Source organism: Anticarsia gemmatalis, chromosome 7, assembly GCF_050436995.1.
Source record: "Anticarsia gemmatalis isolate Benzon Research Colony breed Stoneville strain chromosome 7, ilAntGemm2 primary, whole genome shotgun sequence".
Classification (NCBI taxonomy): domain Eukaryota; kingdom Metazoa; phylum Arthropoda; class Insecta; order Lepidoptera; family Erebidae; genus Anticarsia; species Anticarsia gemmatalis.
In genome coordinates, this window is record NC_134751.1 from 8,675,541 (window position 1) to 8,747,629 (window position 72,089).

Here is a 72,089-nt window from a genome sequence, read left to right on the forward strand (position 1 = left end):
TCCATTTTAAACGGTAGCTAACCCAATTCAGGTATCATTATTATTACACAACAGATTGTTAAAAGCGCCACGAATGATTGGATTTAATTCTGTATTATTTACCGCAAATTACGAAAATAATACATGGACGTAAAGAAAATTGCGCATTGTAGGCTTACGAGTACGACGATTTTTTCTTTAAAGAGTGTTAAGGAAAATATTATCATCTTTATTGGAAAAATGTCATAAAACCAAGTTAAACTAAGATTTCATATGACTTTATGGCCCTGGAGGAGCCACGTCATCAAGATACACACTTCCTGAGTGTAATATTATCCATATTCTGCACGACTCACAACTTTTATCCCAAGACAATTGAGTCAGCTAAAATCATTTTTTGCTGTATTTGTCACAGACACGAGAGAAAACACTCCTTGCAATTTTTATTTGTATCACTTTACAGACCTTTTAACGATCGATACTTGTTTACTGTCCCATTCAAGTAGTTTCAATTAATGTTTTTGTTGTGTCATGATACGAACAAAAGTTCAAGCTTTTATTTATTTGGTTTCATTGTACTTCTTTGATCACTGGTGGCGAAATAGGTTAAGTATTATACATTGTTTAGTTATTACTATGAACATATGTTAGTAAATATAGTTGTCGTAATATTGGTACATGGTATAGCTGTAAATGTATTTAATGTTAATTTTCTGCGTCCAGGGAATTTAGGTATAATTTTTGAGCTCTGCAAAACAGACCCATATAAAATATTTAATATACACGTGCACGAAGGCGCGAGTATCTCGTCTGTATACTTTTTGCGATTGAAAAGCCCGAAACAATGTTTTAACAATGAGTCTGCGGCACCCTCTTTGTATGCAATGCTATGTTTACACATTTTCTTTCAGACACGATCGTGAAAAACTATCAAATGAATTTCAATGCGAAAGCCCCCTGCGTCCTTAAGATAAAGCGGACTAGAAACAGTCGTAGGCGATATCTGTGTTACGTATAAGGCATTGAATCAAGTTTGTACTGGTTCCAACAAAATTTATTGGCGAACCCTAATCCAATGTGACAGTTTAAACAAGGGATTTCTATATAAATATACATTCGGGACCCGACGACATGCTGCCTTGGCCATTATCTTAAACGAATAGTTTGAACAAATTCTTATAGACCACAGCAATGTTTTGTCGAATAAATGAAGTAAGTACATATGCATTTTGTTGAAATTTTTTACTGCAAAATCTTATAATATTGAATATTATTATAATATATTTGTTAGGTAATTACTACCTTGAAAGTCGGAAGAAAAATACCTGTTAAATTATGGGTACAAAAACTTACACACAAACACCATTTATTGGGTGACCTAGATAATCCTCAACTCTGTATTCCACGCGATAGTTTTACTTTACTTTAATAAATTCTTTCATTCTGCCAAGGATACGTTTATTTCTCTTCTAAGTACATCTAACAAAGGAACAGTTAACGACTCGTATCGTGTTCTTCTACCCAATTTCAGGATAAAAACTCCAATATAAGAATCCATATAAATGATAATGTAGTCATATCTATGGAAATACCAATATATTTTTGCTTGTCAAATCAAACGAGTGGAAAATATAAGGTACCCGGAATTGCCATATCTACCCTTTTCATGGGACTTGCAATATTATGACAAGATTTTCTAGTAGATACGTGATATTCTGTTGTTTGTATATTACGCCTGACTCGACCGCATTCATAACGTACGTAATTTGATGGGTTGCGTTTACATATTACGCTTATAATGTAATGGAAGGCATTTTGCGGCGAGACGGCGTGTACCCTGCTGCTTATTTTCTAGCCAACTTGTTTTAGCATAAATCAAGTATATTTTACACGGAGACCTAAGGTGGGTTTAAGTCTAAGGACTTATAAAATAATTTATGTGATACTTTGAGATTAAGTTCACAATTTATAGTTGAAATGAATAAACCAGTGCTCTCGAGATATAGTTTTATCAGCCATCTTTATGATGTAGTATTTTGTGTAGATACTGAGTGTAGTTTTATTTTTTATCTCTCAAAACTTTAGTATAACTTACTTAAGCCACACGTGTAAGTCGTATACGAATGTGGTGTTTAGTATTTGCCTCATAGATAGAAAAAAGGTCGAAATAGAGCACGTAGCTAGTCCTATCAGCCCAGACTTGTTTGTAATCAAGTTTTATTCTTCACAGGGTACTGAATGCGTAAGTTGTTTACGTAAATGTAATGATTGTGACGCGTGGTACCTCGACCAGTATACGGAGTGACATCAACACAATTATAAGTAATCTTCTAAATGTAACTTAAACTTTACCTGATATAGAGAAAAATATTAAGGGAATGAGGTACTGTTGAACAAATGGTACCACAATGATAATCTTAAAGTTAAGTAACTTAAACGACTTTTGATGACGAGAGTAAACGTTTTCATTTGCTATCTCCACTTTACAAACTTTATTCTAGATATATGTCAGCTTCAAATGTGAAGAAAATGCAATAACTTCAGCGTCAAGTTGAAAGCTGCGTCGTGAGATGTAATTAAGAAAAACCATATCACTTTACGTAACTTTATGTTTTAACCTGTTCCATACGTAACTTAAAGAAGGGTAGGGGCTTAAATGAGCTCGCTGAATGGTGTAAATAACTCAAGTGCTCCTAAAAATAGCGAAGAAAATATGGGGTAAGTATTTAGGGTGGCGTTGCAGTGAAATTTGGGTACGAGAAGGTAGACCGTTTGTATGAGGCGAGCTTCGAGTTAATCGGACCGCATTTAAACCTTATTTTTGTGAGAAAACAGGTAACTTTTTAAATGCATCTCTGAGCAGTAAATAAACTTTCAATAGTATACAAATAGTAGGGTAGATAAAACATTTAATTTAGAATAACTGATAGTGAGATTTAAGGATATTATTACCTTTTTAGTTGCGATTACAAATGATACTACGTTCCTACAATCCGGAATGGATACAGACCGCTGAAGATCATTTGCAGGGAAGTCCTTTGCCTAGCAGTGGGACGATATAAGCTCATAATAATAACATACGATATTATACGAATAAAATATGAAGATTATTTGAATCTGAATCTGTTTTCCAATGACTAAAGTACTCACATTTGCAGCTCAAGATGCAGTAGTAGTTTATTCACGTGCAGCTCGGTGCGCCTGCCAACGACCGAATACGTACAAACTTTAACACATCTTACTTTATTGAGTTTAGTTCAAGAATATAGCCTTAAATTCCTTTTATTACTTCGTATATTCTTGTTCACAAAGTATACGTTGCAGTAGACAGTTTAAACACTTTGTCGAGAGTAATGTGTTTGTTCTTGTGTTATAAAACTTTAAAGAAAAACTGTAAACGTATTGCTCAATGCTTTGTGAAATTAAAATAGTTGTTGCTATTTCGTTTTGGTAGGCTCTAATAGAATAAAAACAGCTTTATTTGGTGTAATATTTTACTTTAAGCCTTATTTATTCACGCTTTATTTTACTAGTAAGTTAGTTTCGAAACTCCGTGATATTATTATTTTTGAAGAACGTGACAGCTATCCCTGTATATTAGTATATTAGAAAAGATTACCTGTTATAGATAGTTCGAAATGAGATTTTGATCCTCGTCCGGTTATTGTGTGAGGGGAGGAAATCCAAATAGATATTGATACAATGTCGTCTTAGTTACAGCGAACGTGGGTGCCACTTTTGTCATTTCATCAAAAGGATACAAATCTTTACGCTTCGTAAATATTACGCTCGTTCCTTTTTGTTATCCTGTTTATTATGAAGAATGCGAATGCTTTATTCGTTGTCTAGTTAAGTGTGGCTTGAGGTATGGAAAATACATCAGATCATGTTATGTATTTTCCATATAATATCTTATGTAACATACCATGTTATTGTCAGTTACTTTACAATCATTTAATATTAATGTTATTACGGTGTGTTGTCACCATGATAAATGGCTTATACCGTGAAATTATACAAAAACATGGAATATGTTATGTTAAGAATATTCGCGGTTGTATCATTAAAGTTTAATAAAGAGCGTTCATTCAGTGTGCTCATCACCGCTTATGAGTACCGTATACTTTATGGAAGATTGATGTCCTAAAGTGATTTCGAAACTCGTAATGAAGACAAATTGACGAACGTGACAAATTACAAGTTTTTATACGCCCATGTAACTACGTGTGAAAATGAAACGTTTTCTGAAATTAATAGATGTAAGGAATACGCAGGCTAAAGCTAATGAGCAACGAGTTACGCAAGGAATAAATTCAGGTTCAATTATGATAAAGGTAATAATGAATGACAGCGATCGAATATCGTCAATTTGGTAAAAGCGAGTATTTTATTACAAGCTTATATGTAAAAAAGTAAGGGCGGAGAGACTTAAGAGACCTAAATATACTTACTTATGATACGTCTTGGACAGCAATCTATACTGTGGTATTTTAAACCACTATCTAATATATAAAATACTCGCGTCTCAATTTTCGTTGCCATACTCCTCCGAAACGGCTTGACCGATTCTCATGAAATTTTGTATTGTGATATTGATTAGGTCTGAGAATCGGCCAACATCTATTTTCCATACCCCAAGGTGACAATTTTTTATTTAGATATATGGCATAACAACGTTTGCCGGGTCAGCTAGTTAAACAGTAAAATATTAAATTGGTTTAAAAGTACATTATCCACTTCATACCTTTTTGAAGTTCACACTTTATAAGGTTTTAAAAAGCCACTGACATGTGAAGCTTTATGGTTTTAATACAAAATTTTGAAACATGTCATAAACACGCAACCGGACGAAACAAAAGTAATATTCAATCAGTTAAAAATAGTTGTTGCAATACATTTATTTCTGTTGTAATACAAATAATGAGCCGGTAAACTGAAAAGGGAGGAAAATGCCACTGTCAGCCAATTTCCGACGCGGTACGATAAATTCACCTATAGCAATAACAGTTACCCGCCTGCTCATCTTACAAACTCAAAAACCATTCTTATATTGCTACGATAAGGTGATAAAATTAAGGTTTGTGTGTCAGCAGTCGGAATGGCTCTTGTAAAATAATATGACAATCTTTGTACCCTTATTTCATTCATATTTGAATTCTATCACATAAATAAAACTTTGGTCTGATAATTTTAGAATGCATTTCTAAAGTTTATCAAACTAAATTTTTATTTAGCATTTAGTCGTAAATTATTTTGGTTTAAAATTTTAGTCGGCTTACTTGAGCTCTAAATACTTAGGTAATTTGCGGTTTACTTAGCGACGATATGAAACTTAAAGTGATTTGTAGGGCTTGAACTGCCGGTCATTTATCTTACTTTACCATTTAGATTTATTTGAGATAGATAGTGATATAATAAATATGTGTTCGATTTGTTTTAGAAATGTTAATGGCGATAAAAAATGCGAAAAAGAATAAGGAACAGCAAGAAAGCAGTGCCACAAGTCAGGAAGAAGATGAATCGGATGTAACGGAACCTTCCAGTAGTGATGACGGGTCGAGTGTTATTTCAAACTCTGTCTTAACAAAACTGGTCAATGTGAACCCAGATCTTCAACGAAAAACATCCTCAGCACCACCCGAAGACGATGGAAATAAATGAAATGAAAACGAAAGTTATAGAATAATTTTGAATTAAATCAATAAGGAGTTGATCTTGTGGTATTTACTAATAGTCATTGAAATATTTTGCCATTTTTAGACCAAAGATACGAGACGTTTACTCGTGAATTATTTTTGGGCTACGACGTATAAGACTTGTATCAAATATTTTAACTTGTTCAATTAAAAAGTTCGCTATAGTGTATGTACTGAGTTTTATAGTAAACTGGATAGTTTACACAGCAGTGATTAGAAAGACAAGGGTAGAATTGATCGCGCTAGTGTGGGGCGGAGAACGGCGACGCCACGGCGCCTCTATGCCCCCCCTAAAAAGGTCAAGTTGAAAACATACTGCCTCTTCACATTTGTTCTACAATTACATGATAACTTCATTTGCTTGAAGTTACATTCACTGTCTTACAAATAAACATATTGTTAGTTCTAATAACAGTACAGTGTTTTGTACTTTTCATTCATATAGAGTTTTAAAATTGATTAAAAGTGACAGAACACTGTACCTATAGTCAACACTATGTAACAACTAGTCAGACGGGACGTTTTTATTACTGATCCAGTTACAGTGTGAATGCTGAAAAGGTATTTTATAACGAAATAATAAATTGTCTTTCTTGAAATATAATTTACAGATGGCAGGTGTGAATTACAAAAAGTGAAAGTCTTTTTCAATCCAAGGACAATAGTTAAACGATTTTAGGATGAAACGAAATTCAATACCAATGCAGACGCCTCCGAAAAAATCACATTGGCTTGTCTTTATCATTATAATATTTATTGGAGTATATTTTTTCTGAATTAGGTCTAGAGACTAGAGGCTGAGTGACGATTTCATAGCCAGACAATTAGAGTGGATTATCATATCGAGTTGTTGTCATACTGTCTTTTTGAAAATATTTTGTAAGTTTTAATTAGTCACAGTGTTTCGTCACTTTTAATCAAGTTTGAAACTGCTAATAAGTAAAAATTATAAAAAGTATGGCTAATCATAGCTTACACGACGTAACGAGTATGATGAGTAAGACAGACAGACAGAGTTTTTCTTACTACAATCTTCTAGTAGACCCAATTTTTAAACTTTCTATATTAATTTTCGTGTACGGAAATTAACGCGAACATGAATGTTATTTCCTTTCCCTTTTTATATAATAATCTTCTAGCAAAAGCTACAAATGAACATAAAACAGTATTATCTTCGTAAAGACATGTGACAGAGGCCTAACATCTGTAATTTGTCCGGGTCGTGTGTCGTCCGTCGTGATAATGTTACCCCTTATCAAGGTCACCATTAGTACGTCCAATCAGTTGTAAATAGACTAGGCTTTTATTACTGTTGTTACAGAGGTGTTTATTCGTAGAATAGGTGCAAAATAAGGAAGGTGAATTGGAAATTTTTGTTTTGTTACATCTTCTGTATGAACATTTTTGCCAGTCTAATTATAATTTATCTATTGCCCAAGCTCTAATTAGAGTCCAAAGGCTAAGTAATACCTGGAGATTATAGGTTAAGCTATGTTATCATGCTGTTAAATTTTCATAGAAAAATCTGACCGACTTTTAAATTACATATTATTGTATTTCGGTGATGTCTTGTTGGGTCAAAGATGTTGTACTTATGAATGCCTAAAACTTATCCGTATTTTCAAATGTTTGCCCTTACACTGAAGGTTATTTTGATCAAAATTCAAAGTCTTAGTTAACGATAGACAGGAAAGATCACACAATAAACGTGAAACAGTTATTTTTCTATTGGTACGATTGTTAATGTGTATTATACTTTATGCACATATTAATGTGTAATAAATATGTACATATTATATCGCTAGTTCGGGTCACTACTACTGTTTTGTTTGCTAACTTCTAAGACCTTGAAGACATGTAATTTGTCTACTCACTATTTGCTTCGATTTGGTTGTTTCAATGTAGGTACATATGTCTTGGAACTACATGAAGGGTAAAAGTTTTATTTTACGTGTGTCGCTAAAATTACTTCTAATTTTACTGAGGCATAAGATTTCCCATCGTCAAGATTTTCAGAACGTTTAAGAAGTAAGAATGTTCTCTAAGAAACGTTAACATTTAGGAAACACTAATAGTCTTTTTGGGAACTACAGTCAGTTAGGTAGTGAACGTATTATAGCCGGATTAGATTCTGTTTTTCATGATATTTTAGCCTCTTATGTGAAATGATAGACGACGCATATCACGCAAATATATTAAGAATAGGTTGGCTAAAAAACCGACAGAATGTAAATATGTTCCATATTTACCGTCGAGTTAAGTACTTTTAGCGAAGTGATAAACACACGTTATTTTTCTAAAGTTTTAAATGTTACGCCTACTTTTTCCAATTAACCTATGCAAAATAGCTGCCATTATTCCACGTCCGTTTTATGACGCGAGTTTGAATTTCATACCGCAATGGCGCAAAATACCTCTGAAAGTTTTGAAAACAATCACGTTTTGTTCTGCTGTATGTTTCGTGTAATTGTTGAGATAGGCCTAATACAAATGAAAATAGGCAATTGTCTGGTAACTCTGTAATGTCCATCGGCTTTTGTCTAGACAGTTGTTTTATCTAATTTGGAACCGAAGGCTTATTATGTTAGTAATTTTTAGAGCTCCGTACCCAAGGGGTTAAATGGAATACTAAGTCATCGCTGTCTGTCTGTCACAGGCTGTATCTCATAAACAGTGATAGTAAGATAGTAGAAATTATCGCAGAGTGAAATAAATGTTGAATATTTATAATATTTAAAATCAAACGAGTTTTTGGCCGTTACAAAAAAAATGCGGAACGTTCGTGCACGACTCCAACTCACACTAAGCCCGTTCTGTTATGAAAGTAATAAGTAGAGTGATCTCTGCTTGTTTGTCTTTATACATTCTGGGTTGTAACTCTTGTAATATGTAAATTGTTGCTACAATTCATAAGTGCGTGCCAAGTCTGTGGTTTAGATCAACGAGGTTATAGTCCAGAAGACTTTCAATTAAACTACAAGAATGTTTCCCACAATACCAACGTTATATGAACAGGCCCTCTACATTATTTATGTAGAGTAGAGATGTAGTATGAGTGTTCCGCCACCCATTCAAGTGTTGACAACCCGATTTATGTATCCTATGCCGCAATGGGGAGTGATAACATTGTAGGGCTGATTGAAATACAGACAATTTAAGACGATATTTCGATAAACGAGGGCGACGCAGTAATTCACGATGTTGTTCCAACCAGACAGATAAAATTGTTGTTTTTCGAAGCAATAAGTGGATGGTAGTCGCCGGCATGTCGTTAACAAATGCCAAGCTGTACATATAACCCCAATTGTAGAAAAAATATAGAACATAAAGCTACACTAAGTAAATATTTCACTGTTGACCTCTTACTCTACATAATAGTAGTAACTATTATTTTAAAGCTGTTACTGTCCCACTGCTGGGCAAGGGTCTCCTCCTGAACGAGGGAGACGTAAAACATTGAGTCATGCCAAGTGTGGGATGGGCACTTGGTATGCCCTCATAAGTATAATTTAAACAAACTTTAGGCAAGCTAGGTTTCATCACGATGTTTTGCTTTCAGATTATAGATTATCTGAACACAAATAATCACCTGTTTAATTTGATGTCAAAATCATAGAGGGCATTAGTCCTACACTACAAGCCATTATCTCAATGTTCATTTCGTACGTTCCTCGCGCGTTGTTTACGATACTTGTCGTTTCTTTCTTAGATTTAGCTGGAATCCATTTTTCTTATCTCTAATCACGCGTGTTCTTTTCTTGTTAGAACTTGTTTTTCTGAAAAATATTTACTATGACGTTTGTTCTTTAGTTGCTCTCAGGTAATAATGATTGTATATTATGACTCTCTGGGGAAGGGGGACCCTACAATTCTAAATAAAATTTAACGAGGAGATACATAAAAACTAACAAGGCTTTTTATTGCGGCATGTTTATTTCCCCTAATATGACTTGTATTGCTGATTTTTTCTAAGCAATAATTTGTTGGTTTTTACGATTACATATATTGATATCTGATTCTATTTATAACAGTATCATTTAGTTTATACTGTTATTTAATATTTTCATGATCTAAAAATAACTAATAATTTAAAATAACTTATCTGCAAAGAAAATGGCTCGTCGTCAATGCTTAAATAAAACTTTTTTAAAAGACAAATTACTGTCTGGCAAAAATATTACGTACAACCGGTAATTAAGAAAAAACTAAAGAGTACGTCTTGTTTTGACAATTAATTCAAGCTTGTCAAAACGAATCTATCATTTCGTAAATCATTTTATTGCAAATATATTATTTTTATTGTGAAATCTGAATCATGTTGGGAGCCGGGGCCAAGTCTACGATTGTACGTCGGCAACTGCCGAAGCTTTATGCATGTGTAACAAAGACCAGTCTAGAAAACCTTCGGAACAAGGCTCTGTTCAGTTTAGATGTTCTAGATGCTAAAGGAATCCGAAGGCAAATATCAATATCTGGTTTCCATAGTACTAAAATTATGCTTAAGTAGATTTTCTGTGTAGTACAATAAACTTTTTCATCTTCTCATGAAGTTGTTTACTATTTAAGAGCGTTCGTTTCACGGCCCGTAAACTTGTAGTTAAATGCGTTTTCTTCTCAATAGTATTTCAGAATTGGATAATATATTATGTGTCCATACTGACAGCAACATTTACAATACATTTCATGAGAACTACGATATATTTTTCTAACATATAAGAAAAGTATTGATTTTCCAGGATTAAAATTCCCCTCCACGAATGCCTCATCCTAGAATTGAAAGAAGCGGGTTACACAGAGTCTTCAGGCTATCTACAAGATTTGATCTATGATAACACACAGTTAGTCAATGAAGATGATCTGGGCATTGTAGTAGACCTGAGAAAGAGAAGCGATTATTTGGAACATATCTGTGGGCATTTGCAAAAAGCTGAAAAAGAACATGATGCAGGTACATTTAATTTATAGCAAGACCTTTTAAATATCAACCTATAAGCTGTAGCATTCCGCAGACTTCTTCGAATAGTTTCGCTTCCACATTTATTGTGTGGTGTGCTAGGTTGTAGTACTTCATAGTATTTGATGAGTTGAATCTGGATCTCTTTGAGTGGAAAGCTGTTTTATCTTGGGCTACAAACCATTCCATTCCATTTCCATCAAGTGATTTGCAGTTAAACGAAAACCTATTTACTACTTGCGGGTTCAATTTCCACTTAGAAAGTGAAAAGTGAAAAGGTATTTTTGGAACAAAAGAAATAGTAACAAAATGAGCATGATTCAAGTAATTATGATGATAATATACTGACAGTGAGGTCAATACCGACTTCCGACGATGCACGTATTGCGATACGTCACCAAGCTTTATAAGGAATAAAAAAACAATTTCAGATTATCACTCGCGTGCTGTATCTCATACGTATGTTGGTCATGTATTTATTGTTTACTGACCACTGTAAGATTTACTCTTGATATAGTTATTATTATGCGTAGACCTAAATTGGCTAAATAGATTTACATAATAAAATTTTGATGATTAATGGCCATTGAGTAGTTGGTTTATAATTAAGCCGTCAAATTAATTTGTTTTAGTGATGCGTCCGGGAATTTCTATAGATACATGTAAAGAGCATATTGAATTTAAATCATTTGAATGGATGAGTGCGTTATACAAAATAGTCATTTGCCATGCAAAATTGGAAAATTTACGACTGTTGATGTCAAACCGCAGCTTTTATTCACTTGAATACATAAAGCCGTATTTCTGTGTATTTCTTTATTATCTATCATCTCTATAAAACACATTACAGGTAATACGAAGAAGGAAACTCTACAATTACTCGGCCTCGCTCAGTATTACTCGGAAAAGGAAAAGGGCATATTGTGGTTATCAGAAAAATTCTATCTAGCATCTATTGCTGTGTCAAGTCAATTTCTTATTGATGGCGGTCGTCAAAAAGCTTGCTGTAAATACTATTATGCGAAATTTCTTTTAGACAAATGTAAGTGAATATTATTCTTTTGCAACTTATAGATTAGGAATCAAACCCAAGACTTAGGCATTAATTACCTTAACTAATGAGTTCAGGCATCATTTTTGCTAACGGAAGTATAGACAAAGTCTAACCCCATTTTCCCATTGCGACTCATTTATAATTATTGGTAGTCTGACGCTACTACGACATTTTCTAAGTTCAGTAAATTGTTTTACTTTCATAGTTTTAAGCGATGCTATTTAAAAGGGGCTGTGGCGAAGAGAAACTATTTTCGTATTTCAAACTTTACGTTATAACTGTTTTCGAATTCCTATAACAGTGTAATGGCGGCCTTACAGTACCACAAGAGCGACCCTGAGTAATTTCCTCTTAATAGCCCTATAAACCCAAAGCAATTCGGTACATTAGTTCGAGTCTTAGTTTAAGTATCCCTTTTTACATAGGGACAGTGCTACGTAATATTGTGGTTCGTAAATTTTACGTTATTTTTCTTCATGTTTCCTCTCAGTTCCTTTGCAAGATAATGAAGAACCGTTTAACATATTAACAGAAGTCAGAGATGCTTCTATTGGAAAGGTAATTATACAATTTTTGCTTTTACAACTTTGAAGAGAATTTTGGCATGTATGATTTATAAATAAATAAATTTAACCCATTAATGTCCCACTGCTGGGCAAGGGTCTCCTCCCGTAATGAGGGAGGGGTTAGGCCTTGAGGCCACCACGCTGGCCAAGTGCGGGTTGGGGACTTTGCATGCCTTCAATTAATGTATTAAACAAATTTTAGGCATGCAAGGTTTCCTTACGATGTTTTCCTTCACCGTTGGAGCATGTGATAATTATTTCTAATACACACATAACTTCGAAAAGTCATTGGTGTGTTGCCTCGGGTTCGAACCTGCGACCACTTGCGTGGGAGGTGTCAACTTATACCACTCGGCTATCACTGCTCTTGATTTATATAGATTTTAATTAATGTTTATGTCAATATCCTCAATACATTTACTGTATCAAATAGGCCACCGTCATCTACGTAAACCTCAGAGAAGTGTTAAATTCAGAATTTGCATGCCTCCGCCACCCGTAAACCTTGCATACAAGGCTCTCTATTAAGTTGTTGAGCTATAAACAACCGTAATACTCTATTTTTAGTTAAAAGTGCACGTGACTAATTTCTTTATACATGAACTAGTAAAGTATTCATGATTGTTTTTATTCAAGTACTTGTTAAACTTGCTGATACATTATGACAAAACGTTTTCCTTTGATCCAAACTTCATTGCAGGTTCCTTTTGATTAAAAGTAATTAGTTTAGAGTATGTAAAATGCGTGTATTGCCATTTTTATTAAAGTATGTATGTATTCTTAGAATTATTAACATTGTATATGTATCATTACTGTTTACTAGCTGTAATTACTTCGATAACTTTGGCCTCTAGGGAAGTAAATTGTACCAATAAATACACGTACACATAATTGTTTGATCTGTATGATTGAAGGAAGGTAGGTCATATTGTGATATGTTTTTCCTCTATTTTATATTGTTATTGAAGAATAAATAGCTGCTATCGCTTGTCGGTCTAAATAAGGAACACATTTTATACAGGCAAGCCAAGCAGGGAAATGAGTATCATTATTCAGGCTTTATAAACTTTGGTATTACGACAAATTATGCTTGTCTTATCCAATGTTGCTTGATGCAAGAGGCATGCGAGCGACGTTGCGGGTAAAAACTAGTTATTTCTAGAGAACATTTTGATGGTTTTGGATTAAAAGCCTCATTTAAATATATACAAATATTTACAGCAAAGCAAGATCTATACGGCTTGGTGTGTATTGGTCTGTTTAAATCCCAAGTTCCGATTAAGAATTGAAATATTAATTCTAGCTTCTACGCTGTAGAAAATAGTGTAACTTTTATTCACGTTTTAATTTATCTTAGACATGGATATTGCAAGAAGACGCTGAGGATGGTAAATCAGACACGGTGTTCGGTGCGACTGCTATTCAACTTCATAGAGTTTTGATTAACAATGCGAAGAGACTACGGGCCACAGACGCTGCGAAAGCTGAAAGACTTGCGCGTTTAGCTGAACGACGGGCTAGGGACGGTACGTCTTATATAACTATTCTTTTAATTCGAGAATAAGGACATTGTATTTACCGTGCTAACTTATTAGGGTGTAAAAATGAATTAAACTAAATGGGGAAGCTTTTGCCCAGCAGTGGGTCAGTACGGGCTAGCAAAAAAAAGATAGATAAACTCTATAGATATTGTTGTTGAATTCGCAAGTTGTCGATTTTTAAAGTAAGTATTTTTTTTATTAATCCGTTATAAGAGGCGAATCCAATATTAACATTCGCAAAATATGGAATAAATTCTTTTTCGGCTTAAATCTATAACAGGTACCTAATTTGTAGTACCTTATACATATAGATATACTTAGTTTACTAACTCCTTATGTTACATAACATATTACTGGGGGATATTATTATGTCGTAAGTATGTCATATAATACCCATAATCTTTCCGGCATACAGTGTACGTGACACTGTCATTAGCAAGGTAGTTCATTTAAAGACAGACAAGATGTTACTGGTACTTAGTCCATTATTCGGGAATGTTGAAAACAACAGGGAAGAAATTTTCTTTTTCGATTTGAACATCCTTATAAAGTTGAAAAAAGATAATAACAGGCTGCCTGTGCATTGACATGGAGTGAGGCTGTGGAAAGAGAAACGAAATATTTCTGCGTCAATGGATTAGCCTAATAATAGTCTCTTTAAATACACTGCGGGAGTTAATCAAAACTTATCTATTTGAGTGCATTCTTTGATTGTATCTAATAAAGAGTATTTTTGTTAGCTGACGATATTAACAAAGAAGCGGAAGCAATAATAGAAATAGGCGTGTGTCAACTAGTAATGAACAATTTGAACAACGCACAGAAGACTTTTGAACGAGCATTAAAGATCCATATGCGAAGTGATAACACTGAAGGCATTTGTGAGACGAAAATGCACCTTGCTGCTGTGATGCAAAGGTTCCTGTTCTTCTTTTCCTAGTAATAATCTTCTTTGAGTAATACATCTGATATCGATTTCAACCTGCGTGCTCATTACGTTTGCTCGCAAAATAAAATATTTGTGTTTATCCACGGGATATCATCCACAATGTACAATTTTATTCTATTTGTATTGGCAATGGTTACGTTTTTAATGGCCGATGTACATAATATAACTCTTAACTCCAATTCATAGACTGGGTGATCATGAAACATCGGCAAAACTGCTGACAGAAATGGGCATAAAAGCCATGGATAATGGACTAAGAAGGCAGCTCGGTCGAGCTCTACATTTGCTTGGAGAACTACACCTCAGAAGAGAGAAGCCCGAGCTAGGCACGCAACATTTGTCTGAAGCGTTTATGTGTTTCATGGGATTCAGTTTTAATTCTGTATGTAATATTGAGGTTATACAAGCGTTCACTTATATTCGGGCCATTTCAAACGTGCGAACGAAGTCATGTTATTTTATCGGAGTCTCTCGCTCGCACTTACATATTGTCACATTTATTTCATTATTTGGATTATGATATATGTAGTTCGCACGTTTGTAACGGCCTGATTATAGCTATAAATATCATAACATTGTTCACTGAAAAACCTAGGTCATCTTCAACTTCTAGTGTAGATTTATATCATTAAAAACCACACACATCGTCACAGCCGGTGTTTCAATGTATACTACCTTAGAATGGGCATGCTAATCCCATTTGGGCCGATTCAAGGTCCATTTGCAAAACTAATGGTTTTACTTATATATCGTAGGAACCTTTCAAAGTACGCTGTTGCTGATTTAGATGCTACTTTCGAGGTGTCGGTCGTAACAATAAATAATTTTGAGTTAAAGCAGACAATAGTTATCTACGCTAATATTTTATGTACATATTTCTTTAAACTTAATACCAATGCTATTGTTGATGTTTTTCTTTCAAGATAAAATCTGACGTAATCCAAAAAGAGCCTGACGGCGGTGAGAAGTCCATTTCTTCGATATATGATGAACATAGCACGGAGGAATATGAAGAAGAAGCTGAACAATCCAGGCTTATGACAGCTATATCTGCTGGTAACATTTTAAAACCTAAGTTTGTATTGTATTGTATCATTTCGAATTAATTCCTAAAATATTAACTGACAACACTATTCTGGACTTCGTCATCGATCACAACGCTAAACAATTTCAAAGTATGCTAATGTCTGGCTTATTGACGATGATAAAATTTGAATAGATGTCATTACGTACGTATAGTGGTATTTTTTTTAATTTCAGCTTTCGTCAGATATTTTTTTTTATTAAGTGTTATATTTTTTGCACTTGCAGGTCAAGAACTAATGGCATCTTACTTCAATTTGTTGAACGACGCTGGGACATGTGCAGTTGCTCAAATGAAGACTATTGAATGGAAACTAGACCAGCTAGGTTGGTGGCTCAGGAAACCACATCACGATTATTTGCCGTGTATGTGCCCCACTCACCGCCGTACGCCTTTGGATGTCCTATGGTATGGAACTATGTTTAATACATTATCACTTTTCTTCAAACCAAGTTTTTTGGTTATTTATAAGGATTTTTTTGTTGCAGGTTAAAGCTTCAGGTTAAAACGAACGCATCTATGGCAGAATCTACATTTCACATAGATGTCGGTAGAACCGACACGATTCAAGATCTAAGAAGACTACATAGTAGTTACGTGCGCACACCGAACGATGGCGAGGCATAACATTTGTATGTAGTTTTTATTTATCTATCTCACTATTATTATTTTAAAATAAAATTCACTTTAATTATCATATTTTTATTTATTAGTCTGTCACATTTGTACAAAGTACAAGGGGTATAATTTAAAGGTCTATTTACAAAAACTTAACCATACATTTAAAATATTGAGCAAACATGCAAAGTATTGCGCTGTCCATCTATACCTTCCCGTTTGTAAAAGGTCTACCACCGATTTAACATCTCAATATGACAATTATATAAAATTACTTTATTCGTGTTGTCACCACTAGTTAACGAAATGCGTGATCCATCCTTCTATTTACATAATTAAGTTTAAGAATATAGTTTTGCTTATTAGCATGCTTTGGTTGGCTTGCGGGACTGTAGGCGAACCTTGAAACCTTCAGCACGCTTCAGGATAATGTCAGCCTGCAGTTTGAAGTCTGACTCTTTAAGATCTGAGTAGACGCGGAAATTCCTAAGTATCGTAGACAGGATGATCTTCAGCTTCAGCATAGCGTATTTGCGACCTGTCAAACAAATTATAATGAGTACATTTCGTACTGAAGTAATAATAATATAAAATTAAATAGGATTTTATCAGAGTGTACGTACCGACGCAACTTCTGGGTCCAGCCGAGAAGGGCACGAAAGCATAGTAGTGACGGTTGGCAGATCGTTCAGGCAGGAAGTTGTCAGGGTCGAATGTGGTAGGGTTGGGGTATACGTCAGGACGACGGTGCAGTTTGTATGTGGCTACGACGACAGTTGTGCCAGCTGGTACTTTCTTTCCGCAAGAAGCTGGGTGAAATAGGAAAAAATATATTAGTTTATTTCTTTTAGACAATATTGCAATAAATTTTCTCTAAAACAAAATATACTTACGAAGGGTAACATCTTGTTTAAGATGTCTGGCGATGATTGGCACAGGCGGGAACATCCTAAGGGTTTCCATGAGACACCTTTCCAGGTATTTCATCTCCAGGGTATCTTGGAAAGTGGCTGGACGATCTGAGTCACCGAAGATTTTGTCAAGCTCATCGATTACTTTGTCTTGAATGTCTTGGTGAACGCCCATCATGGACAGGAAGAAACTGCTTCCAGCGGCGGTGGTGTCGTGACCCTGAACAAATGCAATTGGATATGTAATTACGTGATTTACATGAGAGCTAAATTATTCTATATTGTAATATTTTTCACAATATTTACCTCAAACATGATAGTGTCTACTTGTTCCTTAATTTCCTCATCGGAAATGACAACACCGCTTTGTGAGCTCTCCAAAAGCAGGTCGAGGAAAGCGAGACGTTTCTTTTGGCCAACATCGGCATCATCTACATCCAAATCGTCCTTAAGTCCAGCAGATTGACCGAATGACAGACCCTCAACAGATGTGGTAGTTTTGCTTTCTTCAGCGGCTTGGTAGTCGTTCAAGATTGTGGGCCTCTTGCCAGATTTGAATTCCTCCTTCTTCCTCTTGATGACCTTTAATTCAATTATAAATAAGTTAGACACTACAAATATATGCAGTACTACTGAGAAGTAATGTATAATGATGTTATTTATACACGTAGTTCATTATAATGCTAGTTTATTCTGCAGCCTGTGATGGTCGTATCAATTAATAGTACCCAGTATCGTCCAATAGGTCATCAAGTCTAGGACAAGAACGTATTTCCGAGCCATTGCGGTAAACTTAGAGATATAAATAAAATTATATATGGCAGTGAGCTGGTAATATTATTTTAAACGCTTACCTTCTTGGTCAGACCGTGGATGATGTCGAGGAGTTTAGTTTGGGTCTTGGCGTAGTCAGTTAGTTTGAAGAGCAACTCAGGCCTGAGCCAGATCTTAGTGTGCCTCAAGTGGAGGATATCGCACATCTTCATGACAGCCATAGCGTATTCGAATCCACTCTTGTCTTGTGTGGTCTTGCTTACACCCATAGCGGTTTCTATAACAAAATCAAAGTTACGTTATTGACTGGTGATTGCTACCACATTTGCATACGACGATCCTCAATAATGACTATGGTATTAAAGTTATTTTGTTGTTCTTGTTTCTCCTTTTTTCGCTTTGATTACGTCTGGACAATAGTCCACATACGTTCTATTTATAGACACAAATAAATCTATGTGGTACATTCCTCATAACGTAAATAATTGGCCACTTTCAGCTCAACTATTTAGTACAGCGCCGACGTGGCGTACATGCATACTTTTAGTCGGAGACAAATGAAATATTAAATTCAGACCGCCATTGAATTGAAACAATTGCGCAACGAGGATAGCAATAAAGGAACGCAACGTCCAGTGCCAGTAAAGGCGAATATTGGCCATTAGCGCGTGAGCACGTGGGCGGTCTCCAAACCCGACAAGAGTAGTACGACGTGTGTCGTTTGAATCAGTACCGCGTGGTACCACGCACGTACCAATGATTCAATCATACATTCTCCTATCATCACTCGCTATACGCTGTCTTACTTTATACCGTTTTTATTGGTACTAATTTAGCAGAAGATATAAAAAAATCGTAGTAGTGTATTGCATTTTTCTATTATATCATTAGCAGCTTCAAGATAAAAGGATTTAATAAATGCAAAATAGTGTTAAATTGTCTATCACGCTTTGTTTTCATGAATGTCAAATCCGTTACGGAAGATCTATATAATTGTTTATTGCAAAGTTCAGATTCTGTTCATTGCATTGCATTATTGTGCTTACAAGGAAAGAACTACTAAATATTTGTGCTGTGGTCTTCTTGCCTTTTACGGCTTTATCCACCCCTTAAGGAAAAAACCAGTAGCAGGTATAATTAGTGCAGTACACGTTTAGGCAGTCCGACGTTGACCCGCATAAATAGTTCCGAGCAAACAACGTAATTACTACCATAAACATCACGGATGCAATCTGAACTGCTATTTAGTGCCCTATTTATCTCTACTTCCTTCAATGACTATTATTATTATACGCAATAAGATGATTGCGAGGTACGTGATAAATGTTACGTTTTACGTAGTATTAAAATAGAGGAATTGTACAGAATTACTCGTTAAAACCACAGCGCTATCGTGCAATATGCAATAGATCGTCGACGCGGTGACAGGGCGACAATTCTCCGATACCAAACGTCCATGAGAAATAATTTGGTAGGATAGTGCATTAAAATACATCGGCGTTGTCCAATCACTCGTAGGTAATCTTCTCTAGATTTCGCAAACAATTTAATAGGTTCTCGGGGCATTTGCTTCAAGAACACGGTCTAACGTCCATGTGAGGGTCGACGTGTTGTCACTAACGTGGCTAGCTACGTGACATTACATACAAATTGCTCTTTATCCTGCTTTATTTTTGTGCAGACGCCTTGAAATTTAAGACAATTTCCACTTAACGCGTTCAATCTCAAAAGTTCAAAAGATTTGGCTCGTTTTCCGTCATAATGTAGGTCATTATAATTTCTGCAGCTATTTTTATTAGCTATTTACCTATATCATGTGACCTTATGAAGATAAATGTATGAATGTTTATTCACTTGAATTCGCCATAACGCTAACTCACAATATATTCAAGGCGTACTCGTATCTAGGTGAATGAATTGCTGACGCCGTATCATAACGTTCAACATCAGCTGTTTATTTAGTTGACGGGACGAACAACAGTACGAATTCGTAGATATTGAGACATCAAAACCACATAAATGTAATTATACTACAATTAATATCAATTCATACGTAAGAAAAACATTCTCGCGAATATGCTACGCACAAACTGAGATAATTTAATCAAATACCACTAAAGCGCGATTAGAATGATTGTATATCGTCAGTTTATTTCCAGTCATATTTCGTTTAAGAAAAGTAACAGAATGTAGCACACTCAAATATTTAGATCAGAGCAAAGAATAAAGTCGTTATCATTGCGTCGTCTATTGAGGCGCAACTATCGCTTCAATGGTCAATTGTGATCGCGTAGAGGCTGTAATGTATTCTGACATATTTAACTATTCAATGCACGTGTCTAACATCATTGAAAACGAAACTAAATGATCTTACTACTGTTTTGTTGCATCAAGACGTGAGAGTGTTAACACATTTTACTTTTAATGTTCAAGAAAGTTTATGAAATGGAGTGCAGTCGAAACAAAAGTTATGGCAGTAATTTAGATCATTTTAAGAATAATTAAAAAAATAGATTTCTACTTGTGTTTATTCCTATCTATATAATTTAATGGTAGAAAAGTAATTGAAGCACAATAGTAATAGAGAGTCTAATAAAGTTGACTTTGCTATCAAACGTTATCTAACTATTTGGGGTTTGTAAACTACAAACTGGAACTTCCATCTTCTACAAAATATAGAACTAAAATCTTCATAGAAACTCACCGAGCAGGATCTCCACAGTGCATTCACTCATGTAGTCGTGACAGTCGAACTCTCCGGCCTCTTTCTTCAGCTTCTGGACGACATCCCTGGAGTTGGCGTTGAACAGGTCGATGAAACTCTTCAATACGTTCAAGTGGAAAGTGGGGGCAATCAGTTTGCGGTGAGAACGCCATTTCTGACCTAAGAACAAAAAGTAATTTAAAACTTGCGATATCTGTAGCAGTGAGCACTCATCATCATCACATGTGAAATTATTAGATAGTTTTACTCTAAAGCTAGCGAAAAACAAAATTTGCAGTACACATCTCTCAATTCGAAGATGCATATCGTAAAGTATTGATTCAGATAATGCGTCGAGTAAAAGTCGCGGTTTGATGTGACAAATGTTTACATTCTCTCCAACAAGATTTTTCTAGAACTTACTATACTACTTGTTTCATTGAAACAAATCTAGACTTGTAAAGCGATCGTTTAACTAAACATAATTGCAGCTAGTAATTAATTGTGTTTGATTTCCTTTATCTAGAGGCACGACTATAAACGCAATAAGTTTATTCATACGCATCTATATGTGACAACTTTGCCTCCGGTATCCACTGATAAAATCTTTCCTCAATAAAAACTTGGCTAATCGTCATTCTATCTGCATACGCACATACCAAGAATTATAATACTTGAATTTTGGGCACAAAGGTCACTAGTCTACTATACAATAGGTAAAACAAAGTCCAACTTACTTTGAAAATTACATACTTTTTATAACATTTTCCGTATAGTCTTCTGCTACCAAATTGGAGTATATACGAAACAAAATTTTATCAGCAACACTTACCAGTACTGATGAGAAGACCATCTCCCAACCAGGGCTTGAAGAGGCTGTACTCGTCAGCCTTGTCAATGTGCACGTGACTGCTGAGGATCAGCTCAACATCACGAGGGTCGTACAAGAACACGAGGAGACGGGGTCCAATCCAGATTTTCACAACAGACTCCTTGTCATAAGGAATACTCTTCTCAATGACATTTCTGAAGATGTCTAGAGGAAAAAATATAACGTTTTATATTTTAAAGCAAATCTCGTAGAAAACAAAGAAAAATTCAATGAAGTACCAGATAAACGGAAATTTTGACTTTTATCATCCAAGTTTGTTTCGTTTAACGTTTGTTTTCGGCAAAAATGTCTTTTGAAGATTCAGAAAAGTAACTACGTAAAAAAGTTACGTTATATTCTCAACAGTTCTAAAGTCAATTTCTTATTGATCTTGTTTAAGGAGTATGTAGTTACTTACCATGAGAACCACCGGTGAATTCCAAGGCGTTTCCTAGAAGGGGCAGGCCAGGTGGTCCATTGAGTTTCTCGGCAAGTTCGTACATATGCCTCCTGGACATACGCCAGTACGCATACCAGAGGATCAGAGCTGGTACAAGGAGGACATAGAAAAGGCTGGTGGCACCCCAGGAGTTGCTGGCCACCACGCTTTCGGCTGCAGCGTAGCTCATTGTGAATAGATTTTTTACCTATAACAAGAAATTCTATAAATACCTACATAGGTACATAATAATACGCCTGTTATACCCGAAGGTGTGGTTTGAGGAGTACAAAATACACCCGCGTTTCGTGACAATTTCGTGACAATGTTATAGTTCCATGTTATAGGGAACAAATAGCTTAAGCTTACATAGAAATTCTATAAGATTCGTTGTAAATACGTCATTATTACTCCAATGGAGTGTGTTGTGAGTGGATTTGTATGTTTTCTTGTAAGATAGACATCATTAGCCGTCTAAAAACGTAATAGAGCAGATTATTCCAGCTCACCAAATTAAAACGTCCTTAAAGTTGCTTTAGCCGTCTGTGAAGTATCTTGTAAATTAATTAAATGTGTAACATTATAACCATACTATTCATATCTACGTCTCTGATACTGCCATAAAATTGCAAAACGAACTTTAGTAAGGTCCGTGGTGAATAAATTCCCAAAAAAAACTTTAGGTAATAAAAGTACACGGTCTATAACTTCACGGGCTTTGTTTGAGAAAATGGAATGTGTTGGTCAAGCCCTAATAGTTAACAATATATTAAAATATTACACGTGTTTCATAAATGTAAGAGCTTATGTAAATTAGATAACAAGTTGTAATATCAATGATAACTAGATATAAGGAATATCTATATTTTCGCTATAAAACTTTATACATTATGCAATTCTAAGCGATGCAATATTATAGATCATATATTATAAATGATACGACAAATGGTTTATAATTGTGACTGTTCTAGGAACCTTGCATAATTAAACAATTAAAATATTGTTTACAAGTCTACATACAATCAGCAAAACGATTTACACAAATACAAATAAGGATCTATAATGTAGTTATGGATAATTTTATACATATATGTTAATTGTAAGGAAAACTTTCAGGGAAAAATGAAAGCAAGCAAACAGACACATTATATATGAAGTACATTATACGTAGTATTTTTGCGGTGTAATACGGTTAATTGATAAAACTATGAACGATTACCGAAGTTAATAAATTTAAACTATAACTCTCCCATTCCTTTTTGTTTCCCCTCGGAATTAGGGAGTGGTTAGGCTTTAGATCCACTTAGTGGCTGGCCAAGTGTGGGTTAATATCAATAGAAGTTGTCAAATAAAAATTGTACATAACAAATATTGTTTCTATTGAAGTACCATTGGTCAAATAGCGTTAGTGTAAGGTACCACAATCACCCCGGAACAAGCACGTGTCGTAAGTAATATGTTAATTAACAAATGTTCAGTAGCCGTAAAGTCAATGTCAATAAATTGTAATTAAAATATTTAAAACGTCTATAAATTATTGCGTATTGTTTGTCGACCAGTTACTTAAAGCGTTTTGAATTACAAATGGGCTACTTCAATCTACATATTAGTATATTGTCATTGGAACAGTAGTTATGTACCTATTAACTTTTATCACGTGGACTCTAATTAAATCAATGCAAATGATTTTATAAATATTGCTCTATAAGCATTAGTTGTTCATTTTCAGCGTAACGATACATATATAATTGGTATTTTATTTACAGTCACTATTTTCACCCCTAGAATTTGAATATTTGTTTTAGAGATAAAAAGAACGAAAGCAAAGGTTGTAAATAGGGGGGAAAGCGCTTTTTATCAGATATTTATGTTTCGAACGTATTAAATTCATTTATCTGAATGTTATGCCTCAACTGATTCCAGAACTTTCGGTTAATACCAGGTCCTTCGACTATTCTCCCATAATAAATTTCAACGAAAAGAAAAATGAGAGCATAATCTATGAAATCGGAAAAGTTTTGAATTACCTTTGTTTTACAAAAGTTCAAGTACTTATTTTTATGTTTCAGACTTCTTACAAATGAAGTTGAACTTAAAGAAAAGAAATAAAATTATCATAGTTAAGTTTACTCTTTACACGGATTTTAGCAATACAATCAAAAAGTGCTAAGCAACTAAAATGTAAATTAGTTTTTGGTAAAATAATCCTTGAACTTGGGCTTAATTAATGCAAACTTACTCTTTCATAGACGTTCAAATATATTTAACAAGCACACACAAACTACGTCAACATCTACATAATTTTAAATACGTTAGCCTAAATAAAATCATCTATTTACCTAGGATTGTTTTATTAGCGAAAATGAATCTATTTCAGATAACTTACATATATAAATAGATTAAGGGAAAAAACGAGAAAGGATATTTTCCCGATGTTAGAATGACTTTTCACTTTCTTTAAATTAATTCAATGTTATTAAAATACAAAAATAACGGCTATGTAGATATAACTTGTGGCTTGCGTTTTCACGCCATTTATTAGATTTCAATATATTTAAAGAACCAACATCAAATAAAGTGATATCGAGTTTAAAAGTAATTTTGTTAAATTCTTGCAACGGTGTTACCCAATCGGTATCCTTAAATCATTGTGAAACATTGATAAGGTTCGTTTTATAATAGTTGATAATTATTAGGTAATATTTTCGTGATAATATTAAAAGAAAGTGATAAAATTAACAAGTCATAGTACTTACGATTTTTGTGATTTTTGTAACCAGTAACTATGATTTAGGGATTAACTGACTTTACGTCCAAAATTATATCACAGCCTATTTAATTTGTTGGAAATTTTAAGGATTATTGGTATATTTTTAGTAGCGCAAACTAATATTAAGTAATAAAATGTTCCCTACCTCTAGTAGTGAATCACCTCCCACTCACGGCTTGACAAGATCAATTCAATGTCCTATCCCCGAACGACACAAAGCGTGTCTTACTACAGACTATCTATGAAACTCACGCGCAACACTCTATATACACATGTACGTGACGTCATGCCTCGTCACTGCAACCCGCCGCTTCTAACTAACGTTAATATGCAAATCGACATTTTAAATTGCAACTAAGAAAAATTGCTACAGTATACATTTTGTACACAATAATTAATATGCATAAGTTATACAAGAGAAAAATATTAAAAGAGAAAGTTTAAGAAAATTGGAAATTAATAAATTTTAAAGAAAATTTTTACTGCTTTCTGATTAACCATGTAGTTTTGGATGGATTTTCAAAAGATTATAAGGAGTAGACCTAAGGTTGTAAGATACTGGGCAGAATTACATAAAAATGGAGTAACAAAAAAAGGTAATAGTGTTTGCGATCGGAAATTTACTTTACGTCAGTTTGTTGTGAACCTGTTATTTAATAGTTAATCATGTTCCACAATGGACTGGCAATGGAAAAATAACAAACCAGACATGATCATCAGAATGAACGCGAAAATAATTGATTACGTTGTTACATAGGATATAACTAAGTCTATATTATTATGTTTGCTGATTACAATGCGTTGCAAACTTATATTTTCCAGGAGGATAAATAAGGTTACGTTATTTTGTTATTGCTCTCTTTTTCATAAAAATACTATAGTTTCTAGTCATTCCTGGCATAAGCGCTTTATTAACACCAAAACAAACTTTCTGCTTTCGCTAATTGATTTCATTTAAGTAGTGGAACATAGCTATGTCCTCATAGCATATTCTGCTCTAAGCTAAAAGAAATGCTGACCAAGATCAAGACAAGAGAATTTTCTTTAGATCTAACGACTACGAAATTTTATTCAAAGATTTCTTTAAGATAAGTTGTTTCTCAAATGTTTTTGAGGCACCATGCAAGGTATGGTCTAAATTTGTCAGTTGAATGTTGGTTAGGGGCAATGTCAATATCATATCTCCTGATATACTTTTGGATGAGAAAATTTCGTTACTAGGATCATCTGTTGTTAATCAGATTACTATTCAGTTATATTTAATACAAATAACTTTTGTTAAATGAGTTTAGGCCAATGCCTGTCAGAAGATACGATGAGGAATCTTGTGTGATAAAATATATACATGTAAAGTTTGTAACGATCGCATCAGGTGGTGTTTTTTTTTCCCTGCCTACCCCTATGGGAACAAGGCATGATTTTATGCATGTATGTATGTAGGCGTGACACAATAGTGACACCAGCCATTAGTGACACTTTCGTTTACTAGTTATATCATTTTAAAATCCCACTTCAGACATATTAATGCTGTTGGTTTTTAGTATATCATGTTAATTTTATATAAAAATAACATTTGTCATTAAAAAAGGCATAAGTCGTCGGATGCTAATTGCTGAAAGCAATCAAATTTATTACTGTAGTATATTTTTACTTACATTGTTTTTATGTTTTGAGAATTAATTAGTGTTTATACAAATAAAGGTACTCAGTTTTATACGCGGAATAGTGCATTGTCTTACGTGAATCTTATTACTGTAAATAATAATTTTCAAACTAAAATTTTTTCAAAGAAAAACATGTATGTATTTTCTCTTATTATTTATATTACAAGTAAAAGCTTAAATTAAGATTATTGAAACATCAATAATTATTAATTTATGTAACGAACCTAAGGCCTAACCCCTGACCCGTTCGAGAGGAGATCCTTGCAAAGCAGTGGGACAGACACGTGCTAAAAAAATTAACACAGATAAGCAATAAATGTCTCTACTAATTTATACACTATGAGGTTATTTGGCCCATGACAAGTCACGTAAAACTGAAATACGTTTTCCGACGATCACACTGAACTGTCTCCGAAAATAGTCCGTTTTTTAATATCATAAATCTTAAATACTATTTGAATATACTAACAGAGCGTGCAATAATAAAATCTAGTCTCGCCCTATTAAGTTGTCGAGGTACTTTGTATATTAAACAATTAATGGCCATTATTTAAATAAAATACAAAAAAGAGAAACACGCGTCAAGATTTGTTGTACTACAGGACAACATCTTATTAAATATTTAAGTATATCATACAATATTGAACTTATTTCATAGTTTTCAAGTTATTTTGTACACAAATCAAACAGCATAAAAAATATCTGGTTTCTTGGTATTCCAGAGGCACTGTTTTTTTCATCCTAGGGGCGATGATAAATTTTTCACACAAAGAAAATCGTCGTAGCAATTGGATACCCAAGTTCATTCAAATTCTTACACCTTCTCTGTTTTTTTATATACATTGGCCTAACAGCTTCTGACTGACTTTCCTAGTATGCTGGAATGAGTTTAGCTTAGTCGTTATGGTTTCGATTAATAGTCCGGCACCTTATGGATCTGATCATTGAATAATCATCGGATGCCCTAATATATTAGTAAAATTCTTAGCAGGCTACCGCCTAAAATTTACAGTTTTGACTAAAAAACGATTGCAACCTCGCCATGAAGACTGGAAAAATCAATGTCAATCCCCATGCTATACCTATTAGCAAATAATCATGTAATACGAACATGTTTAACAGTTAGAGTACAGTCAAACTGGGTAACTTTGAATCATTTCATTGACAGTGGGAATTCGAACTAGTTTCGATTATTTTTTCATATGAAACCAACACAATTGATAAAAGTTTGCAAAACTAAAATAAACCTTTATCAATTGTGTTGGTTTCAAAGTTACCCAAATTGAACTTCTAATAAAGGTGTATACTGGTACATCTTTACAAAAAAGATTGGAACCCTTAGTTTGAGTTTAGATATTCAATGAAATCTACGCAATCGCCTACATTGTTGATGAAATTACAACGATCAACGACCTTATTACTGAACTTGCAAACTTGCTTAATCATTTCATGGCGTTTTTCTTTGCATTTTAATGTACTAAAATACTTTATTTATTCAAAAGAAAACTCTTACATTGTTTACACGATATTATATTGTGAAATATTCATACTTGACCTTTGGCAGTGATATAAACATTTAGGGGTACTTAAGAATTTTATGAAAAGGTTTTGATCCATATTTACTACTAAGGAAAATTACGATAACTAAAAAAAAGTCGCTTGCATTATTTAATATATTGGTTTATTAGGCTTTATATATAATTTTGATAATAATATTTTTTACATACATGAAATCACGTCTTTTTCTAATAGTAAGAGAAAAGAGGGAGAAGGTAGAGACTAGAGGAAGCTACTTGGTACGACCGTTAAAAAACTTCTCTTGCTTAACCCATACATCTTGTCATACTGGAATTAAAGGTTTTGTAAAATAAAAACATGGTCTCATACGTAGGCAAAGCTTCAGATGGTTTACATTTTATTACAATACACACGTGTGGAATTAGGTAAGTGACAATTTACTTTTAACTACACCTGCACCTTTCCCAGATTTATATTAAAATTCATTCTTATCATTATCGTCACCTCAACAATGTTCCCTAACCTCGCTCATCGTAACGTCTGCATACGTCCTCTATATCACGGGCCCCTCATTTAAAACTGATAGGAATAAACCTACGTCAAATTAATTTGATCAAAGTTCATTTACAAATCCATACGTATTTCACTTGCAAATTCTTTCGACGTAAATAACAAGTATTATTTCACAAAGTACGTACTGTAGGTAGGTACGACAGTTTATTTTGTTTAAATTCAAATCAATTGTTATTTTTTTCATTACTTACGTTTTGGACGTAAATGTAACTACACAACTACATCAAACATGTAATCTAATGACAACGTATTTAATCATATATTTTTCTGTATTTTAAACATCTAATTGTGTTGATTATAGAAAAAATCGTAAAAATATTATCAATACAATATAATATCACCAAACATTAGATGGTGAAGAATTTTTCATGTCCACAGCGACTGTCAACGTGCATTGAGCACAGTGGCGACTATTGTTTAATGTTCTTAATGGTGCAACTCAATGAGACTAGTGGGTTAAATCCGTATAATCTTGTATCTTGGTACAAAATGTCGTTAAGAAAACAATACACAACGTAATTCGAGTAGAAGTCGTAGATTTTGTTCCGCGGAAGTACAATTCCGCCCCCGGCGCTTGAATTAGCAAAAATATTTAAAAACTATAACCGATATGAACGCTGCAACACGTGCCTTGGAATCGCATGCTGTTAGTCGCAATCCTAAATCGAATCAGGGTATAGTAGCGCATGTGTCTGAGCCCTAAAACAATTCACTAATGTGTAAAAGAATATGTGGAATAGCTAAAATAGTTAAACGCTTATAAATCGAGGTTGTCAAATCATTTAGTAATGCAAATAGTAGGTATATCTTAATAATTGAGGTTTAAAAGAAACAGTTTGATATTGGTTCTTCTCTAAAGGGGTTCCGTCGATTGCTTAACATGAGGGAATATATTAAAGTACGAATTGTGTCTTTTAGAATGACATATTTATTTATAGAATATGCATGAATATTGATAGAACTACTATCATTACTATCAATAAATATTATTCTAACACTACGGTTTTTAATACTCCAGATTTTTTTACTAAGTTAGCTGTAGTTGTACTTAAGTTGTCGTAAAATGATAAGTTAAATTCCCAAAACCAAATATTTTCCGTGTTGTTTCGAGTCCGATCACAATAATATGATCGCTGATTGCATGTTTTTTAAAATGCCTGCATTACCACATTCTTTGTCCGTCTTAATAAAAGGAAAAACAAAACAATAGTTATTGGATATTCCATCCAAAAATAGTAAAACTGGCACCAAGTCTTTAAATACATTTATATTATTTTCTTGTAAGAAGTACGGTTAGTTCGGTAATTGGCTTCTAGATTTTTTTTTCCTCATCGGCGATTCTTTGAGATTCCGCCAATGCATTGTATTTTCATTGGTCTAATGAATCAGTAAATTGACATTTCAAGCATAATATAGGTATTAAAATTGTCGCAAAAACAAGGTGTAAGGTCTAAATATAGAAGGAGCTAAAATTAGCACAATTTTATAGATAGTTTGTAATTAATGTTGTTATGCACGTATCGAACGTGTAATCTTGACGTCATTAGTTGACCTTCGGGATTTCTTGGACTTCCAGACAAAAATAGCCCTAGATGTAGGTCTATATTTTGCACTATCATGCAATAAAACTCGTTTCCTTAGCTATTAAATATATTTTGACCTTTTCAATTCATAAGCTAAACGGCAGGGACAGTTATTGCAAATCATGTTTGAGGCTGCTGTAATAAGTTGTACTGACGCTAGTTTATTTTTTATTTTATTAATGGTATAAACAGCGGTCTCATTGAACAGGGTGGTTTGGAAGACCGTGATTGGTTAGTACTAAACATTGCCCAACGAGTCCTAGTATGCTAATATTTACCATATAACATACAAGTGATGAACCGTCTTTCTGACTTGTTTTCGGCAAAGTAACAGAACTTGTAAACAATATTTGTATAATTTAGTAAGCTAAAAATATGGTATTATATTGCAGCAGAAGTCATCCCGTGACCACGGTCGATGCAATTCGATCGAAACGTCGGGTAAAAAAATAAGATATCCTTACGCATAATTTTCGATCGCGTATAAGACCTGTTGCATTATAATATTATGTGTACAAGTCGCGAGAGTTGAAATCGTTAGTTGCTAAAATAATAGTAATCGAAATCTATATTTAGATGCTCAAATGCTTCACAAAGATAGCCGATTATGGGTCTGAGCTTCAGGCGCGGTTTTTTATTCTTGTTTAGTATCTCAACTTTTACGTGGCATGTCTGTAGTGTTAGACAAGTAATCCACCGAAAAGGATAGCCGTTAAGACAGTGATGTGTACATATTGCAATATACCCACGTCAATGTTTCAGTCTTAATGTGACAGGGGCCTATCCTGTCGCTATTTACTGAGACGTAAATTTATCGAATCGAAAATTTCCAATACGGCTCTCTTTTTCTAAGCTTATAATCAGTAGCGCGATTCTGTGCAATGGGTACTGTCGAGTAACGAAAGTTTGACATTTGGAATGTACTGCCAAAATAATTCCTACGACGCCCGTCAGAGGCGCTGATCAGATTTTCATATTAAATTTCTCGATGACAAGCCGGTTGTCGGTAGTCGATGATAGCAGAGAATCGAGCTGCAGGGAAGTGTTATTTCTGTAAAAGACTTTCTGTTTGAGTCATTCATATAGGTGATGTTAGAAATGATACTGTATTGTATCAAATCTTACCACATTGACCATTTTAGATAAAGCTGCTTATTTCAACTACTAATTAATTGATCATAGTGACAATATTCTTTAGTGTCGATCGATTACAATAAACCTTGCAGACACAAATTTCATTGAAATTGTATTGTATTTAAATCCTCATGTGACCTAATTTTTATTCCATATTAAATACCAGCACAAAAAGGATGTTAATGCAAAACCTGGTAATTTTATAAAATTCATGATTATTTGTATCCGGTAAAACTACACATGTTGTTTTAAAATAAAATATGCAAATTTTGCGGAAAATCAGCCCAATCGGTGCGAATATTTAGTGATCGCAATTGCTTGCGTCATTTTAGCTCTACAGGCCTTTTGGCCATACGTTTTACCTACATTATATATTTTTATTCCCAACCAAATCTTGTAAAATGGCTAATAGATGTACGTAGCTACATCCTTTTTATTGAAAGCTAATCAATAAACATTTGGGGGTCCATTGTAGCGGAGCATGGCACAGGACAGACAGGTTTGCAAGGAAAAAGGGGAGGCCTTTGCCCAGCAGTGGGACACATAAGGGGCTATTTAAAGAAAAAAAAACATTAAGCAACTGTAACTGTGGACTTCTGCGGCTAGTTTTCCATTATGCATAATAGTACTATCACTTTATCAGCCACGCAATGCCGGATTAAAAAAACAACGACAAAGCTGCTGCATTTATTCAATTTATCGACCGGTAGCTGTGACGTCAATGGAAACTATCCTGTTGTTTATTTTTATTTCTTATTTTAATTGGGACTGTCGCAGTGAGGAGTAAATCTCACTCCTGTAACTATGTAAATACAGCCTTAATTTAATGCATCAGGCGTTCAATGTATAACTGGGTTTATATTAGTAGGAACCTGCAATGACGCACGTCCGTTCGGAATTATTTGAAATTCCGAGATCAATTAGCTATTTTTGCTAGTGCGGTGGTCAGTTCAACCTATCACTGCCTGAGTTATAATCATGTATTTAATATCCACGGCGCTTATAGAGCAATGTTGCCAATGTCTGATGATGTGGTGTAATAAGCCTATCCTAACTCTGTAATTCTATTCAAATAAAAGGAATTTGTGGTACAACTGTGTTTGAGCGTAATTGTAAAGGTTAACCATAAGTAGCTAGTATGAATTTATTGTCCTTCTGTCAACGCATTTATTAGTATAATTCGATCGATCGGAAAGTCAATAGAATTTAAAATTACGCAATACTTATTTTAGTACATTTATTTCGAGTTTTATTAGAAATGTAATAAACGTCATTTATTTTGTTACTTCGACAATTGTTACTTTTAATAGATATTTCTTTTTTAAATTAGTTTGTAGAACTTACATTTATGTTTATATGTATGTGAAAGAAAACGCTGTGTTGAGTCAGGATTATTATCATTATTGTGCAGTTGTTGATTTGTAATAAATAGTGAAAAATAATAGAATACAAATTACCCTATACCTAATTTTATGTTAACAGGAAACGGGATATTCAAATCAAGAATGAAAAAATCCAATACTAATTATACGAAAATTTTACTTCCAAATTGTGTTACAACGTGATTTACAGCGAGTACGCACTGAAGATGACCGCGCGCGATTTTAACGAAATAATGTTATGTCCGAAATTTTGAGAGTCGCAGATACTAATTTTCCACCACGAGTAACGAATGAACATATTTAAATATTACTTTCCCTTATATTCTTATCGCAACAGGTTATGGGATAATTCGAATTTTCTGAGCTTCAATATTTAATTCAATTTCACAGACTTGGTAGCAAGGAGTGGAAGTTTTTCTGGACGCTACGAATATCATTTTGGCGTTACACGGTGACTTTTCATTGACATCATCGTAAACGAAACCCAAGTTGAACGACAGTCCTGGTGGGATTCTTTTACACCTCGACAAAGAGAGGTTAATGAACTTGATTTGTTCTAAATCTGGTACTAATTTGAAGAGCTTTACATACACTGGTTCTAGTGTAAGATTACAGAATTTTATATGCTCCGTCGTGACTCCTCCTCGCTTGTAGTCGATTCTGAACAGACTGGGGCATGCCACGAGCCGGTTTTCGCATATATATGACGCAGTTTTCCGCAGAGGACTAGAGAAGTATTTCGATATTTCTATGAATCGCTCTACCTCAGACTTGTATTCGTCGCAGGGCTCATATTTTTCTGGTGCCTCTTCAACGAGTTCAGCTTTCGTTTCCTCCTTCACGGGTTGCAACTCCGTGATAACACTTTCTGACGAAATATCCTGCATCTTCAATATAGGCCGCCCCTTTTTGTATGGTGGGGATTTTACCTTAGTTCTCTGCTTTTGACTCATTACGCTTACAAAAAATTATTGAATCTATACACGTGAAATTTGCAGTTTCCTGACACAATATGTCATAATATTTTTTTACAATATATGCAGAGAGTACTTATTCAACCACTACGTTGAAAAGCAAGGCGGTCGTTGTTCTTAATCATTTTTTTATTCATCTTTATTTTGTTATTGATCTATTCAATATGATTTTACTCACGTAATAAAACATTTTTTATAAGAATAGACGTTAGAGACTCCCCTTTAACATCCGTCGTTAAGCCTTACATACTTTTATTCTTGTTTAAAATCAAAACATACAAATTTCTCACATTTATTATGCACTAAATTAAATTAAATCATAAAAATAATCATTATGTTATCATTAGCTTCACTAATGAAATAAATGTTCTTAATTAATTTTATTCAGTCAGCAGTTGGTTATTGTAATGCAAAAAGATATATGTTTATATTACCTACTTTTAAATACTTACGATTCAAGATAAATGTTATTAGGTATCTAACTACGGATTGTTCAACGCAAGACGACCGCTTGTTTTATGAGAAACGAATCAGCTTACATACATAATACGTCCAAAACTTTTTGCTTTAATTGATAAAATGAACAGGTTTGTTATACGAATAATGAAGATAGCAAATGAAGCGGGCGCAATATGTCTACCCAAGGGACAACCTTAAATAATTACCTTATCCGACTTTGGAATAAAACAGACTTTAATATGCAATGTTTGCCGATCATGGCATATTCTTCTATAAATTACAATAACTAGTTTGTCAAGTATTCTAGCGCATTGAAATACACGTGTCCTAGAGGCATTGTCCAATACGGAATGTAGGTGCAATCAGATATCTAAACAACACATTCGATTAAATAATTATTTATATTCTTGTCTTCACCTCAAAAGCGTCATACGGTTAATTGCGCAAATGTAAAGACGGTATGATGATAATGTTTAATTGAAGATGTTACAGCATTTGGCTTTTACGCAGTTTTGTTTAATGTACGCTCCAGTATGGAGTACTAAGGCGTTATTACCAAGTTGCATTCAATTAGAACAGATGCTTGGAATAAGATTTTTCGGCAGTTTCAGACGGTTGTAAGAAGACATCTTTAAAACAACATTTGATCATTTGCTCCGAGAACTTATCTGAAAAAAGGAACACAATATTAGAACTGTAGTATAAGCTATGACCAACGTTATACTGGAAGTAGGTACCTATTAGGAAATAAACATACTTAATGACGTCAACCACGTGAGACCCTATTTAAAATTACAATACATAAATTCGTAATTGTTAACGAATAACTAACGATGTTAATTTATTAGGTACTCAGTACAATCAGAAAGTTGTGTTAGAAGAAAACGGTTCTAAATAATACTAAACATGATTTATCTAAAAGTTGACCCTTACTCATTTAACTTTCAATACTGCAAATAATAAACAATTTTTCAACGTATTGAAAAAAACATGCAAATTACCTACGTGTCGATAATTTCTCTCAGTATCTGCAAAATAAAATGTTCACAAACCTAAAGTTAATTGCGAAGGTCATTTTTGCAAGAGGTCACCCTAAACGTAACTTACATTTGTTTTTTAAATAAAAGATGTATAGACGGACCATGTTTTTGATGGTTTCAAACTACATTTTGTAATGCTTTTCTAACATCTAGAAAGTATTAGGTTATTTTTTTTACTTGTATTTAACGTAAAAGTTCTACCTTTTCTATCCTTCTCATATCCATTAAAATATTGCCAAAATATTGATCTGGGCTAGTGTCGATCCTGTTCGAGTCTCAAAAACATCATAAATACCTATACGTGAAAATGTTGCTCGCGCATTGTTTTCATTTCGCTTAGCTATCGTTTTTAGAGACAATATGTAAATGAAACCTCCAACTAACAAAGAAATAGGTTCATATGTTTTTATTATAATTATGTTTCTCGTTATAGCAGAGACGTCTTGTTTCCAGAAGAATTTGTACCTATCTTTTTCTATTATCGCATGATGATGTCTTATTATTAAACTACGTTGATAACTACTATTATAATATACGGATATGTATTTATTTGTTTGTTATTGCGTGTGTAACATTGTAGCCCGATTCATGGGCGTGTAATCTACTAGTATGATTTTTTGAACCATATTGGCTGCATGAGAAACTTTAAAGATTCAGTTCTACAGAAACTGAAAAACCTTGGCTTACAATTGGACGAAAAGCCTGTCTTTTATCTTATATGGAAATAGTAACATTATTCGCTTAAAACTTACTAAGATTAATGCTGCATATTTTTTCGTCGCCGTCTCATATTTTTCTCGTTTTCTTAAACACGATGTATTTTATTAATGATAAAAGTATGATTTTTCAGCAGATAGGTAGAAAAGTGAAAACTGTGTATTTGTGCCCTTGGCATTCGCTACGTGACAAATTACGAAGGTCGTTTGAAGGTGAAAAAGTAAACTTTGAATCACTTTAGAAGTCCCGTTGGCTGCCTAATGTCGAGAAAATGAATTATAAATTACATTTTATTGTAATTCATTAGCTCTTCATTAAAATTTTCTTGTAAATTACAGGGATTTTAGAAAATTAAAATATCCCTGTTTGAGATTAGGTAGGTGAGAGTATAAACAATTACTATCTGTAGATATCTTGATTGTGGTCGAGTAATCCGTAAACTGACTATAGCCAAAAAGTTAAATCAATAAATTTGTGATAGAACAGGTTTACCATTAGACATATTATTATACTTTTTTTAAATATTTGCTTTCGTGTTTTGAACTAGAAAAGTCCTTTACTTGCCAATTAAGTTATCCAGAATTCCGGATCGAATTCCTTGCCGTACGATTAAATCCTGGATAATCTCCTTGCTGGCAGTTGAACCGCAGTGCGGTCAGTGTAGGTAAGTATATTGATTTTACCTTAGCCTTTATTTCAACTAGTCATAGGTACTTATGATTAGTATGATTGCTTCTAAATATTATATTTGTCAATTCTAAATTGCATTTGGATTCGAGAATATTGCCTAAAATTGCATAATTAAGTAAATCACGCGGTTGACCTGCCGTTAGGCCTCGTTCGCACAGGAGCGGAGTATGGTTAATACTTTCAATTCCCTAGTAATATTTGTAACATTATATGGGCAATTTTTGTTCTTATGTATACCTATGAAACTTTTTTATTCTTTATTTTGTCGTTTAATATGCAAACTTAATTTCTCGACTGCGATTTGGTTAATGTTTGCGTCAAATGCTGCTCATTAATCGTTTTCTAACCGGAAAACGCAACAGACTATGAAACAAAATTCGTAAAAAAGAACAAAAACGAAGATCTCACAAAACCAAAAGTATTTTTAACATAAAAAGCTCTTTTGAGCTTTTTATGTTTAATGCAAATAAAATTAATGGAAGTTACACAAAATGCGTCTTTGACTCCCAATCTGAATTACGTATTGACTAAATAATATATATAAGAAGTAACATGTATTATCCCCTCTTCCACTACCTTAAAATCATAGGCCAATCATTGTAGGATTCCCATAAAACTATGCGTTACGTTACCTATTTTCTAAGGGCCTAACCAAAAGTTCAAGACTGCAACAACTCGAAGGAAAACCGGTTGTCGCACGAGTATAATTTAAATGCAATAATGTATAAGTATATACCTATTATTTATTGCTAGTAAATAACTAAGTATGTTAATAGGTATCTACTTCTATATTGTATATAGACTAGTATATAACCAAAATGTGAGTGGATTGTATGCATTCGGAGCATATTCTTCTAACACAATTAAAAAAAAATCGAATTTCGGTCGGGTCAGCAAGTGTTAAATAAATATGTAGGCTACTGAAAGATAAAGGACAATCTTTTACGAAAAAAATCCTTTTTGATTAAAGAACGTGGTTATTTTAATACTACACATAACTTCGAATACGCACAAGCATTTTACCGTCCTAGGTTTGATAATTTTTGTAAATAAAAAAATCGCTTTTCTTTTTCCCCAAAACAGAATATTTTTGTAACAATTTGCTATTACATTATTAAATTATGACTTTACTTTTACGCCATCTAAGAATAGCTACTGATAGTACTTCCTTTGAATCACTTGTTACCTACGAACCACTTCAGTTGGTAGGTTATCTTGAGTGTAGTAAGAATGTAAGTAGTACCAACCAAAACTCACAGATGGCGCGACTAACTGTTTGTCTCTGCATGCCAGTCATATAAATAAATTAATTTATAACGCCTTTCATTTTATAAATAGCAAGTTGTTTGGCGACTACTTGCTATATTATTAATTTAGGCGCTGTATTTGAAACTACAAAAGCCTACGGACGCCTTTTTCTCCTTTGCATCCAAATATAAGGGTTAAAAGTAAATAGGAGTTGGGCAATAGTTGATAGTGACAATAAAACATGAGTTCTATGGAGCGTAACCAAAATAAGGAGAGAAACTAAGTCTCTATTTTGAGTATCATAAAAATGTACGTAGCGATAGTTCTGTTCAATCAAGATGCGATATTTGTTAAAGACTAAAAACTTTATTCTTTAGAGAAGTTCATTATAGAGAAGTTAGGCTCATTGTTGTAGCCATACATCTGAAATGGCGTCATACATTGTATGCCTTAACCTAGAACTCCTCATTGTTCGCTTCCAAGGCGCTTGAAGATAATAACAGAGTAGACAACTGGTGGTTTGTTACACGATTTAATTACCTATTATGTGAAAAGCTATGAAGGTCAAAGCCCTCGTAATGAGTTTCCGAGTGTGAAACAGGTTAATTAGCGGATATATTCGCGTTTGGCCGCGTCGGTGTTTTGGTCAGGACTCGTCGAGTACCGTTACGCTAAAGTAGAACACGCAACTCAATGTCATCGTGTCGTGAAAGAATTGTATGGACAATCCTAGCTACCATTTCTCGCTGTTTGACGTAACCAAATTCAACATTTTATGAGTGCCACGATTTATGAGAATGGCACAGGAATTTAAATGATTTCTTTGAACTGGAAATGCCAAATGTAGCCTATATAATTAAGGCAGGCATATAATTATGTGGGCATTCAGGTAGGCGTCGGTTCAAAGTCATATATGATCGTTTTTGAGAACAGGCAAATAAAGTTTAATAAAATAATTATTATTGTCTAGCATAAAATATTTATTTCTGCTTATTATCGTGTCCACAATAATAGAGACATTACATAATAGTACATTATTTTTATTTAGGTAGTAAGTACTTGGTCTTAGATCTGAATGTCAAAATAATTTTATGAAAAAGAAACAGATTCATTGTGTATCAGTTTAAAGTTAACAATTCATAATAATACCAAGAACTCTGTATGAACTGGTTATTTCATCCGACAAAGAATTATTGCTCCCTAGCGTGTTATTAAATAAATTAATGAAAGCAGTTAATATTTAAGATAGTATAAACCAAATTCATACCTAGGTAGGTATCTTAATTAATATTACACGTAAAAGCATTATGCAAATGTCTTACTTTAAAAAGCTTTTTTATCACCAATTCACTGTTAAGTAGGCGGCAACTGAAAATGATTTTCTGAGACACCTGACCTGTTCATAAAGAGACGAGCTTAGTATTGTGAATACCGTTAGTGCTAATCGAAAATTAGCAATTTATCGGAAAAGGAGTGTGTCATGTAATTTTCCACAAATCGACGCAAGGCATCGGCGCGACTGCTATGTGGGTTAAGTCGAAACGTCCTTGAACATGACGTAAGAGAGTACAGTTAGAGAGCAGCTAAGGAGTGCCTAGCAGAGGCAGAGTTGAGCGGTGGGCCCCATGACTCATTGTTACATGATTGCATCGCATGACGTTAACGCTTTTAACGGGAGCTTTCCATCTCCGCGGTCCGGCACAGGATAACGGGATCACTCCCTTCGATTTCAGTTTCGAACACCTTTCGTTTTCGAGTGTTGTGTCGCGGCCGACCTCCGCCTTGCGTCACCTCGCCCGTGTAATCGGGTTTTAGAAAATGAAATTCAGTGTGCTCGTGTCCTTCTTTATATGGCAAAGTTATGTTCTTTTGAGTCTTTGTCCCGTTTGTGGTTACGTTCTCGTGGTCACAGAGGCTGTTTACGTCACATTACTCACAAAGAGTTATGATTGAGAACACGGTGGCGCGCTAACCGATGAATAACAATGTCGCCTCTTGACTTTTTCATACCTACGCTTAAATGAGCACTTGGAAAATGTTGGCACAATACACAATTGGACATAATATATTATGACCAAAATAAGTATAATATCCAGCAGTTATCACTTGAAGTAACTTGACTGTACATTGCTACAAAGCGGTGCATATGAAAAGCGCAGTTACAGCTGATGAGCTGACCAGATCAGAGTATAGCCATATTTTGTTTAGTAGATTTATAATAAAAAGGAATACAGTGTACATCGATAGCAGAAAACAAAACACAAGGAAATTGAGAATTTATAAAACAAAACATAGAGAAAAGCATCGATAACCTGTAGGGAACTACTTCTACTTACGTCGACATGTATTTTATCAGTTGAATGAAGTCTTAGCTGAAGGAGACCTTGTCCATTCGTGCGAGGTTCATGATGCGCAATCTCTTCTTCAGTTAATAGATTTTTTCGCTTGGTCAAAGCATTTTAATTTTTGCAGGGTGTTCTAATGCCCAATGAACCCAAGTCGTTCCAAAAACGTGCTAATAAATCAGCGGAGGCAGCGATTTATAATTAATCAAAATGAAAACTATTCAAATAATATATTTATTATTAATTTCTTTGGACCTTTCTTTATTGAGTCTTTAACCATTGCAAATGTCGAAGAAAATTCTCACATTGACATAATTACTGTATTATCTTTGATAACAAATACATACATCTTCATAATTTTCATCAGTAATATACTAATTTGCAACAGAAAATGTAAATTTCAGGCGGCCATGACCACAATTGTATACAGGAGCCAACACTTGGGTTCACCTCTTCAAAGATTTATAAATTTAAATTATATTGTTATTATACATTAGATTTCCGATATTAATACTTTTCATTCACAACATGCCGGATGCTGTCGGATTAGCTAATACCTACAGACGGTAGGTAGTTTAGCAAACGCGAGATCTTGAAGCCAAGTGTCATTCACCTCCGGCGTGATTTAACAACGTATTTTTCTGTTTTATTGGCATTCTACTTTGTTATTTTATACCTACACTGTTCAGACGTTCAAAGTTGTACGTCAGAACTGGTTTTACAGTCTAGAATTTGGAACCAGCTTGCCCTCATTTTTAAAAAAAATTATATTGAATTTATGAAACTTGTTATGCGGTTTAATGATTCAAAAGATGCAACTTTATATGTTTTTACCAAACTTCTCTATTTTATCTTACTTAAATTGTTGGCTCACAAACCCAAAATTATAATGAAAACGAAGTAGTAGTCGAGCGAAGTACCTGTAATCTATTATAATAGTACTCTGTACGTCAGTAAATGGAGGCTGTAAATAAATTTCAATGTTGCTTATTCTCTCACTTGTTCAGTTCTATAGATTTAGCACAAAGCGTCATAGAGAATAAGATCTTACAGACATTTACGACATTTCCTAGCATGGCTTTCAGCATATCTGTAGTCTGAATAATTTATTACTCAATCGCGTTTCCAGGCCATTCGTTATCCAGATAAACTAAAATTACATGAGTCTGTTTCGAATACAAAACAGTCTGTCATAGCTTTAACCCATAAAACCTCATTGTCACGCAGCTCGTCAACTTGCCTCCGCGCTTCTGCGCTGCGCCATTTTCCAAATGCGTTTGCGAAAATATTCCGGGAGTGAGGGAGATAGAACATCAAGTCAGCAAACGCGCGTGAATGAGAAAGAACGCAGCGCTAGGCTGCGGCGGAGGTCAGGGAACCACAAGTAGGTCGGCTTCATCCTTCCTTAACCGCGTCTAGAGCGCGGTTGTTGTTGAACTTGAACGCGTTCGTAGTTAAAAACACGGTTTTTCAGATAAAGAATTCAGATGTGACTAATGTGAACCACCTACATAACGTTATTGTCATTTTAATCATTATCTCCGTGTCTATTACCGCAGCTATTATGAGTAGATATCTTTGTAAAATCATGTCATTTTGACTTAGCAAATTATTCTTCTCATGTCTAAATTATTTTTGTTACACTTCTGATGTCACTACGTTCAAATATGTACGTGGTGATAGCTTAGATACTTCTAAATTCGTAATTTACGTGCAATCTCATCTTTATTTCAATTCGTGTCATGTATTGTAATAAAAAACTTTGAATTCAAGACTCGATGGATGACGCAACTGCCAAAATGGTCAGCGGCGGTCATTTCACTTTGGCCAACTTACGTGAGAGGCGGCACTAGCAGCTATCTTCTTTCACCCAAAGAGAGTTTTGTGAGCGCGACAGAGATGGGTTGCCGACTATCTTTGAGATACTCCCTTATAGAATTATACGTGATTGTACCTACTGGGCCCCTCAAAACTTGAATGTCTATGTAATGATATGAGCTCAAAAATGTTCGCATACATTTTTTGTTTAGCAACATTCCTCGCGTGGGAGAGCTTACACGGGCTGGGATAAATGAATTTACATTAATTTTTGTTATCTATGAGACTGGGAGGCAACGTCATTGTTTAGTTATCAAGAACATGGAAAACACTGATTGCGTTATGCGAAGATATGCATGTAAAAACATGTATTGAACATTATAATCACACAAGAATGTGATAATCAACACACGACGATCTCAGTGTAAAACGAGTTCTTAATAAATATGGCAAAAAGTTTTGTTTGGGATAACTTGCTTTTCTATGACATCATATCACAATAAAAATAGAGGTAAAAGTTACGACCAATACTAATGGTGTCTTTCATCATACATTTTGACTGTTTGAAATACTTTCTTTCTTCGTTACTTTTTGGGATACAAATGATACAATTCGAACCGTACTAAATTCTTCCTTTTAAACCTGAACAATGAAGCACACTAGTTTTTGTTACAGTTACATCGTAAGTTGAGTAAACAAAATACTCTACTTTTGTCCGTCTTTCTAACAGATCGATGGTAATAAATAATATGGTGCAGTGAAATAGAAAGTTAGAGATGCATTTTTTCTTTAAGACATTGTTTCAAGGGATGTTTAGAAGGAGAACAATGGGGTGAAACCGAAAAGGCCTTCTGTTTACAACCCATACTTTACAAAAACTAAACAATAGGACAAAATTGCGGTATTTCACAAAATTTTGCGTTTCCTTTTAACTGTAATGCAAGGATTCATTTTGCATGTATTATAGAGCGCGCTTCAATTAGTTACACTTTCAATTGTTTTTATTTTAGTAACTTCTGCGGAAACGCCACAGGTAAAAAAACATACACTCGGCTTCTTAATTTGTAAAAGCTCTTGATGATTATTATTATTTTAGGTTTCTAAATTAAGGTATAACGTACACTACTGTCAGTTGCTCACTTGAATTAAACAACACATGACAATTATATGTGTAAAAACAAAAGTACAAAGCTAGAATTATATTGCCTAAAACTGACCTTACACCAAATACAATGACCTTCAGTCACACCACACAGGATGACGATGCTCTACCACTATTGTATTTTGTCAAAATACTGGATTAAATGAATAGGCTTTAACAAAGGTCCGTACAAAATCTGATCGTAATAGGATGTGGCTTCCGTATCATGCTTGTAATGTATACCTATCTCATTGCTAGGCTAATCCACAATACAATTCATAAAGCCTACGTCAAACGAACTACGGACATTTTAGGAAGTCGTCAAACTCTATAAGCCGGATAACATTTGATTTTATCGCTAGTATAATCACTAACGGAAGTTTTGAATACCTATCCTGGTTTTGAAATGTATAGAAATCCAGCAAGACTACAGTTGGGCTGCCTTTTTATTGAGAATAAAAAATATAAGCTGTGGCTGACTCACTTAACTAACGCAGCCCCATAAAGAGAGGATATTGAAATAGTTACTGTTTGGCAGTGTTTAGTAAAGTGGCGATTACTTGCGATCAAATCTTTTGTATTTTACCATCATCAAATTAGATCTCACTGTTTCCTATGCCATTGCGCTTCCTACACTGCAGGACTATAATTTGTCTGTTTCCTAATCTAACCGTCAGATTAATCATACACATTTAAGAGTCACGATCGATTGCATTCGCAAAACAGAGTACCTAAGGCTCTCGATACCTAAGATTATCATGTAGATCTAAGAAAATAGGTCAGATAGTAAAAGGATAGGGTCACGTGGCCCACAATACTGTTTCTAAGGATGGTGTGTGGACGTGCACATCACGTTGGTAAGAGCTGGCCCGTGTCACCGCACGTGTCGACAAACCTTGTGTCAATTCTCAAATTCATGTATTCCATCGCCTAGGTTTTTAGGCCGGGGCCTTGTATGCTTGTATTCTGATGTAGTCTGACGCTGGTGCATTTATAGAGCACGCTTATACATTTGCAATTAAGTTAATATACGAATTGTATGAATACTTCGATTTTGTGAATGATTTATACTAATATTAAACGAAATCTACATTCGAATATTTACTTATATTGTACATATTTTTGATTTTATATCAATTGAGACAAATTGCTGCTTATGTTAGGGACATAGGAATATTTGTAACATCAGCGCTAGATGCTCCGGCAAGTGCTTATACATTTTAACCTAGAACTTGTTCTACGCTTTATGGCAAAACTATTAATTTACCAGTTTATTAAGTCACTTGATTAAATTAGCTTTGAGTTATATCACCTAATATTACAATGTTAGCAAAATTACGACTGCCGTAAAATTATTATCTAACTCTGAAATGTGTGTATTTCTGCAGTGGCAGTAGGTATTATATAACATTAACAGATATTCTATTAACATTTTAAAAAAATCACCACAAACAAGGAACTGAAATGACACATTCTTAAAAAATAGCTATTGTTGTCTAGTAACCTAACGATCTAACCCATTTACTGATGATATATTACTGAAACCGATAATTACTGAATGAGTGTGAATTTTACCACACGTGGCATGTTATTTTGAATAGAACATGCGTGACGGTAGTCGGTATCGGCGCATAGTATAGATTCTCATTATCATTACACACATTACTTCACAGTCGGTTCTCACGACTGATGCAACGAAATTCAAAGCACGCTCACTTGGTGCCTTCGAATGCCAGGACGAGACAATGCCGAATCGATAAGTAACTGTACTTATCGCCAAATTATCAAGTCGCCGCCGTGACCGAAACGACAAGGACAATAATGTCTTTCGAGGACGTTACTGCTCCAGACAGTCATAACGTTTTCAAAATAAAAAGTCTTAATGTATTTAAAACATTTTTCAAATGTGTAACTTAAGTTTAAAATATGTATCGTATATATTATAACAGAAAAAAGAATTAAGCGCATTCCGACCTATAAAGGAATTATGCTAAAATTTCCTTTTTAAATGTCAAGCATGTTCACCAGGCTGACTATCTCGCCAGAAAATCAAGCTATTTTAAAACACGACTCAACACTGGCACATGTTGCGGTAGCCACAACTGTTTGTAAAGTCTTATCTTGGACTAAAATGTGGCTAATGAAATGCCTATTTATTTAACATGCAACAAAATCTCCAGATGACTTTCTTGTTTGCGTCTTTTCTCACCACCACGCTTCTCGTCTTATATTTCCATTTATTTATTTCCAAATTCTAGATTATCAAAACAAATAAAAAAGACTACTTTATACCGTTTTATTTTATGCAAGAATCCAGTTGTTTGAATTTTTAAGACGTAGTTTAGTGAGTGGTCACTGAATTAGCAATTCACGGTGACGTACCTGCTTGGACATAAACTTGATTATTCTAGTCTTAAATGATCTCATGTAAGCGGGCACCAGACTTGCGTATCCTTAAATTCTGCATATTCATTGAGTCAGTGTACTGTTCATTACGACATTATGTTGCGAGTTCCTTCGTGTAAAACGGTCACAAATTAACTGTTTGGTAAGTAGTGAGCTAATAAAGCTCCACGTTAATGGATGGTGCAATCTGTAGACATCTCAGTTGAAACTTTATCTATCTCTAGTCTTTATCTGAAGTTAACAGCAGTAGCGGCAGCTACCGTAAGTTAGCTATTGAGACCGCTCAAAGAGTTATTCACAAGGAATTAATTGACTCTCTTTATACATATTATGTGTATTCAATTTCATGTTACTTAGGGAGGTATAGCCATACGATATAAAATACGCTTTAATGTTTTTCAATGTCGCAGTTAATGTGTGCATTGATAGAGAGGATTTCTTTAAATTAATGTAATTATTATCCTAGACTACCTTAGGCTTGCGGCGTTGTCAGCGTACTTGTACGAAAAATATATATCTCTCAGAAGTTACTTTTAAAGAAGACTTTATACTCAGGAATTCGACATCTTTTGAAAATATATTGATTAAATATGTACGTGTCAAAATTACTTATATATCTTGCAGACGCTATCCAGAGTCCCAGACATCTAGGAATAAAACATTCGCATTAATTTGTGCTGACCCACTTTAGAAAACTTAACAACACCTTTAGGAGTCAACAGCCGTCGTTCAGAATAACCAATGAGCAATTAATCTTTATGGTTGAGAATCTGCTTTGTCGTTGATTTTAAAAGTAATTAAATAGTTTCGTTTGTTACACAATAGTGAAGAAAATAAGAAAAGATCTTGGAAAACCGTGAAATATTTTCATAAATTAATAATGGACAGATTCTTTCTTCTTTTACCATCAGTACACAACTTTATTTGATGTACAATTTTTACGTTTCGACGTGGTCTCGACAAAGCTGCTTTAAAGCTATATCCTCGAAAAATCAATTCTTACAAGAATAGACAGAAAAACAGCGCTTTTAATTTTAATATAAGTACGGAAGATATTACACTTTTACCGTTTTCATACATGACACGTGTAGAATAACTATTGAGATGGTAATCTAAGAAAATTCAAAGAAAATGATGTAGGAATAGCGCAAGACGTAAGATATAAAGCTGAGTAGCGGTACTGGTGTAACCGGCTGACTCAACCACCGTCTTATCAGTGAACAAACTATTAATAGAATCAGAGCAGGGTGACAGCTTCGATAATCATGCACCATTAAATATACCACGTAATTAGATTGGGAACAGGAAATTATGCAATGGATGCTATCACTTTGGTTAATATTAAGAGGAAATGAATGTTATAAATTTATCTTGATGTAATCACTGGAGATAGTCTTTTTCCGTTGAATCGTAACGAGATAATGAACGTCGTTATGGAAGTTATTCAAATGGGATGCAAGCATTTAGTTTTTGAATTAATATAGCCTGTAAATGCATTGTTTTCTTACATTATTATTGCTTAGCTTTTTATTACATGATCTATGTTCATATTATGAGCATCGATATTGTGCTAAACGTTCGGTTTTTCATTGTGGTCGATAAATTTATGCACCTGTAATTGAACACGAGTGTTTGGTTTCGATTCCCGAATCGAGTAAACTATTCTATGTGTAATGAATTACTAACAGATACGTCAACATTTTAAAAACTTAATATCTTAAGTGTTTATTCCAATGAATAAATCTTAAAGAGAAATAGTAATTTACTCTATTCGCATAGTGGGATGGACTATAACCAAATAAAAGCATTGTTCTTTTACATTGTAATACAATTAACATAGTAAAGATCTTTACAACAGAACAAGGCTGCTGCAGTGGTACTTAAATGAGACCTTCACAGATTCCTATAAAAAACCATAGCTATTACTCATATGACCTACGATTATGTGATATAAACCATTGTTACAAGGTTACTGCAAAATATTTTATTTAAAACATATCGCATTACTCATTGTTTCATCGCAATGATAAACAAATGCGTGGTTTATTAAATAAATTATAATCAAATGTGAAGGTCTTTGACATTTAGTTGAAATTAAACTGGCCTAATCTCCGTTAAAGTAGTTAATGACATTATGATAAACAAAAGAAAAATCGTCAATGTCGTGCTCTCAATTGAGCCGCGATGTTTCGCCCTTTTTATCGTGGGGAAGTCTTCCATAAGATAACCGTCTCTCTTGGGGTTAAGTGTCCGGTTATATAGGATTCTTACCGACTAAAATCACCCTGGGCTACCACCATCAGCTCTCTCCAGAGATACTCGATCTTCTATCCAGAAGCGATGTCTCGCCTAGGGTACCTTTCGGATACAATGGAAAATATATCAAATTGTAATTAATTAATGCATTGTGAACATTTTACACGATGCGAAACTAGGCTTGTATTTTCCTAGCTAACTGTTTCACGTTTACCTAAGGGAAGAGTTTTCCCACTGTTACTACATTACTTCAATAAAAAACATACAGTGCTACGTCAAACGGTATCCGAGAAAAACAGCTGTGATAGAAGCAGACGGACGCGTTAACGTTCCTGTGTACTTATCAAGTGTTTTTCCGTTTTAACCTTTTGAGGAACTAAACAAACTACGTAGTCGTACTATTTCTGTGTAGATTCGCTCTAAGGATAATGTTTTTTTTACTGAGTTGCGGTCTTCGTCTCTGTACACCATTAAAACTCAATGTTAACTGGATTCGAAGGAACACAGATGACGTCAAAAACAATTGCAATCCGACGATGGTCACTCCGTTCTTCTAACACATTGTTATAATGCAGATCCTAGTCAAGATAACATTCATAATGGCAGTATTCTCGTAAACGATGTTATATACAAATTCTTACACGCTATTATAAGCGATGGATACAGTATTTTTGCGCAGTTATTACATATGACATAAAGTTTACTGCATGAAAAAGCGTTATTATATTTTCTAGTTAATTTTCTCGTTTCTCTATTTGTGGTTGTGGAAGATACGCTATTTTCCGCGTAATCTCTGTGACGGTCCCGTTGGGTGACATCCCGCTGAGCGTCGGTGCGATACCTCATGAACACATAACGACTGCATTATATGTCTACGACATAAGTTTTAAGTATTTGCTAGCAATAAACACTGTAATTTATTCTTGAAATAACACCGCGTAGGTCCTAAAGTCAACATTATTCAAATTCTTCATAATAATTCTTCGCGCGTACACCTGTTTTTTAAGAGAAGATTGTGTTGCGTTCCAAGAAATCTAGGAGTATTTATAAAAGTTTCGCTATGGGAACAGGTGTATCGAATATAAGAAATCGAGATGGAAATTTGATTCATTCGACTTGCAGCTTTTAAAGGTGAATCTGAACTGTACCTCAAGGTTAAGGTGGAAATTGATATAATCACATTGATGTATCACATGATCCTAGCTTGTTTACAGATCTTTACTTTTTTTATGGATTTCCTAGTCTTCGCGGCTTTTCCTCAGAACTTTACTAAATAAAAATTTAGTATGTATAGATAAATTTAACACATTATTGTCCAACTGCTGAAAAACGATCTCCTCCCGGAATAAGGGAGGCGTTAAGACCTGGGTCCACCACGCTGGCCAAGTGCTAGTTGCGGTATTACTACTTTGGTAGCACATATTTTGTTTTGTTTCCAGCTCTACTGTATTGGGGTCATCATCTCATTAAACCAGATTATTGAATGTTTACTTACGTATTGTTTTGAATGCATTCAAATAAAGGTCATGCGGTTTTCCGATGAAATGATTAGCATTACGGAAAACGATGCATGTTGATCGCAAATTACTGGCTGGTGACGCATTACTGATATTTATACGAGAAAGGAATTCCTTTGAAAACATGTGATTCAGCGTCATAATATACAAAAAAAAAATATTGAAGTCCTTTCTTATATTATAGGTTTTAAAATAAAAATGTTTTCTGGAAAGGATGGATGTGTATTTAAATTGATGGCTAAACGGCTAATTGAGGACAGCGCTGTTGAGATCAGTGCCTCGATTCTGTACTACTATCGACTACCGACAACCGAACTGTCATCAAGAAATTTTGTATGAAAATCTGATCAGCGCCTCTGACGGACGTCGTAGAAACTTTTTTGGCGGTACATTCTAAAAGTCAAAATTTCGATAGCTAGCCGGTTGTCGGTAGTCGATAGTGGTAGAGAATCGAGGTACAGTGCTTTAAGGCAGAAGTATGACGTATTACGTATGCAGATGCGATGATAAGATGCGTAACCTACACATTTTAGTAAGTGAAATAATCACTTTTTCGTGTAACTAGCTGTCTTTTGTTATCGGGTATCATAATTTGTTTAATTTTATTGACAGTATTGGCAGAAAAGGTGCAACTTCGTAGAGTAAGTAAAATAGGTAATTGCATTAATTATGCTTCAGACCTTTTATTTAATTAGACCTTATTAAAATAGGCTCATTATATTAACCATTTAAATGTTGATCATGATAGTAATAATAACTCTAAGTACCACACCATGTTGAGTCTAAACCACAACAGCAGCATTAAAAATATCAACATTAAGTTTACAGAGGTCAATATCCCGACTTTATAATTCTATTACAAAATTATACTTAATTAAGGCAGAAAATAAAACTACGCAAGTGCATGCGCATAAAAAGCGTAGATCGTCGTTAAAGTGCGAGTAGCGGTGCGCGGTGTGCGCGGGCACTGCGCCTGCGCGGCGGCGCGCGCGCATAACGGCGCGACACGTAACGCGTTATGTCACACGGCCTTGGCCTAGCGTTCGTTACAACACAACCAACGGACCGCCTTCGTTCAGAATAGATATGCCGTTTTGTTTTCCATATTGCTTTCAAGGTCGGGGCTTCATCAAGGTTCTGCTGAGGTTGGAGCCAGTCATACCAGGAAAAATAATGACGCTGATATCAGAATACCTTGTGAACTACGGAAGGAATAGCAGTCCTTCCACAATCTAAGACTTGTAAACTGAGTCATTTTGTTTAGCAGCACGTAAGACTTACAAAGTTAGGTAGTTTTATGCAAATTCGTGGCATTGAAAGATTTAAAAAAAATCTGAGAAATCGATCGTGAATCGTGCAATTTCTAAATCACACTTGAACCAGCCACAACAGGATAATATAAAAGGAAGTATATTTATGCCCAAAGACTTGATTAAAATAAAAGTATGCTTAGTTCCTATACCAACACCAAGGCCATTTTAAAAGGCATAACAGACAACACGTGTTTAATATTCGAAATAAAAAAAACGGCTGAAATCCTTGTAGAATAAGATCAACATAGACCTACAAACTTATAACAAAACACATTTATAGAAATAAAACCATGACTAAAGTCTATCATCTAAAGATTATTTAAGGTTAAACTAATGTTTATTGCAAAACTAAGTTTTATAATGAGAGTAAAGATCATGTGTTACGAAGTAGTACACGTGTTAGTAAACGGTATGTGGATATATTAATATATCGCCGTGTATGGACAAGCCACTTCCCATCTGTGTATAAAGCGATGAAGGATTTATGACGGTTGAGATGAGCATATATTATAATAGCATAGTAACAGCAAATAAGACTAACCAATGTAGTAAAAGAATATTATTGCTTTCAAATATTTAAACTTAGTTTATGTAGTAGTTCTGCGTAAGAATAGATACAGAGCGATAGTAGGTTTATTTTCCATTCAAAACCATAAGTAGTACTTTTGGATAATTGGGTACATAAACTAAACTGTTTTGTTAATTGAATGATCAAAAGTAGTGCAGACGCTTAAACTTGAAAGTAAGAACATTTTAATATCCGTACCTTCTTAAAGTCTTTACGGACCATAATCCTCATACTTTTTTTAGAAATACATACCCTTTTGCCTTCGACTAAATAAACTCTGTAAGAAGGCTACAGTACAAGAGTGGGTTAAAAAGAAATGTGTCCAATACTTGTAAATTATGACATTGTATGACAATACATTGGTAATGTCTTATTCTAAAAATATAATTGATTTTAATAACAATATATTGTAGTAATAATGTTGTGATAAGACATGTTTGAGAACCTTGAAACAATGATGAATTTATTCATAGCACTGTAACACGTGTAAACTGTTATGTTGTTGTCTATCGTCTGTCTGTGTTTTAGCAAATATAGTTAACTAGACAATCAATCATGCTTATATATTCACTTGGAAACATTCAAGAGTGTATATTATGTATAAATTGAGCAAGAATTTCCTGCAATATTACATACTTTTACAGGCCCATTCGTCACGACACGTGTATAAGTTTAATGAACTGTAAATAAAGACATTTTAATTTAGGCATAATGAAGTAATACATAACATATAATGTATAAATTTAAGCGTTATATAAGGTTACAATCTGGCGTCTATACTTTGCCAATGCGGTGGGTTTTATGTCTAGAGATCCCTCTTATGCCAGAAAACTAGTGCCAAGTAGTAAGCCGTGAGTTTAATACCTATGTTTAGTCACTATTGAATAATTTGACACTACCAAATTATATCATTGCATTAATAATATTATTATAACAAATCTGCAAATAAAACCGAATCTTTGTAAGATAATCTAAGCTAGATGCATAACGATGTTTATAGTAGGTACCGGTTCATTAAGAAGATGTGTTAAAAGATCGATCGGTCATCAGTCTTGCTGAAACTTACGTATACACTACACGCACAGAAGCCTTCCCGCAAGCCAGATAGCAACTGCAGCTGTGCAAATTAGACCCATTAATCTATGTTAATAAATCGTACCACGGAGTAATTCATTAGCAGTAGACTAATATTTCAAGAGAACGGTGTAAAAAATATATCATCGTTAGCCATCGTGCAATGCACGTTAGTTGAATACATGTTATAGGAGTCTTGTGGCTTATATTTTACTAGTAAATAGGGGGTTATTAGGAACTTTTTTATGGGAATGTATGACGGCAATGAATTTGTGAAAGGTAGTAGTTAGGAAGTGTTATTTAATAAATTTTGATGAAAAATAGTAATTTATTTGACATTGACACAGAATATGACAGTAAGAAGAGAGCTTTAATTCTACTCTATACAACACAGTAGCTGATTAACTACGATACGTACGAACAAGGTTGTAAATTGAATCATTTTAACACTGGGCGTAAATGCTTGTGAACCTCTTCAAATACTGGGACCCTCGAATTTTCGGTTCGAGTCAGCCAGCTTGCCACCAGTCAACGTTACCTGCGCCGAAATGTCAAGCAACCTGAGGTAAAATACAATCATGTTCTCATATAACATTACATAATCGTCTGATCTCAAAGCTTATACTACGCATTGATATCTATACTAATTTGTTCGTTTGTTTGTTTGTTTGTTTGAACGCGCTAATCTCAGGAACTACTGGTCCGATTTGAAAAATTCTTGAAGTGTTATATAGTCCATTTATCGAGGAAGGTTATAGGCTATATATCATCACGCTACTATTAAAAGGAGCAGAGTACCAGTGAAAAATGTTACAAAAACGGGGAAAATTGTGAACCATTCTCTCTTATGTGACGCAAGCGAAGTAGCGCGGGTCAGCTAGTCTAAAATAATTTGCAGCATTAATCATAATATGCAGGTGCTGAGTCAAGTCAAAGATTTGTTTAAACTTCACAAAATAAAATAAATTATTTAAGTTACTCCGATAACTGAATTGATTACTCAATTAAATGCACTCCGTATCTTAAAGCTTGAAAGTCAATAATATTTTATTACTTTTATCTTATATTCTATTACGACTCTTTTGCCTCAAGGTGTTAAGCAGATGTGTATCACGCATCCAGATAATTTAGGCAGGTTGCAATTTTATTTCTTAGTCGTAATAATATCATATGTGACCGTTTCTTGAAAAGTAATGGAGAATCGAATTGATAATATTATAAGTACCTGATCTTAAAATCGAACTCGGTGCCTTGTAATCTGGGTGATACCTATTATGACTGCCTCCGTGGCGCAGTGGTTTAGGTCGCCACGCCGATACCACTGCAACGGTCGTGGTCGTGGGTTCGATTCCCACACGGAGCAATTATTTGGCCGATCCACAAATAATTGCTTCGGGTCTGGTTGTGCTTTGTGTCCATTGTTTGTATGTTTGTAAAAGTCCCCGCGACACAAGAGCAATTCTTAGTGCGGGAGTTGTCTTTTTAAATCACAATCACATTTACACTAGCATATATATAACCTTCAGGTAACAATATACCTGCATAAAATTGTTATTTGTATCCATTATTATAATTTATGTTGAAAAAATATTTTTCAGCTGTTACTTATATCAATAAAAACTCACTACTCTCAACCAGACTGTACCGGCTAAAACACAATGAAATAAATATGTTTTTAAAATATGAAAATAATGAGACAAAGCGTTTCAAGTGTCAAAAAACCAATAATGGTGTTATTTAATCAATTTGCGTCGAACAAACTGTTTAAATATCGGAACAGTTTTTAAATTTCATACAACAATATTTTACCTATTAAGACGTGACGAAATTGTGTTTACTTTTTCGTGAGACTAGCAAAAAGTTTTAACAAGCTTAGTTCTTTAACAGTTGATCGTATACACACATACTTAATATTACGCCTGTTATACCCGAAGGCTTAGGCAGAGGCTCATGACACATACCCGTTTTTGCCGTTAACAATGTTAATCCCATATAATAGAGGATGAGCCGACTACTTTATCGAACTCCAGGCTACTTACTATTGAAAATATACTAATACAAATTACAAAATACTACTTTGTCCAATCTGGGAAATCGACCCTATGATAAGTATTCAGATAAACCACCGGCCGCGCCACAGAGGCAGTTGATCAGAGTAATAATATTTTTTAAATTTAGATTGTTGTCAATTTAACAATTTTAATGATAAGACAAAGGCTATCTGAAGCAGAATAAGTAATTGCCGGGCAAGGGTCTCTTCCCGTAATGTGGGAGGCCTTGAGTCCACCACACTGGCCAAGTTGGGGATGTGACTTCTTACTTTTATTACCATTAAAATTACTTGATATAATTTATTTGAAATTATAGTTCAGTTGCATAAAATATGGCATCTTTAATACCTACACGCCTATCTTTTAAATATAGTCAATAATTTTGTCAAGCAATATAACCTATAATTGGACCATAAAGTATACTTTGTAGAACCTATTAGGTCTAGAACCAGATGCACTTTTCACCTTTAGTAACTAGGCCTTAAGCTGTTATTAATTGAAGCAGCTGTTAACACAAAAGGCTTTGGGAGGTTTACTAACTAACTTTAAAATTAAAACATCGTTATATACTAATTAATCTATACTAAATACACTTTTGAATTAACACGAGCATCTATAAGTTCAGACAACTAGTATCTATAAGGCCAGACACTTTTCTATAAAAGGATGCTAAGATGTTTTCCAATCAATGCCGAAAATAAATTGAACATATTTGAATTTAATATGCACACAGTCATGAGGAGTCAGAGCAAGGGAGAGAGAGACAGTTAACTTAAACCTCACATGTCGCTATTTATCACAGGAATAACGTAGACAAAATCGCGGATACAAACTCATAAATAATAATACTGAAACGCGAAGCTGAAACAGTAAATCTATAACATTACCCGTATATGAGGCTTAATCGAGCCCCGACTAAGTTACCAGCAATGTTATTAATGCCCACTAAAGAGCTTTATGGTAGAGCAATTGATCTCCTATAAACTAGATAACTGTAAGACTTCTTAATTACCATCAATTTTATTACAATTGGTCGTAACTTAGGTGCCTTTTTACTGTCCGCTTCCTTTAGTTTTTACAGACATGCCATTTAAGAAAAATATCATTAAAATCCGATTAGGGACCTACCACGTCCAAATCTTTTGCGTGAGGCATATTTAAGTGCGTGATCATTGATTTTTTGTATCAATTCTTATAACAATAATAAAAACACGACTATAATAAGTGTGAATGTGTGAGGGAACTAAAATTAAAAGCAATTGATTTTCGATAACACTACACGAATTAATGTTGTACCGTATATAATAGTACCATTAAAACTAGGTTTCAATTAAATTGTCCCTGATTAAATGTACATTTATTTGTATTTGATATGCATTAAACGAATTAGTTTCACAGAAAACATGCTATGAAAAATTGCTACTAATAACCACAATTTTCTAGTCAGTGCCAATAGATGGCGCTACAAGCCTGACGAGCAATCAAGCAAAATATCTAAGATAATTGAACCAAAAAGCCTACTTCAAATTTAGATCAAGTGCTCTAGAACTCCATTAATGAACTTCAAACTCAAGGTTAGCTATTGTGCAAACTTGTTTGTAACAACGCCTTCGCACACGTGTTGTGAATGGCAACAAAAACGGGCTTGATGGATTGCTGACAAATCGTATCCCGTGAGTGGACTTGCCTTTATCTCCGTGTCTCAAACGGGGTCACAGCACTCGGATAATTACGGTGTATTTATATACCTGGGCCAGTCATTTGTAAATAAAAACCATTTAAAATTGAACCGTGTAGTCCGCGACAATTAGTCAATTCAGACAACACGTTCAGGGCTGATGGAGAATTATAGAAACGAGATTTGTGTGCCGCTTGTTATAAGTTTATTGATCTTTTATTCTAATATTCCACATAAATCTTACCTCGTTTAGTTAATTATATCCAGCCACATCCAATTACTTCGAAAGCCACATGTCTACCACTAACTTTGAGAGGTAACTTTATCCATAGAAATGATTGATATACAAATGTGGATCAAGGGCAATTGAATTTTCTTAAGTAATTGTTAATTATCTTATCATGTTCCGATGAAACGCTGCTTTTCTAAAACTCGGGGTAGAGTTAAATAATATGGAATGAACATCGCAGACACATGAGAATAAGAGGCTCAAATAAGAACTTGACAAATAAGGCTTAACCTTTTTCATCGTTTGGTTTTCATGAAACGAGAAGGCTTCATCAGTCAACGCCCATCATAAAGCTTGAAGAATGACTCCTGTCAAGTGCAATCATTATTATAAGACCTTGAGTGAGCTTTTGTACGAATAATACTAAAAGTATTGCGGATTTCATAATTAATTTTATAAATATATGACACTCAGAAAATAAGCAGGATTCCGCGTACAGCTAGGATGTGTTCGTAGTAAATTTTATAAATTTTCGTTCCGTGTAATACAATGTCATCAAAAGTTTGACAGCCGATAATCTAACACCAACTGTTAATAATAAAAAATAGACCACAAACCAAAGTAAATCGTCGTGTAATGTGAATTCGATAATATGTCACCAAAGGTTGCTCAATGATTTTCTTTGTTTTAGATTTTTGAGTTTATAGGAATACACTCGGAACTGGTACCTTCCCTTGATCCTGAGCGTTTATAGATATAGTTTAGACGTTGTTATATCTTTAGTAACCACTTTGCCAACTTAATTTCGGACTAGAAATTAAGTGGATTTTATCAATTCCAAAACCATTTTTCATCATCAATAAGTACAACGTTACAAAAACCATTTTCCAGCACCTGTTCCAACTTGAACTAAATCGAAAAATTACACGAACAAAGTTAAAGCAACCTCACTCTTGTAAATATCGTGTTAACGGTACAATATACTTATGAACAATAACTATTCATACTGAGATTCCCATACCATTACCATCAAATGTTAATCGTATCGGTCACAGCAGTTGCAGGTGCTCGCTTCGTTTCTTCACATAATATTTACGTGTCCGGAGCTTCCAGTAACACGAAATTGTTTTACGTTTATGTGCGTTTGTACACGAAAATGTTAAAAGCGTAATTTAACAGCCACGCATATTCAAAGATTCATAAACATTGGATATATTAGAAGTTGTTTTGAACCGAAAATAAATTGACATCAAGCCATTTCAAATGGTTATACGATTTGTCAAGATAAAACTACACAAAGTTCAAGACAATAGATAATGAAATATGGTAACGGAAGGGCAGTTTAATACAACCGATGATTAACTAGGCTCAAAACATGCGCATCCTTATTAATTATTTCATACATAATTTTCATAATGATCTGGACATGCAGTGGATTAACAAAAAAACATCATCAAAATTTATGAAGAGTCTTAAATAAAAAGCTATAATTATGTTAAGCATCACCGTTTATAAAAGTTAAGATTAAATAAAAAAAAACATCAACTGTACTTTTATGATGAACATAAAATTAATCGTTTTAAATTATTTACAATAAACATTTATGGCAAATTATCCATTTAGTAGTCACATAAAACATAACATATAGATAGATTGTTTTGATAGCTTCGTAATATATTGTCAACTCTCTTAATGCCGGTTGCAATGTATTTCATAATTTAATGACTTTGAGCGTGATAAGATTACATACACAGAAAGAGCTCTAATAGAATCTGTGGTATAATAATATCTTATAGAAAAGGCATAAAGAGTTCCTACGGCGCCCGCTAGAACCGCTGATTAGATGTTTATACAATTTTCTGGATAGCTAGTCGGTTGTCGCCAGTTGATATTGGAAGAAAATCGGAGAGCTCTCATAGAATCTGTAGCGCGATTATCTACAGCCGGTACTTTCGAATATCAAGAGTTTGACATGTAATGCACAAAGAGTTCCTACGGCACCTACTAGAGGGATAAGCAGATTTTCATACAACATTTGACGATAACTAGCCGTTTTTCGATAGTCAATATTGGTAGAAAAACGCGCTACTGAAAGACTCGCTATATTCTGGTCTAGTACGTGTACAGTTAGAAACAAACACTATATATCTGTTTTGTATTGTTTGTGAAGGTCAAGGTCTTCAAACTTATAATATGTATTAACATAGTAGGTACAATGGGGGAGATCTGCGTTAATATTCCATGAGTTACAACTCTACAAAATGTATCACACGATCATGGTTTGCGTGACAACATAATCCTATTACGAAAAATAATACATTTTCTAAGGCTTTCTTAAAAATTAAGTACTATTAATTATTTAGCATGTCTCTTACGGTAGGTACTATTAATTTGAATGATTGTATAGTACGAAATGAAAAAAATATTGAAATTGATGAATTTTCAAACTTGTATAACTCGGTACAAAACGATCCTACAGGTCTTGTGCCATACTAACTATTGCTTTAAATGGCTAGCTCTAGCAATTTATGCCATTTTTTTGTTGGCACTATAAATAAAAACCCAAAAAATTATGATCTCCTATAAAATAATTTTGTTATGCTACTTTTGAAGCAAAGAGCTAAGGCTTTAAATAGCCACTGTGGCTTAACAGTTGTTGATTAATAAACAGATATTCATTGACAAGTAAATGTAAACATAACAGTAGTAAACAGACAAGTGTTGTGATCATAGTGTCCATTGCAGCTAATACAGTCCTTGACCGTGACAGCGCGCAGCGGTGCGCTCCACTCCCGCACACTTCCCGCCCCACGCCGCGCCGCGCCTCCGACCACGACAAAGAATAACTCGGAAAATTCACAGACTGGCTTTTCATCACTTACTTTTACACCTGAGATACCTATGTACTATAATACCTTTCTTTAGATACCTACTATAAAGGTATAGCGTTATTTAGCTGCAATATTATAAGTGTTCGTTTCACATAAGTAAGTACAGTATGTTCAACAGAGGAAAATCGTGCTCTTGGCTTTCTTTGTAGTAAAAGTCTGAATGAATTCATTAATATAATTTAGGGAATTAACGTCATATCCTAACCATAACCTAATCTTGATAACAATAGTATGATTGTCAATCTCCAGGGAGGAAGAGTTAGTTAAGAAATATTTTCTAGAAAATGGAGATCACTCTTCTCCAAAACTTTGTAATCATAAAGGCTAGGTACTATGTATGTGTAAGTAAAACGGAATTCGCTTCCTGGATAAATAATTGAATGCAGTTTTAACATGAAAACACCAATTAATAATATATTTTCTAGGAATAGTTGTATAGGTATTTCATCTTACTCACCGTCATGACTTACGTTTTGATCCTCGAAGACTCACAACTTATTTCTTTATGTGTCAAAGCTTACTGTCATTCAAGTTTTTTGAACTTTGTACAAATATTCGCGAACTGGCCTTCATATTTTTTCTAGAAATATTAGAAAAGCGATGATTATAAAAATTAGGTAAACATATTTTTATTTTGGAAATCAAATCAAAGTCTGACTGACATAGAAAATAAAGATTATTACTAGATTATGTAGTGTGTCCTAGGAAAGGGTTACAAAATTAGTTGAAGTTTCAAAAAAAAATTACATTACTTATAGAGGTAAACAGTTTTTGTTTTTTTTTTTTAACAGAAGGCCTATCCTATTTAAATAATGCTTTCGAAGCGGTTTTATGCGACGAAGATATGCCTCCATTCAACAGGGTAGGTACATAATATCAAAATTTTCGTCAAAAACAAAGCCCTTCTATATTATATTATATTCTTTGCATTGGAAGTACGTAAGTGGCGCGCTTGGCCGCAATCTACGTCGCAAAATTACCGCCGCTTGTGTAATGCCGCGCAATGTTGTATTACTTTGTGATTTGATGTCGTCGTCGCTTATTACGGCGACGCACTGCCATTTGTCATTTCTATTACACTCATCAGTTGTTTTAGGTTGCTGGTTTTATTGTACGTGTGCGATGCATGCAAGTACAATGAACAGGGTAATAGACGGTTATGTCGTTTTAGTCGTAAACGATGCAGGAAAATATGTTATGTTTAGACAATATTGTTGATACCAAGCATTAAAATATTGATTAATAAGTTATTCATCATTAATATAAGAAATGCAGTAATTACCCACCAATCTATGAGATGGTTATTTTTAAGCTATTACCCGTTTTGAAAGAGAATTGGCAGAGTGATCATTGAAATCCTACTTGAACCGGGGACTACTTTTTTCCCAAGTTAAAATATATAACATGAATTGAAAATAATATAGAGCAATACATCTGGAACTATCGACACTTATAAGTGACTGGGACTTCCCGCTACGGATGATTCACTGACCCGATGACTTTTCCTTGACTTTCAACTTTGATCTAACGAACAAATTCTTCAAGAATCGTACTGATATACTAAGATTAAAGATTCTGTACCGAAAAAAAGCACTCGTCCCTCCCAGAATATACTTCATCGCATGCCAAATTTTACCAACGTCAGTGTAGTTGTTTATCTGTAATCGAGAAACAAACAAACGGACAGAATTACTACTGCATTTATCACTATAAATGCAGTAAGCACGCAGCAAGAACATCGTAATTAACATTAGTGCAAATAAAAAGGTTAAAATAAGTAAAACATGAGGATTGTGGACTGAAGAGCACGAGTCGATTAGTCAAGCAATAAATAAACTGTTGGACTATTTCCACACGTAGTAACGAAGTGTTTGAATAGAACCTGTTAACTTCACATGTGATAACTTGATGTGTACACTTGTACTTAGTTATTTAAATGCATTGAAATAAATAAAACTATAGTTGCTCTAACAATATAGAAGTCGTGCAATAAATTATTTAATTACATGTTTAAAGTTTGCTGTCCTTTGTTTGTGTTTGCAAAATTGCCTCGTAACATAATTAACATACTTCAAGATGACTTAAATTATCATAAAGTAACTTAGATTAATTTGTTTTAAAACTAACTGGCTTCGGCCCGTAAAAAGACAGCCTGCTGTGAAGGCCGTGAACCATCGTTATACCAAAGTTGATGAAAATCTGTTCAGTAGTTTTAGCGTAATTGAGTAACAAACATCCAAACTTTGGCATGTATAGTTATAGGTATAGGTTATATAAATGTGCCGACAGCCATTTCCTTCTAAGAACATGTCAGGAGAATTTTCCAGGAGGTTGAATAAAAACAGTTTGACGCGTTATTATACAGCAAGATATCGTACAGTGGTGCCTTAAGGAGCGGCTAGTCCATAAGTACTGGTAGGATGTTAGTTTTTACCGGGAGGGCTGCGCGGCGACCGGTTCGCATCCTGCACTCCCGGTACTAGCGAAACAACATTGTTGCTGCTTAACAAGTACCTTTGTAAATGCCAACACTGCCCACCGTCCATGTATCGACTTGAGTTCCACTTAATAACACTTGTAATCGACTTTAAAACTTTATATAGGACCAACTTTTAGTCGCGAGTTCCACGGCGATTTTTCATCAAGATAGTATTATCAAGTCCACTGTATTATAAAGTCTCAATTTTCTCTGAGAACTCTCTCTACTTTATTAAATGAGTTCGGTTGTTAAGTAAGAAAACATAAAAAGCAGACTAACAGGGTAACTTTTTCTTGTATAATAAGAATGTGACGTTTGCCTATCGACATGTGTAAGTCCTATAATAAAACCAATTTAGATCGGCATTTCGATGTAATTGCAAACTTTATTAATGTGTCGACGTTATTTCATTACGTACGTTTTGTATGACGAAGGTTGTAGATGAGAGTAGAGTTTTATGTGCGCAGATAAAACTACTGTGTCGGATAATCGATATTTATAACTTCTGTGAATTGAACACGTATGACCCTAGGAAAACCACCAAAAAGTAAAACTGATTTCACGATACATATAGCTCATAACAACAATACTGATTCTGTCGTTATTTTTTTAGCTAAATGTAAAAAAATTGAGACAAATTATTATATAGACATGTTAATTTGGAACAACAGACACTATTTACTTTCAAACAAAACAAGGGAACTCACACTTTAAAGTTAAAGTGTCAAATGCAAATACGTTTTTTACCATAACTTGGGGACAAAAATCGTCAACCAATACTGACATTACATTACACTTACAGAAATGTAACGCTCTAATGAGAAAGCAAAGCGACTGATGTCTTCGACCTCACCGTCACGACGACACAGAAACGTGCTAAATTCGTCGAACCAAGACAAACTCGACGTGACAAACCACTATCTTATGTTTGAACTGTTCAAATGTACTAGTAAGTTACCACCTCAAATATGTAATGTCATCACAAAAACTGGGACGGTCAAATAAGATGAGACTGCTCGCATCTGTGACTAACTTAGCTATTCTTAACGAAATGACAATTTGTGGTTTTTATTACTGTTTAGTTTTTTCTGAAGTTTCCTTAAATGTAATAAGTAAACAGAGGAGAAGTGATTCATTTACAATACAGTGGAAAATTTTGTAATGAACTATAGGCATTAGTTTCCTGTAAGGCTCTGCTTGTAGAGCTCTATTTTCTTTTCAGAATGTTGGGAGTTTCAGTGTCTTAATTGCATAATTCCGAAACTTATAGATTTATCCCATCATAAATCTAAAGAAGTCTTTCTTTAGATCAATTGCTTATATAAAACTTACTTTATTAAGAAACTTGTACATGGCATCTACGATATTTCATATTAATGGAAGAGCCGTAATTGCAATCCACGCCAGCATTTATTAACGTCAAAAAATATTGTATTACATAAAATCTTAACAAATTATTTGACGCACAATTAACACGAATATTTTGATTGATTTAATCATGTAGCAAATTGAACCAGAAAACAGTGCGTATTTTGTCGAAAATGTACAATAACGATATTAATTACTGTTTCACATTGCCGCCGGTCGAAACTGGTTCATTTCTTGAGAGAAAACATTAAGATATTATACACGGACAGTACTTGCTCTTGAAAAATATTTTTTAAATCTGGCCTGGTTGTTATTACATCGAGTTGTGAGGTCAATACTCTGGCAATAAATGTGGGTCAGGCGATGGGGCCCTGCGGACCGCGGCTGCTTGATTACCAGCGAGAGGGAAAAACGCGAACATACCTAATGGCGCCGTCACTTCTTACTAACTTACCTGTATTGTTGATTAATTAACTACCTATCAGGTATTTACCACAATAACAAGTTCGTGACGCTCTGTTAATCAAAAGGAAATATTAAATAGGATTAAATTTTTATTTCTTCTTTTATCTACTACTTATTTATTTTTTGGTTTGAATGTCTGAGGTTTTGTAAATAGGGCCCGAATAAAGTTATTATACGCAATAGTCCACTTGTGGGTGCAAATCTGGTGGTGTATTACTTAAGTAGTATCTGTGAGTAATACAAAAATAAATATGGGATATTTAATCGTACGATTATTGAAGAACAAATTAAAAGTAAAATTGGGTATGTAGATACAGTAACATATACTATGAGTAGTGATGTCCACGTGGGCAAGTGGCTGGTACATCAAAACCTTCCTGAAATGATTCACTGCGGCCTAAAGGAAGTGTAGAAGAAATATTCAGGTGCTACTTTCCCTTAAATGAGCAATGTTAATATAATTGAGTCACGTCAGAGATAAAAATGAATCACGCAAGGAAATTAAGGCGGAATCTTAATGCAGGCGGGACAAAATGATTAAAAACTGATATCACGAATGCAACTTATTTAAAAATATGAAATTACTTTAATTGCATTTTTCGAAAGCCTGCAAATAAAGTTTTAAAATTACATGTACTAAAATGATACGCTTACATAAATTGTTTTTTAAATCTATTGATAAAAAACAATGAAATAGAATCAATTACGTCACAAAGTGTAACAACTTTCACTGCATAAAAGCCCTGATAAGCAAAAATATTTACTATCTAGCACCACCGTTATCTGGATAGCGGAATACCTGACGTAATATAACCAACGTAACTTTGCCAACGGAATATGAAAGTGAAAAACAATGTTCAAATAAGCAAAATGTGTATCACAACAAAATAAAGAAGATTAACAGTTTTATATTCAATAACGGGTATGTGGAGCAGCCGAAGGTGTGTAATGTTTCACCCACGCATTGGACGTCGATGGAACAAAACAATGTTAGAAAAAAAACGAAGCTTGGCATGTGGGAGTAAAGTTAATAAATTTAGATATACAAAGTATTGTTTATCACGCCTCTTAATTGACTATTGTAAGTGATATTTTAACATGCAATAAAAGCTTCAGATCTTTTCTTCAGGATGAATCATTACCGTGGCACATGACGGATTGTGAGAAAACCATTCCGAATATTTTATTTCCAGTACACAATCAAATTATTTTTATTTCTACACACAATAATTGGGTAACAAACTACGACGATGATAAGTATGAAAATTGTTTGAGTGAGCGTCGTAGAGGTCAATACTCCGGCAGTAGGTCAACAATGAGTTGGCGGAGACCAGTCCCTGGGCAAGCCTTCTCATTTCCCAACATCCATGATTAAAGCGATAGCAGGCGGGAAATGGGACATGACGGCTACATTCCTGTTACCGACTTATATTTAAACACCATATTTTCAAGTGTTTTTAAATGAATTTCTTACAAACCGAGTAATTTTAAGGGTAAAAAGAGGTTTTCCCCAACTTGGTTTTTCCCCACTTCCTCTCCGTAAATCATGTATTAAAAGTTCTAAAAGGTATTATCAAGAAAAGCAATAAAACGTATGCCTATAACTATTATGGTATATTATGTTTGTTTACGCTACGTGTGTGCTACATTTCGTGTGATGGGATAATAAGCTTGTTTTGATTGTTCTCTGAGAAAATATTTTTCCTTCTAGAATGTTCGCGATTGTTACGACATTTTATTGTTTTTGCAATAGGATTTTAGTGATAAACGTTCAAAGTAATTTTCTATATTTAGTTTTATAAATAATATTTTGCTAAGCATTCTTATGCGTATAATAGTTTATTTCTCAAAAATACAGAGATCATGTGTGACTTTTAAATTACTATTTTAAATCTAACCTGTTTGAGACACGTCAAGCAAGAGGTGTATTTAATTAATCAAATTATTAACGGTTTCTTAGTTGCAAATAAAAACGACCTCCAAACAGTTTTATAATCTTGTTTGTGTCATATATAAAGTTATGTTTTAATATTTGCATAACACAGCCTACGTTATAACTACATACAAGTATGAAAGATTTACTGATGCACCATATACGTCATTTTAACATTTTTATGCGGTTTTTGACTTCAAAATTTACGATCTCGAAAAAATGTAAGCCATAAAAAGATTAGCAGAGGCTTTCGTAAGTGGTCTAGACTATTTTCATTCACTTTAATGCCATCTTTCGGTGTACATTTTGAGTACTTTTGAATATAACTTTTTTATCGCATACGGTTTTCAGGTATACAATTATCTGTTTCGCTGGTTGTATCGCGGTAAAGTAACAAAGTAAACTGCGTGGACTTAGCGAGAGGCCTCTAAGACTTACAGCTCTCGTAGAGGACAAGGGAGGGCATTCACCCCGCTGTAATAGACGTTGTAAAAGCATGGACTCGATTAATCTTAGCGACGGAAACTCGCGGTGAAGGCTGTTTATTTTTACGAGGATTTAAATAAATAGTAAGTGTAATTATGTGTTTATTTCTCGTTCGTAGCGGTTGGCAGATTAATGGTTATTTCTTCAATTACTTTGGTGTCTATCTAATATCAATGGTTTAAGTTTTAATTATTATACATATACTTTTTAAATATTTACTTTTGCTTGGGATATATTCTACAAAAATATAAATTACTATCTACTACTACATGAAAAACGAAAATAAATTAAACCAACAGTCATGACTTAACATAAAAACTAGAAGTGCGTCACATCCACTCTACTCTCGTCGGAGCTTAGAGGCACCTGTTCACCGCAAAGGACAAAGTCAACTCGCGGAAATTGTGTACGTACAGCAAAAAACACTAGTGAAACAGCTCCTAGACCATGGCGGACTTCAACCTTCTTAATGTACCATTTAAATAACCACTGAGTAATATAACCATACTATTTCAGAGCAATTATTTATAAGTATTATATTGACTAGCTGATCCGCGCATTTTCGCTCGTACAAAAGTTGCACCTATACTTTCAAACTCGAATTGAGTATTAAAGAAAAATAAAAAAATCCTTGCTTTAAACACATGAAATTTCATTAAAATCAATTCAGTGACTTAGCCGCAAAAAGTGCACACAAAAAGACAAAAAGACATTTTTTGCATTTACTAATAGTTAGTATGAATATTATTGAAGATGACACTCAAGTTCGACTACTTTTTTTTATCACAAATAATTTATTTACTCATTCCTAGCACGATCTAGAGTACCTAAAGAAGCTTCTTGAATCATACAATGCTAAATAACCAATGACAAATGTCCAACTGCCATGCACTAGATGTAATATGTCAATTACTTATGCAAACAAAGTAACTGTAGATTTAAAACACGAGCTTGAATCAAGACACTCCTTCAAAACAATGTGATTAGCACACGCCTAAAGTATTTTTAAATTTTCCATTCATTTTAATAACACATTTCTTTCCAGCATGAGATTCTACTCGCGGTGACGTGGATGGATTTTTCTGGATAAAAAGAGTCCTGTAGGGTAACAATATTTAAGACTAGCTTCTGCTTGTGTGGAGGGAATTCCCGGGGGAAAAAATAATCCCAACAAACAGTTTATAAATTATAACATTTTGAAAGAAAAGTATTTTCACTTTAGGATGAAAGCAGTAAGATTTGAAATTATTCATTCACAAAATTACGCTGAAGTACGGTAGAAGCATATAAAACCCTGTTTCGTCATTGACACTACTAGTCCCATATGTTAATGGGCAAACCTAGAACCATACACTGGGCGGTTTAACTAAACCCCGGCCTAGTAACAGAGGCAATATATTTGGAATCATTGCCCTTTAAACAACCCACAGAGTAGGTACCTAATAAAGCTTCTCACTAATAGCTAGACACATGTTTGCTAGTCATTTGCTGGTAGATAATCAAAGGACCACAGTCGAAGCCCCAGCACAAACATATCGCAATACATGGCACATGCCGATGAAGTATTTGTTCGGTAATTAAGGCTACACAAACATCTTAATCGGTCTTTCAACTTCACGTAAGTGAGCAGTCTGACCACGCTATTTACTAGTTATTGGTAGAAAAAAAACATTTTCAAAAGTATCTTTGGCTACAGTTGAAGAGGTAATTTAAGTATTTACTGAGACTGGTCCATGAAAGCTCAAAAGAATAATTTGCTTTAGAAGTATGTTTGAGTGCTAAATGTTTTCTTTAACAACGTATACAAATTAAAATATGACACAAATGTTAATGAAGCAAAATGTAAGAATTATTTTAATGACAATTTGCAAAACGTTTGGAATAACCGCAAGCCGGTTCGAACGCACCCTGTATTTAAAACCGACAAAATCTGTTCAAATTAAAATCGAGATAACACTTATCTTCGGGAGAAATAATCGAGCGTTTAATGAAAAAGCTTGTAATAAAATATATTTTATGTTGTACTAGTCGGAATGAAAAATGTTCGTAGATATGGATTGAAGTAATAAAGAACTAGTTTTTGGTCGAACGTACAGGGTTCGGTCATTTGAATATCCGCTAAGAAAATGTCAAAGCGACACGCCCAAATTGCCTTTATTAAACAGTCGGAAGCTGACGACCGGTTGTCTTTCATTGTGCCTTGACAGATACATCATAAGTAGCTAATAAACTGGCCTTAGATTTGAATATGTTGATGAGTGTAGGATTAGTCATTCGGAAAATATCAAGTTCAAAGAGACCATAAAACATACCATATCTTATATCTATAAATGCAACTTCTTATTTTTTTCATATAATTCCTGCGCTAAAAATATATTCTAGGAAAAAGGGTTTTTATAAACACACGACCAACTTACATAAATATGGCCCGGGACGCCTATTTATCGATGACACCATTATTTGTCCAGTCTTTTAATGTAAAATTTGCCTGTTTTAGCTATTCGAAGCTATCCATATCTATAACATAAAATGTAATCAATATTTTAGTTTACATACACCTGTTATTGCCTTACAAGTTTAAGTACAATTATACTATTATTAAATTTTATAAGATATCCCGTATTTAGAAACAAACTACAATATCTTGAATTGTCCCATAGGAGTAGACAGAAAACAAAGAATTCCGCTTGGTACAATCCATACCAACTTTTCTAGATTTATTCACATCCATACATCTTGTCATACAGAACCGCTGGTTACGAGTACTGCGCACCTGACCTTTCGAAGGACATCACAGATACGATATGACAACTAAATAAAATAAATTCATCATACAGTTGAGGCCTTCACTGTCTCCTACATCATCCTTCAATATTTTAAAGTAAAAGATGCCTCTTCAACATTTAAATACCTCTGAAGATAAAGGTAAATAATGATTGATCATTTAAAACTGTCAATTCATGCGAGCACCTTGTGTACATTGCGCTTTACAAAATACACGCAATGTGCTCCTGTCAATTGCAAAACTATTCATATTATTCTGAAGGATAGACAAATATGACATCTGAGTCTTCATGCAAATGGTTCAGTATAATATAAAACTATTACATATATATTTTTATTTAATTAGTTATAATTACAAGTTGGATGTATACCGGTTGTTTTATTTTAATTTTGTACCCTAAGCGAAGTGTTTAAAGGGAATAAAAAATTATAGGTTATGTTTTTATTTGCAAAATATAGGTAATATATTTTATCGTTAATTTTCATTGCAGTAAAAAATGTATTGTAGAGTTATTGCCTTTTAAGCGGTATCATTTATTTTCTATTCAAATTAAAAGGTGTACACATTTTTGCAATTCGTCTATTTACACTTATTGACAACTAGCTGACCCGCGCAACTTCGCTTGCGTCACATAAGAGAGAATGGGTCAAAATTGTCCCCGTTTTCGTAACATTTTTCACCCGTACTCTGCTCCTATTGGTAGTAGCGTGATGATATATAGCCTATAACCTTCCTCGATAAATGGACTATCTAACACTGAAAGAACTTTTCAAATCGGACCAGTAGTTCCTGAGATTAGCGCGTTCAAACAAACAAACAAACAAACAAACAAACTCTTCAGCTTTATAATATTAGTATAGATTACTAAGTATGTATTTTAAAAATAGTTCGGCACATCACTTGATCAAATTAATAAAACATAAATGTGGCTGGCATATTATTTATTTGGTAGTGACTTGGCGCCCAACAAAATTTTGTACTTCACATTACATATGTGAAGTGAAGTTTCTTGGGCTTCAAGTATTAAATCAATTGATAGGCATTTTCAGCAATAGATCAGATTTGAAATTAATTTCTAATATTGTACCTCATATATACTTCAATATTAGATATAACAACTCAAGAGTCCGGACCATGGATCTCCAAATATAATGAAGTAAGTTTGTAGCGCAAAGAGACCAGAAATCATCTGTCGCATACAAAGAATTGGCCAAAACGTAACATGTGATTGTGAACGATCTGTGCAATCTGCGGTAAACATAATACAACTATTGCATATTGCAAGTCATGTGGCATGCGTTTGCACAAACCACTAAAGGGTTGGCCATTGTACCACATAATAACGTCCAAAAGATTGGCGCAAAGGTTTGACGCGAAAATGTGAAGATAATGCATTGTAATTTCGGCTTTGCCAAATGTTTGTCGTAACATCTTTTGTAAGTAATCCAGTTGTGCCAATTGGCGGAAGAAAGGTGTTTGACCATATGAAGTTTTGTATGCAAACCATAAGAATAATAAAATTTTGAATTAATAGCTTTGACACGAGTTTTTCTTAAATAACGTGCAACAAATGCCAGTTTTATTTTTATCAATTTAAAACAATGTCACCTGTTAGTAGGTACTATAACTAATTCATCGTTTTAAACACGATAATTGGACATTCTCATCAATTCCAAAGTACATTAGCTTATTTTAAAAACACTTTATCAGTTTATATTTTAAACCCTCTTCATGTGAATAAAACTCACATTTACACATTATTTAACTCTAATATCATGAAACTTTAATTTAATATCATTTTAATATAAAATATATCAAGCTTTTTTTCTTTAAAACAGTTTATGAAAAGAAGTTTCGAAATATTTTTTGTAATTAATGGGTTTAAGAGGTATAAACATGAAGATGAACACTTTAACAAGGTTCTAAGGTTAAATGCGTGTTCGCGTTAATTCCCGTATTCTCATAAAACAGTAGTTTATAAAAAAATGCAACACAATAGTTTAATAGTTATGACTTGTTAAACAACTCGCGCAGGCGTCGAATAAACTATTTTTATAATAAAATAAGACTCATACGTTTATATTTTAACACATAAATGTCATGTGTTTTAAAAATAATAAAAATACAATTAACCTTTCTCAAAGTCCAATAAAGAAGAAAATATATAACAAGCTCATTCCAATTTTCTTTAATGAACGATTTTATTTATTTAGATTGCAAAATGGCGGCTTTTTAATTATAAATAATGATACCAATTGTTAAAGCCATCTATTTTTGTGGTATTTTAAATGCTTAAGTTTTTTTTTATCTTAGACAACAATTACTTTAACATTATTTATCATATGATATTCATGGAATAAAATTCTAACCAAATAACTCAAAGGATTTCGCAGTTCCTTACTTAATGAGTTCCATCAGTTTTTATTTAACTTCAGGCAACATGTTGTTAAGCAAACGAGTGTTTTGTTCTAAGTCTATAATAACGTTGACACACTACACAGAGCTAATGTTAGTAAGATAACAATGTAGCCACATTTTACGTTCCAAAGTCATTTCCTAAATGCTGGTTACGAAGACAGTGGTTAAGTATAATAAAAAGCAATTTTAATGCTCTCGTTCGTGCCATCCGGTATTTAAAAAGCAGATGCAAATAATTTTGGAAGAACTGGTTCGCGAGAATTTTTGCCTTATTTTTTTCGAAATGACAGTGACCGTTCGCCATTAGATAGTCTGGCCTTATTTGAAAATTTAAAACGAATAAAATGTAAATTATTATATTGTTAAATTATATCAGTTCCAGCTGGACAGTTAAGTACCGCAAAGTAAACTCTCAGCTGTAACCCATAATACAAAGCAGTTTTACGATGAAAATATCTATTAGCCGATATAAGCACCGGTGTGTATTGAAACATGAAGATATCGTCCGTAAAGTTCAAACGAGTATAAAATTAATGCCACTCATTATGCGTTGATGTCTTTTATAAGGGCATAACAACTAATATTAATTCTCATTAATATTTTAAACCGCGATGGGCTGTTAAAGTTTTAAATTATTTCGGTAGCGTTACAAGTATATTTTCATTAAATTATTATGTTTATATGAAAAAAATGAGTGTCGCAATGAAACGTTACGGCTACAGACTCTACAGGTAATATTGTGTATCGGAACACTTGAGTCGTAGCGGGGGTGCAATCCTTTTCTACGTCCGTGGGAATCTCGACAGATGCGCTCATAGCAACAACAAACCTTTTTTCTAAAACCTTATTTGTAGGGTAACCTTACGTGTCACACTTACAATTTGAAAAAGGAATTTTTCGACTTTTATTGATCATTTAAAACATGATAATAAAACTAGTAATTTCTTCTGATCGATATTCAGATTTTAAGAAAAAA

The 72,089-nt window shown here is 34.0% G+C and overlaps 2 protein-coding genes across 3 annotated transcripts; one reads left to right on the top strand and one right to left on the bottom strand.

Moving 5' to 3' along the window:
• The first annotated feature begins 9,910 nt into the window (after positions 1–9,910).
• On the top strand, positions 9,911–16,451 carry LOC142974515 (uncharacterized). Of its 2 annotated transcripts, none has more exons than XR_012959571.1 (10): positions 9,911–10,133; positions 10,412–10,623; positions 11,480–11,671; positions 12,174–12,241; positions 13,607–13,775; positions 14,531–14,708; positions 14,926–15,121; positions 15,663–15,814; positions 16,051–16,231; positions 16,312–16,446. XR_012959571.1 is itself a non-coding variant. In XM_076116926.1 (10 exons), the coding sequence occupies exons 1-10, from the start codon at positions 9,991–9,993 to the stop codon at positions 16,448–16,450; spliced, it is 1,611 nt and encodes a 536-aa protein (XP_075973041.1). In that variant the 5' UTR covers positions 9,911–9,990; the 3' UTR covers position 16,451. The 2 variants fall into 2 exon arrangements, 1 of the variants encoding a protein (XP_075973041.1); XM_076116926.1 differs by having other exon boundaries at positions 15,663–15,795; positions 16,312–16,451.
• Positions 16,452–16,509: 58 nt separating this feature from the next.
• Positions 16,510–25,181, bottom strand: Cyp4g15 (Cytochrome P450 4g15). The gene is made up of 9 exons (XM_076116925.1): positions 25,056–25,181; positions 22,120–22,348; positions 21,663–21,866; positions 20,831–21,010; positions 18,207–18,403; positions 17,659–17,934; positions 17,335–17,572; positions 17,065–17,250; positions 16,510–16,979 (listed from the first exon to the last, which is right to left on the bottom strand). Exons 2-9 carry the CDS (start codon positions 22,328–22,330, stop codon positions 16,804–16,806), a joined length of 1,668 nt encoding a protein of 555 aa, XP_075973040.1. The 5' UTR covers positions 22,331–22,348; positions 25,056–25,181; the 3' UTR covers positions 16,510–16,803.
• Positions 25,182–72,089: the final 46,908 nt, after the last annotated feature.

What these genes read in the sequence shown, in the direction of transcription:
- LOC142974515 (XM_076116926.1), top strand. Translation starts at nt 9,991, where the DNA reads ATGTTGGGAGCCGGGGCCAAGTCTACGATTGTACGTCGGCAACTGCCG. An exon ending in GAGATGCTTCTATTGGAAAG is followed by an intron (nt 12,242 to 13,606) that starts GTAATTATACAA and finishes AATTTATCTTAG; the next exon opens with ACATGGATATTGCAAGAAGA. An exon ending in TGAACGACGGGCTAGGGACG is followed by an intron (nt 13,776 to 14,530) that starts GTACGTCTTATA and finishes TATTTTTGTTAG; the next exon opens with CTGACGATATTAACAAAGAA.
- Cyp4g15 (XM_076116925.1), bottom strand. Translation starts at nt 22,330, where the DNA reads ATGAGCTACGCTGCAGCCGAAAGCGTGGTGGCCAGCAACTCCTGGGGT. An exon ending in CACTGTGGAGATCCTGCTCG is followed by an intron (nt 18,404 to 20,830) that starts GTGAGTTTCTAT and finishes ATTTTGTTATAG; the next exon opens with AAACCGCTATGGGTGTAAGC. An exon ending in TCCACGGTCTGACCAAGAAG is followed by an intron (nt 17,935 to 18,206) that starts GTAAGCGTTTAA and finishes ATTGAATTAAAG; the next exon opens with GTCATCAAGAGGAAGAAGGA.